Genomic DNA, 72,089 nt, shown 5'->3' on the forward strand with positions numbered 1-72,089 from the left:
TAAGCTGAAGGATTCATAGTAACGTGGAGGGGCATAATCGAACGGGGACGACCATCTCTAAGGGCGTCCATCTCTAAGGACGTTCCGGTGAAGGGGCGTGGAAACCTGTATTATCAAAACTAGATGGACGTCCATCTTTCATTTCGATAATACGGTCAGGGACGCCCAAATCTCAACATCTAGGTGGACCTTAGAGATGGTCGACCTAAATGTTGAGATGGTCGACCTTAGACATGGTCGTCCCCGGTTTTCGGCCATAATGGAAACCAAGGACACCCATCTCAAAAACAACCAAATCCAAGCCCTTTGGTCATGGGAGGAGCCAGCATTCGTAGTGCACTGGTCCTCCTCACATGCCAGGACACCAACCAGGCACCCTAGGGGGCACTGCAATGGACTTCACAAATTGCTCCCAGGTGCATAGCTCCCTTACCTTGGGTGCTGAGCCCCCCAAACCCCCCATAAAACCCACTCCCCACATCTGTTCACCACTACCAAAGCCCTTAGGGATGAAGGGGGGCACCTACATGTGGGTACAGTGGGTTTCGGGTGGGTTTTGAAGGGCTCACATTTACCACCACAAGTGTAACAGGTGGGGGGATGGGCCTGGGTCCACCTGCCTGAAGTGCACTGCACCCACTAAAAACTGCTCCAGGGACCTGCATACTGCAGTGATGGAGCTGGGTATGACATTTGAGGCTGGCATAGAGGCTGGAAAAATGTTTTAAAAATTTTTTTAGGGTGGGAGGGGGTTGCTGACCACTGGGGAAATAAGGGGAAATCATCCCCGATTCCCTCTGGTGGTCATCTGGTAACATAGTAGATGACGGCAGAAAAAGACCTGCACGGTCCATCCAGTCTGCCCAAGAAGATACATTCATATGTGCTACTTTTTTATTTGTACTGTCCTCTTCAGGGCACAGACCGTATAAGGCTGTCCAGCCCTATCCCCGCCTCCCAACTAAAATGTCCACCCATGGCCCCAGGAGAAAAGCTAGAACCTTCTGTGTATCGAGCAGGGCTTCAGTGAATTCCAATTGCTGGACAGGGTGGAGATGGGCCTTGGGGTAGTTTAACACGAACCCCAGTAGCTTGAGCACCCGAATAATCCGCCGCATGGACTCCCAAGAACCGTCCTCTGACATGCTCTTCACCAGCCAATTGTCGAGATAAGGGAACACTTGGACTCCCAGACTGCGTAGCAATGCTGAGACTACCACTAGACATTTGGTAAAAATCCTGGAAGCTGACATGATGCCAGCCCTATCCCCGCAATAAACTTGAAAGTAAAAGGTACAAAAAAAAGCCAAAATATGTATGCATATATAAAAATAAGCAATAAAAAAATCATATAAATATATGATTCCTAGCAGCAACTCTCATGAAGCCACAAATATAAATCATGGTAAAAAGAGGACTATTCTGTCATTTAGAGCACTTTAGCATATTTTTGAAGCCCAATATTCAAATCATCTGAACAGCTCTACAGATATACTTCCCCAATCCTTTAATTATACACTTTGGGGAGGCTATTACAGCACTGAATCATAAACTACTTCCCCAAACTCCCAACTTTCTCGCTCTTATCTCCAAGCCTCCTCCTCACTTGCAACATCTTCTCCCAACTTTTTTTACATTTCCTCCCTGGGACATACTTGCTCTACAACCCACCCCTCCCCCCTCTCATGGCTCAGCTTTTCTCTAGCAAATTTATTTCCCCAGGATTTCCCCCTCTCTCTCTCCACCAGAAAGCATTTCTCATGTTCGCTCCTCACCAGCTCGTCTCCCGCTGACACTCACAGACTCTCCTCACTGGCCAAGGAAGCTCCGGAACTAACAGAGCCCCGACTCGGCCTATCGAGGGGAACAGTTCCGAAAGTCCAGGTGGGAGATGAGAAACACTGGCAGGAGGTGCTAAGCACTCACCCACAATGAGTAACCGGCAAAGATGAGAACAGGAGGAGGCGGCACTGCTCGCTAACTGCATGTACCTACCTGCATTGCAGCCCCTCATGCATACATGCTAGAGGTCTATAAAATAATGAGTGGAGTTGAACGGGTAGATGTGAAGTGTCTGTTCACGCTTTCCAAAAATACTAGGACTAGGGGGCATGCGATGAAGCTACAATGTAGTAAATTTAAAATGAATCGGAGAAACTTTTTCTTCACTCAACGTGTAATTAAACTCTGGAATTCATTGTCAGAGAATGTGGTAAAGGCGGTTAGCTTAGCGGAGTTTTAAAAAAGTTTGGACGGCTTCCTAAAGAAAAAGTCCATAGACCATTATTAAATGGACTTGAGGAAAATCCACTATTTCTGGGATAAGCAGTATAAAATGTTTTGTACATTTTTGGGATCTTGCCGGGTATTTGTGACCTGGATTGGCCACTGTTGGAAACAGGATGCTGAGCTCGATGGACCTTTGGTCTTTCCCAGTATGGCAATACTTATGTACTTATGTACATCCCTGTGAAAAATAAGGAAATGCAGCGGAAAGGAGAAATTAACAATGGGTATGTGGGCCATTTTGTCGGAAGCTAGTATGGCGGGGCCATTATGTGGGTGGGCAGTTTTGTCAGACGCTATTATGTCGGGAGCTGGGGTTTTTTGTTGTTGTTGGGGCTATTTTGTCTCGGGGCTTTATTGATGGCACTTTTTTGATGGGGCTATTTTGACTAGGTACCGTATTCAAACATCTCAATCATATCTTCCTTCTCCTGCCTTTCTTCCAAAGTGTAAACATTAAGATCTTTAAATCTGTCCCTATGTATATTACCAGGACTATATGCTTTGAGGGTTAAACCATGTTGCTACTTATGCTGGGGTCACACACTTTACCTCCACCCCCAAATATTTAAGCATTAAAACACAATAGCAGAAACCCTTCCTCCCTGTCCATGAGCAATGAGTATCAGAAAGAGAGCTATCGCCTTGAACACTAAAATCAGCTATGAGGGGCACTCTTTACCAAATTAAAACAATGTGTCTCCAAGAAGAGACAAGTCTGGAGGATAGTATCTCCCAATGCACAAGCAATTAGTCAGGAGAACAAAAGCAAAATGCCTAAAAATGCATACAGCAGAGGTCAGAGGGGAAATGTATGGTGTGGAGATGCAAAAGACTGCTTCAGATGTCACATCACCTAAAAGCCAGACCTCTCCGCAAACAGGCAGGTCAACTTCACTTCCATTCTCTGCTCTTTATTTGGAAATCTGAAATCCCACTGACATATGAACCCTCTTCTCTCTACACACTCTCACCAGCAAAGAAAGAAAAAAAAAAAAAGAAATCTCCAGACCACTGGCTTCTATTAAACATGACAGGCTGCTACTATTTCAGGAAGTTTCCTCATTTTGCGAACATGTTTTCATCCCACGGACCTCTTGGGGTTTTTTCCCTTTTATGGATAAACAGAAAGCGAGTGAGTGAAATGGAGAAGGAGTGTCTGTAGCCTGGATGCTGGGATGTAGCCAGGAAAAGTGGGCTCGCTTTTGGTGTCAGCAGCTGTAGCAGTCAGCATGGCTTGCTCTAGTAAATCACTGCATCTGGAAGTCAGGCACAGATCTCTACAGCATCCAGCAGCTTTTACATGCCTGAATCTTCCTATTTTATTGCCCACCCTTGGTGTCTCAGCTCCCATCACTTATAACCAAAAGAAACTTTTTCAAGTAAAGAGCAGAGACTTGATTATGAAAGGCATCAAATATACTAGAGAGAAGCCTTACCAGAAAGAGAGAGAGGGAGAGATTGCAGCAAGGACCTTATTCAAAAAAGGTTTTTCCTCATTCCCCCCCAGATTCTATGTATTCTATATTGTGCCTAGAGTTCTGCACTGAAATCCAAGCATATTCTATAATAATGTGCATAACTTAATTGGCTTAACAAGCTAATCAGCTTTGATAACAGCACTTAATAAACAATAATGAGCACTAATTGGCAATAATTTGAATTTACACACATAACTCACTAAGTGTATTCTGCGCCTAAATTCTAATACACGCAGTCAATAGGGGGCGTGGTTATAGACAGGGAAATGGGCTGTTCATGGGCATTCCAAAAATTTTTAAGCACTGTTATAGAATATGGCCCTCTGTACCTAAATCTACCATGTAAAACGTGGCTGTGAAGAAACAGTGGAGTTCTTTTACAAAGGCACACTGAAAAATGGCTTGCGGTAATGTAGACACAGGTTTTGGGCAAGCACCGATCCATTTTTTAGCGCACCTGTAAAAAAGGCCTTTTTTTTCCAAAAATGGACGTGTGGCAAAATGAAAATTGCTGCATGTCCATTTTGGGTCTGAGACCTTACCGCCAGACTCACACGGTAACCAGGCAGTAATGACATAAGTAAGTAAGTAATGCCATACGGGGAAAAGACCAAAGGTCCATCGAGCCCAGCATCCTGTCCCCGACAGTGGCCAATCCAGGTCAAGGGCACCTGGCAAGCTACCCAAACGTACAAACATTTTATACAAGTTATTCCCAAAATTGTGGATTTTTCCCAAGTCCATTTAGTAGTGGTCTATGGATTTGTCCTTTAGGAAACCGTCCAACCCCTTTTTAAACTCTGCCAAGCTAACCACCTTCACTATGAATTCCAGAGTTTAATTACGCATTGGGTGAAGAAAAATTTTCTCCTATTTGTTTTAAATTTACTACTAGACCTATGTGCGCCAAATGCCACTTGGCGTGCATCCGTTACACGTGCCCGAAAATAAAAAATATTTTTCAGACGCACATATCGGATGCACGCCAAAAATGAAATTACCGAAAGAGCCATGTGGTAGTCTAGCAGTAACTCCATTTTGGCATGTGTTGGGCTCGCATAGACACTTACACAGCTTAGTAAAAGGGCCCCATTGTGTTTTAAGCCTGTAAAATGTATTGGATATTTTCCTGTCTTAAATATGTCTGAAGGGTATTTCTTCTGTTTGGCCAGCAGATGGTGCATGTTTATGCTTAAAGCTGTTACAGAGGACTGATAATAAGAAGTGCCTGTAGTAATGTAACCAGTTTTTATTTGAAACTTTGGGCTTTGATTGGCCGGGAGTTTGAAATTACCCAGCAGATGCTGGCTGTTGCTTCAATTTCAGCCTGAGAGAAGTGTAGTAGCCGTGTTAGTCCACTCTTAAAGGTTATCAGTGGCGTACCAAGGGGTCTTACGTGATGGGGAGAAATGAAAAAAAAATAGACTTTTACTTCAGCAGATTTAGCTCATATGCAGCAGAGCTTTAGAAGTGTTAACTCCCATTTTTTTGTTCTCTCTCTCTCTCTCTCTCTCTCTCTTTCACACAGACTCTTGAATAAAAGATTCAATTACTCTCTCTTCTTTAACTTCCAAACAAAAATGATGTTTACTTACAGTTTCTTCAGATAACTATTTACATCATACTTGCAGTAGACATGGTAAAACTACTGAATACAAAAATTCTGTCAGTTGGTTATCATACAGCTTGAAGAGAGATTGCTAACACCATCTTATGCTGACACAGACTGACTCACTCTCAGAGCAACTAGAGTGACTCGGACACACCCACAAGACATTACACTATATCCAATGACATCATAGCTCATAGAATTGTTGACAGTTAATGCATGCAGCACTTGTCTTTCACATATTCCTACATACCCCTTCACATGCATTATTGTCCAACAATTCAATTCTTATATATTTATTTATATACATACAGTCCTAGCTTTTCTCATAGATTTTCAAAATTTCTTACAGCTAGCGGTTTCGTCAAGATATCAGCAATCATTTGGTCAGTTTGTTTATATTGCAAACTTATTACTCCTTGCCTTGACAATTCTCTGACATTATGGAATTTTGTTGCAATATGTTTTGTTCTAGACTGTACCCGGTCATTTATTGACAACTTTATACAGCTTTGATTGTCTTCAAAAATCTGTATCGGTCTCTGCTGTTCTATACCAAAATCTGTACACAGTTTTTCTATCCACATTAGTTCACGACATGCTTCAGACACAGCAACATATTCTGCTTCTGTGGATGATAAACTTACAATGGTTTGTTTATGACTTGCCCATAAAATAGATGTTTTTCCATACATAAACACATACCCACTTGTGGATTTGTAATCTGAATGATCTCCAGCCCAATCAGAATCACAGTAACAAATCAATTTCTGATTACTATTTACCGGAATCACCAATTTACAGTCAATTGTACCTTTCAGATATCTTACCACTCTTTTTACAGCAGTCCAGTCAGTCTTAGTAGGCTTGTTTACTCTTCTACTTAAAATTCCTACAGCATTCGCTATATCAACTCTGTAAGTGGTAGTTAGATACAAAAGTTTTCCTATTGCAGATCTGTATAGAATGTTATCTGGTAATGGTTCCCTTTCAGTTTCATCCCTCTGAAAATCTGTGGTCATAGGTGAACCTACTGAGTGTGCTTCCTGCATACCCATACTTTCAATAAGATCATTAATCTTTTGTTTCTGACTTATTAAATAAGAACCATCTTTCTGTTTTTCAATACTCATACCTAAATAGTATGACACATTTCCAAGTTCAGTTATTTCAACATTCTGATTTAAACACTTTACAATGTCTTTATACTCTTTTTCACTTTCACTTGCTATAAGCAAATCATCTACAAAAATGTACACACAATGACCTTCCTTTTGTCTAGTATACAAGCATTTATCTGCTTCTCTTTGCTTAAAATCTAAATCAGTTAACATTTCATGCATTTTCTCATTCCAGCATTTTGCACTTTGCTTTAAACCATATAAACCTTTGTTCAGTTTACACACTAAATGACTGTTATTTGTATCTATGAAACCTTCTGGTTGTTTCATATACAAGTCTTCAGATATATCTCCATGAAGAAATGCTGTTTTAACATCTATGTGTTTCACTTGCATTTTCTTTGATGCAGCTATGCTTAGGAGAGTTCTGGTTGTTGTGTGTTTCACTACTGGTGCAAATACTTCATCATAATCTTCACGATATTTTTGAAGATAACCTTTTGCTACCAGTCTGGCTTTATATCTTTCTACTTGTCCTTGTGCATTTCTTTTCAACTTAAATACCCACTTGCATACTATGGCCTTTTTGCCATGGGGTAATTCAGTTAAGTTCCATGTTTTGTTTTTATGCAACGCATCGATTTCATCTTGTGCAGCTTTTTTCCATTCTTCTGCTTCTTTTTCAGACATTTGATCAATTTCATCCCAAGTTAAAGGTTCTTGTGCATCATCAGAAGTTGTTAAATAAGATAGTCTTTGGGGTGGATTACCTCGATTTTCTCTGGATGAGCGTCTGACATTTTGTTGGTCTGACCTCTCCGTGTCATCTGAGATCGAGATTCTATCTCCAATCATTTCCCCTTCATCAGTGGTACTGTCTTCAGTATAAACACTTTCTGTATCTATTTCATTTTCCTGTTCCTCATTAGAATCAGAAAAATTATTATCAGACAATTCTGGTATGTTAGTGTTTATAATCACCGGGATATTGATTATTGGTTTCTTTTCATATTCTGGATGATAAGGTTCATTTGGAATTTTCCAGTCTTTATCAATTTTTTTATTTTCATCAAAATATGTGATGTGTTTTACACCAACAAATCCAGTGTTTAGATTCAGAATTCTATAACCTTTGTGACCTGAATCATAGCCCACTAGAATTCCTTTTTCTGTTGTGGAATCCAGTTTATGTCTCTTCTGTTTCAGCACATGAGCATATGCTGTACTTCCAAATATTCTTATATGTGACAGATTTGGCTTTTTACTATGCCACATTTCATGTGGGGTGCGATCAGTCCCTTTTGTAGGTAGTCTGTTCTGTAGGTATACTGCTGTGAGAATTGCTTCTCCCCATAATCTCTTTGGAAGATTACTATCAGATAGCATACATCTTGTCATTTCTACAAGCAATCTGAACCTTCTTTCAGCTACAGAATTTTGTTCTGGTGTATATGCAACTGTCTTTATGTGCTGAATACCTTCTTGTTCTAGAAATGTTTGTATGGTATGTGAAGTAAACTCACCACCATTGTCAGTCTGTAGAATCTTTGGGTTTTTTTATCAAATTTATTGCTTACCAAGGCTACAAACTTCTTTAACATATCAGCAACTTGATTCTTTTCTTTTAATAGATAGGCCATACAGTATCTAGAGAAATCATCCACAAATATTAATGCATATTTGTTATTCCCTAATGATGGAATATTAAATGTTCCACATAAGTCACTATGTATCAAGTCCAGTATTTTACTACTTCTTTTTCCTTTATATGATGGAAATGAGGGTCTTACCCCCTTTTGAGTAATACAATCTATGCATTTTTCCATCTTACCATTACTGGCACTTATTTTTATGCCTGTTGCAAGTTGCTTACTTTGCAGCTCCAAGATCACCTTTGGATCTCTGTGTCTCATTCGACGATGCCAGGTCTCAAGATTACATTCTGTATTCTTCTTTGTTTTTATAAGATGTGATGATTCACCTGTAATGTTTAACTTATAGACATTGTTATTCATATAACCTTCAGCATAAATTTCAGTACCATCAGAAATTGTACATTTACTATTTTCAAAATGAATTGAAAAACCTTTCTTGTCTAATGCTGATACACTGAGCATATTACAAACTGCTTGTGGAACATATAAGACATCTTTTACAAGAGTTTTTTTGACTCCATCTGATACTATGCATTATAAATGTCCATTTCCATTTCCTTTGATCATTGTTGAGCCAGCATTTGCTGTGTGAAGACTATCATCTTCTGGTCTCATATCTGTGAAAAATTCTTTATTATTGGTTATATGTTTTGTGCTGCTAGAATCTAATATCCAACTATTTTTATCTGAAGTGTTCTTCATTATATTAAAAGATTTTTCTGTCATTATACAGCTCTTATTCTTACTGTTGTCATGGTCATAACTTTTTCTTTGACCATGCTTATTCTCCATTGGCTTAAATGAGCTAGAAGGGGTGTGGTTTTTCTTGTTACAGTATTTTGATACATGTCCCTCTTTACCACATGAATAGCAAATCAGCTTGTTTCTGGGCAGGCTTTTTTCATTATAGCTCCGCCTCCTACTATGCATTGCTGAGAAAAATGTTTCATTCTGGTTAATCTCTCTTGGTGAACAGATCTCCTCTGTTATAATACATTCTTGTCTAAGCTTAGAGACAGCCTGTTCAAAAGATTGTCCTTCAATTGCTTCATTCACTGTCCTGAATACTTCAAAACTTTTAGACAGAGATGTAAACATAAAAGCTCTCTTTAAAGCATCGCAGATAGGTATACCCGATAATTCTAGCTTCTTAAATAATGACATTAAATGTGTTATATGATCATTACATTTTTTCTTGTCATTCAACTTCAATTGAATTATTTCTGATAACCATATAGGCCGTTGTTTTGTATATGAAGTACCATACATGGTTTTCAATTTTTGCAATATTTCTTTTGAGGTGTCTGTTCCATCAATCAATATTGCCTGTTTCTCTGTCAGAGCTTCATATAGCATACTTCTGACATAACAGTCTGCAGTATTCCATTCTTCAAAATTGTCAGCATTTCTTACTTGATCCAAACATATATTTAGCTTCTTTGCTTCAATAATACATTTAAATCTCATCTCCCACTGAATATAGTTATATTCATTCAGTTGGGGCACTTTGAGAGAACATAGTAATGGTGCAGCTGCCATCTTGTCTTTTGTGTGGAGAGATAAAAAAAATTTTCTTAATGTTTTCTTTTTTTTTATTTTAGTGGTCTGGGCCCATAACCCAATATGATGGGGAGAAATGAAAAAAAATAGACTTTTACTTCAGCAGATTTAGCTCATACGCAGCAGAGCTTTAGAAGTGTTAACTCCCATTTTTTTATTTATTTATTCTCTCTCTCTCTCTCTCTCTCTCTCTCTCTTTCACACAGACTCTTGAATAAAAGATTCAATTACTCTCTCTTCTTTAACTTCCAAACAAAAATGATGTTTACTTACAGTTTCTTCAGATAACTATTTACATCATACTTGCAGTAGACATGGTAAAACTACTGAATACAAAAATTCTGTCAGTTGGTTATCATACAGCTTGAAGAGAGATTGCTAACACCATCTTATGCTGACACAGACTGACTCACTCTCAGAGCAACTAGAGCAGGGTTGCCAGGTGGAAAATTTTTTTCTCGCCCAATCCAGCCCAAAAAACAGCCCAAAACCCGCCCAAACACAAACCCCGCCCCTGACACCCCCACCCCCGCGTCATCACCCCCGCCCCCGCCATCATCAACCCCGCCCCCGCCGTCACCGGCCCCGCCTCCCCCGTCACCGGTCCTGCCTCCCCGTCATCGGCCCCGCCTCCCACGTCATCGGCCCCGCCTCCCCGTCATCGGCCCCGCCTCCAACGTCATCGGCCCGCCCAAAAACGTCACTAACCCCGCCCCCGCGGCCGAAAAAAAGGCAAAAAGCTGCCCAAAAAACCGCCCAAACGACCCAAAAGCAGCCCAAAAAACCGCAACCCGCCGCGGGCAAAAATTTCCCGCGGCGGGTCGCGGAAAACCGCCCAATTGGGCGGTAAAACCGCCCACCTGGCAACACTGAACTAGAGTGACTCGGACACACCCACAAGACATTACACTATATCCAATGACATCATAGCTCATAGAATTGTTGACAGTTAATGCATGCAGCACTTGTCTTTCACATATTCCTACATTACGTTCTTGTATGGTTTTAAAGTTACCTTTCAGGATTCTCACTGTGAAATCACTTGTACAATGTGGTATATATCATTCAGGGTACATCTTCCAATGTGGTATATATCATTCAGTGTAAAAAATGTAACGAAGGATGTTATATTGGAGAAACAGGCCAGATGCTTAAGACAAGATTCAATTTACATAGACATCACATGAACAATACTGGTGCCAGTATGGCTCCCACCTCTGTTGGTCAACATTTTACAGGACCAGGACACTGTACCAGTGATTTCACAGTGAGACTCCTGAAAGGTAACTTTAAAACCATACAAGAACGTAAGACCTTTGAAGTCAGAATGATTGAATATTTTAACACCCAACAGAAAGGACTTAACAAGGATCTGGGTTTCCTAGCCCATTATAAACCATAAAGCTGTAATTCTCTGTTGATCACCCCTCCCCTCACCTATCCACACCCATCCTGTTAGAATATCAATGATATGCTTTGATGTCCCCATGCATACCTCCTACCCACCCCCACCCTCCCACCCTGTCAGACTGTCATAGTAATGCTTGAATGTTTTCACTTATATACACTGTCAGCTAGCACATTTGCTTATTTCCGATCTGATGAAGAAGGGCAACCTTCGAAAGCTAATCAAGAAATGTATTAAGTTATGTCCAATAAAAAAGGTATCATCTTATTTTCTTTTCCATGTTTTATTTTGTTTGATTTCTATTGATAACCTTAAGAGTGGACTAATATGGCTACCACACTCCTCTACTTAAGATGGAAGATACCGCATACAGCCGCATGAAAAAGCAAATGAACAAACTTTTGGAAAAAGAAACAAAAGTGAACAGTCATCTTTACTTTCTGACAATCTGCAAGAAGAATGACATCATTCCCAAAGGACTGAGGATCAAAAATCCTTTGGCTACTACTTACAATTCTGACTATGCAGAGAAACTCTGCAAACGCACTAGTCAGAAACTAAGAAATGAACTTATACATCAACTCTACAAGAAAAAAAGAATAATACAAACCCAAAGGGATGTAATCATGAGGAACATGGTGGAACTACATCCACACCTTGTGAACCAACTTAAAGAGGACCTGCATAACATCCAAGGAGAAAAACAATACATTGCTTTCCACAAAAAAGAAATAAAGCTGTATTCTCTCCTGCAAAATCACAGAGATAGAAACTGCTTATCCTTGAATAGCTACAGCTCTGCAGAACCAACATCCCCAGATACCTTGGAGCAGTGCTTTTTTTGTGCCGGTACGCAACGGTACGGCGTACCGGCACCTTTTTTTGCCCGCCCCGCCCCGCCCCCGCGACACTCCGGGCGACTCCAGGCCTGCACTTTTTAGTTTTTTTTTTTAAGACTCAGAACGCGCGAACGATGCAGCCGGCAGCGATTGAAAGAGACTGTCTGGGCTGGCGTCTGCGTCGGAGCTTCCCTCACCCTCTGCGAGTCCCGCCTTCGTTGTTACTATTTCCTGTTTCGCGGGACTCGCAGAGGGTGAGGGAAGCTCTGACGCAGACGCCAGCCCAGACAGCCTCTTTCATTCGCTGCCGGCTGCATCATTCGCACATTCTGAGTCTTTAAAAAAAATAACTAAGTGCAGCACTCGCCCGGAGTGTCGCGGGGGGGGGGGAAGGATTGGGGAGAGAAAGAGGGAAACCAACAGAGGAAAGGATTGGGGAGAGAGAGAAAGAGGGAAACCAACAGAGGGAAGGATTGGGGAGAGAGGGAAAGAGGGAAACCAACAGAGGGAAGGATTGGGGAGAGAGGGAAAGAGGGAAACCAACAAAGGGAAGGATTGGGGAGAGAGGGAAAGAGGGAAACCAACAGAGGGAAGGATTGGGGAGAGAGGGAAAGAGGGAAACCAACAAAGGGAAGGATTGGGGAGAGAGGGAAAGAGGGAAACCAACAGAGGGAAGAATTGGGGAAAGAGGGAAACCAACAGAGGGAAGGATTGGGGAGAGAGAGAAAGAGGGAAACCAACAGAGGGAAGGATTGGGGAGAGAGGGAAAGAGGGAAACCAACAGAGGGAAGGATTGGGGAGAGAGGGAAAGAGGGAAACTAACAAAGGGAAGGATTGGGGAGAGAGGGAAAGAGGGAAACCAACAGAGGGAAGGATTGGGGAGAGAGGGAAAGAGGGAAACCAACAGAGGGAAGGATTGGGGAGAGAGAGAAAGAGGGAAACCAACAGAGGGAAGGATTGGGGAGAGAGGGAAACCAACAGAGGGAAGGATTGGGGAGAGAGAGGGAAACCAACAGAGGGAAGGATGGGGAGAGAGAGGGAAAAACAGATGGAAGGATTGGGGAGAGAGGGGAAAAACAGATGGAAGGATTGGGGAGAGGGGAAAACAGATGGAAGGATGGGGAGAGAGGGGAAAAACAGATGGAAGGATGGGGAGAGAGAGGGAAAACACAGATGGAAGGATTGGGGAGAGGGAAAACAGATGGAAGGATGGGGAGAGAGAGAGAGGGAAAACGGAAGGATGGGGAGAGAAAGAGGGAAGACGCTGGATGGAAGAATGCAGAAAGAAATAGGGGAGACACTGGAAGGATGGGGAGAGAAAGCAGAGCTGCTGGATGGAAAAGGGGAATAGAGAAAGACTGGAGAATAAGAGGAAGGGGCATGGGGAGAACAAGGGTGAGGAAAAGATGAAAAGCCACAGGTAGATGAAGGACATTAAAGAATGGATAGTAAGAATGAATTAAATCTGGACAGAGAGAGAGCCTGAAAAATATTGAAGAAAGCAAAGAAAAGGAGACAAAAATGACAAATGGCACAGAAGAGTTAAGCGAAAACAAAGGAAAGCAGAATCACAGACTGGGACCAATATGGAAAGAAAAACAGTCACCAGACAACCAAGGTAGAAAAAAATCATTTTATTTTCATTTTAGTGTTTGTAATATGTCCAATTTGAGAATTTACATTGGCTGTCTTATTTTGCACTGGGTATACTGGAGCTGTAAGAGCTTACAGAGATTATTTATCATGAAAAAAAGTCACGTTATTTTTTTCTCCTATAGTACTATAATATTTTCAATGATGTCTGTTTATATGCGCCATGGCTGGTATAGGGGGTGTGGTTAATGTGGGTGTGGCTATCATAGGGGTGGAGCCATATGTGGTGACCCCGCCCATAATGAGTACCGGCACCTTTTTTTCTACAAAGGTATCATCTTATTTTCTTTTCCATGTTTTATTTTGTTTGATTTCTATTGATAACCTTAAGAGTGGACTAACATGGCTACCACACTCCTCTACTGTGGGGAAAAAAAACTGTAAGAATTAACTGAATTCACAAACTTAGAAAATTTCATGCTAGTCAACAATTGTCATATTTTTCTTAGAAAATTAAGAAAAGTTTTAGTTGTTTGTTCCCAAGTACGTCCAAATTTTAACAAAATAAATTTTTGTGAACCACAAATTAGTTTTTGCTTCCATCTTCTGGAAAATCCTGAACTTTAGAAATATTTTCCTTCACCTAACTTTGATTCAAGTGAATGAGGTTAGTTTAATTGTGTAATCCTGACTAGGTCAGAGCTCAGCTCTAAGTACTTACTGCAACTACTAATAGCTGGTACAGTGAAGCTGAATCTCTTCTGGAACAGGGTAACAACAATTTTTTTTGAAGAGTCAGCACGATATTTCCTGTTTGGACCCCTAAATTTGGCTTGAAATTTGGATGTAGATGGTGTAATCAGAACTCTGAGCTTGATTTCAGTAACTGGAGTTTTTGGAGCCTGCTGACAGCTGGCAAAGGTGCCAAAAGTGCAACTGGGTTTGGGGATAATAAAGCAAACCTTTGTAGTGTCACTGTGCCTTATTTGGGAGGGGAAGTTTTGGAGAACTCTGTTGGTGGCCCTGCACCCATTCCTGGAAAGAAGGGAGTGAAGCCTGAAAAAGAAAAATGGATGGAAAAGCTGCTGAAATTAGAATGCCACCTCAGATTCTGACTAACACTGTGATAATACCGCAGGACCAAACAATCTCACATTTTCAAGGTTTTCCCAGAGGTCCTGAAGATCTGCCGGTGCAGGAGTGGATCGAGAAAATAAGATCTCAATCGTAGATTTTAAGGGTACCTCTGGAATATCAAGTGGAAATGGTTTGAGATCACTTGAAGGGTCTGGTGGCGGACACAGTTAAATATTCTTTATCCAGAGACTGCCCTGTGGAGGCTATATATGATCTTCTTTGTCAGATGTATGGGGACAAGGTGGTGTTGGGATTGTGAATACAAGAATTTTATAATTGCAAGTGTACCCCTCTGAAGGGACACCACCTTGTAGTGGTGGAGGGGCTTCTGTGTTTCAATGACTCAGAGGGCTATGCTGAAGGGTTACCCATATCAGACAGGCCTCTGAGGAGAATCCAGACAAAGAGTGTCCCAAACTGGGAGAGTGGTAAGATGGCGACCTGAAGTTCATATGCCCAACGGCCCAGCTGCCCTCTGAAGTTTCGTCTTCTTTACGTAAATTTCCTCTCTGCAATTGCAGTTACCTTAACTGAGAAGAAGGGGACAACTGGCGGTCAGCCGCCGATGGCCAGCGTTTTGTCCCCTGAGCAAGTGCGGGACCACTGCGCGACGAACTGCCCACAGATGAAAGGGTTGGCGAGTCCTTTGATTAGCACCGGCGAAGGAGCGTCGACGCTCTTGGACCTGGAAAAAACAACTCCATCACTCCTGAATTATTCGACCACCATGCAAAGGAGTGGAGGAGTGAGTTAGAGGCATATGCTGAAACGGAGGACGTTTACAGCAGAACCCGAATCGGCGGAACCACTCCTAAACACCTAAGAGAAATCAACTCGGAGTTTTTGGCTCCTGTGGAGGTTACATTGAATACCATCTGGAAGGCGCTTTGGGACCTAATGGTGGCAGTAAATAATTTTGTTTCAGATATAATTTTATTAGAGAGTCACATGGACAATTTAACTGAACCCTTTGAGAGTGAAAAATTGATATAACAAATGATTCTACACCAGCAAGAAGTGGTTATGATCTTGAAAATGATAATAGACCAGAAACTTTGAATAATAAAATGAACATTATTATAGATGATTAATATCGAGATTATTGTTTTTCCCAGAGTTCAGGGTAGGACTCCTAAAGTTTTCCTCAGAAATATTTCCTCAATTATTACTTTAAAAGGAGTGAAGCCTGTGAAAACTGGGATTACTTTAATCAGTGGGATTTGAATTAGAGACTTAAGTATATGTATTGTTAAATAACTTCTGGTTTTTAAAAGAGAAAGAATGTAATCAGATCTATTATTTCTAACTAATATTGGACAATAAGTATGTTTTCAATGAAATGATTTGACTACACACCGTATTGGCCTTGAAGAAGCCAACCAGATGATCAATGTGGAATAACGAATTAGACGAGTAATATCTGGGGATAATCAGGTTAATACCACATTTTTTTCTGTTTACTGTTTAATTGATCTCCTTGTCTTGTTTCACTCTCCCTATTTAGTGGTCTAAGGAAGAGAATAGAATTACCTGACTGAAATGCCGGTGAAGGGAGGCACTCCGGGCTTGCGGGACCCAGACTCCATCAGAGAGGGGCTGAATCTTGGTGCCCAGAGGCAGGGGAAGCCCGAGGAAGCTGCCGTTCCGGTGCCAAGGTGGTCCTGGGCTGCAGGAGGCATGTTTTCAATGCATGCGCAATCAGCGCACATGCGCAGAGAGAGAGGAGTGAGGTCCCCTTAAGGGGAGGGGCTGAAGAGCAGCAGAATTAGGCACAAATGCCCGGATGTTTGTGGCGCGAAAGCGCTAGGTTAAAGAGTGCTCTGATTGGCTCACACTGCCCCAGCAATAGAGTCAGGGAAAGAGAAAGTCCCCGGATGTTAAGGGTGCAAAAAACACCTGGAGGAATGGTCCTGATTGGTGCAGAGGCACCAAGCAACAAGGGGGGGGGGGGGGCTGGAGAGAGTGTCAGGAAATCACATGAATGGAGCCAGAGCTCAGTAGCAGGGGAAAGGTTGTTAAACACAGTCACATTAGGTGTGGCTGAATTTTTAAAGTCTTCTGAGGCTTTTTCAGGCTCAGGGGTAGTCAGGAGCAGTCTGTAGCTGTTTGAGATGCTGCAAGGCAGAGTGGCTGCTGTAATGAGAGGTGAGATATAGCAGTGTTAATGTTAAGGACTGTCAGAAGATTTATCCAGCAGTGATCTGTGTGCTGAGAACTGGTGTGCTGGATGGCTGAATGTGCTGGTGTGGCTGAACTGGAGAACTATACAGGTTTAGCTGCAGGAAAGGTATTGTGTGCAAGTATGGATTGTATGCATGGATCTGAGGAATGGTTGTGGAGTGAGAGATTGATGATTATTATTATTTTCTTGGTGTAAAACCTGAAGAGAGAGAGAGACAAGTGTGGCTGCAGTCTGCGTTTTAGGCAGACTTTAGAGATAAAAAAAGGTTTCAGGATTTTTAGTAGTTTGGGAGATTAAAGATAGGGGAAAGAAAACTTCTGTTTACAGGGGATGAGAAAAACATTGGAAACTAGAATTTATTTCAGTTCATGTCAGAGCTCTGAAAAGAGTTTCAAGAGCTTGGGATTTCAGAGAAACGACATTCTCCTGAAGGATATGACAGGGGATTATTAAAGAAAGTCATTATTTTCATGATTTTATTTTTAAAAGAAGCTGGTGTTTTGAGAGGCTGGTTTAAAGAAAAGAGAGCCTTTTAAAGACCTGATTCAGTGAAGAGTAACTTTAGGGAAAACTGTTTTTTTTTAAGTGATAACTTTCCTGAGTTTCTTGGGAGAAAGGGAAAATCAAAGCTGAAAATAGTTTAGAATGCCCAGTGCTACAGAGAAGCTGAAGTGACCTTAAGCTTGAGGCAGCTTTAGAATGTTGGGGTCTGTATAGGGAGCAGTGCTGGAAGCAGCATAGAATATTCAGTGCTGCATTGGAACTAAAGAGGCAGCTTGGAATCTGAGTATTGCTGGAAGCTGCTTAGAGACTGACAAAATCTGAGACTTTGCCATGTTAATCTATGGTTTCTTAAGTGGAAAAGGTTGTGTGCTGCACCATTGTGTTGAGTATTGCTGAGAGTGAACTATTCAGGGTGCATTAAAAGACTTTATGGGATTTGGGGACATTAGCACAGGGACAAATTATATTTTGTTTTTCTGATCAGATCTTCTTCTTGCCCATGCAGCGCCTTCACACAGAGGTGAGAGGCGCCCGGTAAGGCGGAGGGGGGCCGCGGCGGAAATGACCTCAGGGGGGGCAGAGGGGGCGGGGCACGGGGGCAGAGGATGGCGGGAGGCAGAGCTGGGGAGAAATAGAGAAAGGAAGAGAGGAAGGGAGGGGGGGCTGGGCTGCTAAAATTTTGATTTTTCATGCAGGGGGAAGCGGGAAGTAGCGGGGACCTCGGGCGGGGGTGGGGCAAGGCCATCCATACAGGACGCTCCTGACGAGTGCCTTTGCCCCCTCCCGATCCAACGTGTTTGTGTTAGTTCTTATTTTGTTGTTGTTTTGACATTTGTGGCATGCGCAGAGCAACCAGCATAACGCTCGGCTGCTCTGCGCATGCTTTAGGGGCTGATTACCGATGTGGATTACACCAGTTTAATGATTCTTTAATGCATTCTACTTTACAATACCGCACTGAACATGTGCAACTTGTTTTTTTAGTGCATTCTTCGTTTTTTCAAATTCGTTAAGGACTTTTACGTTTTAGATTCTTTTACGTTTGGTTGATGCATCTGGCCCTGAATTAGCTAGTATTCATGGCTTTTCTGCCAAACAAGATACTGATTCAGCTGCACACACAGGGAGTCAGGGTCTTCCTTCTTTGATTTCTTTGAGAAGGTTCGTAGGTCCTGAGGACACCCTAAAGAAGAAATTCCAATGAAGGGATCTGGAGACAGGTCCTGCTGTTTAGAACCTAAGGTACTCAACACAGGAAAGAGCCAGAGCCAGTGAAGTTGTTTTATATATATATATATTTTTTTTTTATGTGCACACTCAGTTTTCGTTTTAAATGCAAATGTCAGTTTTGGTGGCATTTTAAATGGACATTGGGCCAGGGCAGAGCAATACTCATCTGAAAAGCTGTAGTAGCACATTCCTGCCAGAAACACGGCTGTTTAAGATAAGTTAATTTTGAAGACTTGTTGAAGTAAAGCTGTAAAGAAAAAGAAGAGTTTTAGTAATACATACATACAAACCTAGAAAAAGATGAAAAGAATAATTTAAAAAGTACTTACCTGATGTTTTGATCAAATGATCTGCAAGAAAAAGAACAATTGTTGACTAGAATAAACACTGCACTTTAGAAAACTCAGTTGAGGTTTTAAATGTCTTTGAGTTTTAGGAATTTTTTAATGACCTTTAAAATGTAAAAAATGCACTTTAGCTAATGGTGTTAGTTCACTATTTTAAAGCTGTTTAGGATATTTATTTTTTTAAATGTGTATTGCAATAAAAACTTGAAATACCTGTAAAGCCTGTAGAAGCCTTTTATTGCATGTTGCTTGTGGGAAGGTCTCACTAACTCTGCTATATCAACACTGGTTGATATTTTTAGCTGCAGTAGTGGCAAGGGTGGAAGTGTGCTTCGTTTCAGGGGAACCATCTTACCCCCGGTGCTGTGACCAATAGCAAGTTTTGTTATTGTTATGAAACAAAGCAGCGCTGAAACCTAGGGGGTGCTACACAAGCAGGAAGAAAATAGACAATCCAGGTATTCGCCTACAAATTGCAGGAGAATCTGGAAGCAATTATGAAGAGAAATAGAAGAAGAATTGGAAATCCAAAGGAGACACTCAGGGAACAATTTGTCCAGGATGAAGTATTAAAAAGAGAGATTGCCAAGCAAAATGAAGAAAATCTTGGTATGCCTTTCTCCAAGCTCATGCAAATTGCCATTCACTGGGCTGTAGAAGAGCATGTACCAGCTCCTTGGGAGAAAATTGTTCTGAAACAGATCCTGCAGACGTCCAGGGATGAGGCAAGAGATTATGTACAAGCTAGGGAGTCTGCTACAGTGGTCAAGAGATCTTTATCTGCCGTCATTTACTATGTTACTATAAGCTGATTGCCTAAATGAGTGAGAGGAAGGAAGAAGAATGGGAGTGGCAACAGAGAGAATGGAATGGAAGAGAGTATTCGAGTTTCTGTGGTGGTTATGGTGCTTCCAGGGAAACAATGATCCTGCATATTGGGAGCGAAGAATGCCTCAGAGATTAGCTAACAGTGAACCAATCTGTTTATGGTGTCAGGAGCTGGGGCATATTACCCGAAACTGCCAGAGTGAGCAATTAAATAGAGCGTACACGGACAGTGGCAGAGGCAGCCAACCCACTCCAAGTACTAGCATGGAAAGCTTATCCAAATACAGTCAGCTGAGCCAAACTGGCCCTCTAAGAGAAAGTGACTTGAAGATGACTGTGCAAATGCAGAAACCAGTCAGCAATGTTGAAACTGATGAGAGAAAATTATTTAGAGAGAGAGCCATAGGATCTAGTCCATTATTAAGCTCAACGATGTTGAAGCCTTGTGTACAGTGGATACTGGATCCAGTGTCTCCACTATATTAGCCAGTTTTTCTATAAAAATGTTGAGACTACAGAGAGGGGCATTTTTGATATGACGTCTAAGTCCGACTTTGGACGTTTTTCAAAAAAAGTCATTGGGATGTAGGAGGAGCCAGCATTTTTAGTAGACTGGGCCCCTGACATCCCAGGACAGCAATAGGGCACCCTAGGGGGCACTGCAGTGGACTTCATAAAATGCTCCGGGGTACACATCTGACCATTGCTCCCTTACCTTGTGTGCTGAGTCCCCCAAAATCCACACCAAACCCACTACCCCTAACTGTACATCACTACCATAGCCCTTACAGGTGAAGGGGGCACCTATATGTGGTTACAGTGGGTTTCTGGTGAGTTTTGGAGGGCTCACAGTTTTCTCCACAAGTGTAACAGGTAGGAGGAGGTAGGAGCCTAGGTCCACCTGTCTGCAGTGCACTGCACCCAACACTAGACTACTCCAGTGACCTGCATGCTGTTCTAATGGACCTGAGTATAACATCTGAGGCTGACATAGAAGTTGGTAAGTAATGTTTTTCATCACATTTTGTGGGTGGGGGTGGGAGGAGGTTAGTGACCACTGGGGGGAATAAGGGGAGGTCATCCCTGATTCCCTCCAGTGGTCATCTGGTTACTTAGGGCACCTTTTTGTGCCTTGTTATAAAAACAGGTCTAGTTCATAGTTTTAGGCCTGGACATTTTTGTTTTCTTCCATTATGGCTGAAAAACGTCTAAATCTCAGGAACTCCCAATTCCTGCCCTGAACACGTCCCTGATACACCCCCTTGAGTTTTGGACGCACTGTCTGACGGACTTCAAAGAAAAACATCTAAAAATAGGTTTCGAAAATACTGATTTGGACGTTTTTGTGAGAAAAACATCCAAATGCTGCTTTATGCCACTTTTTAGATGTTTTTCTGTTTTAAAAATGAGCCCAAGATGGCAAGATGTAAATGGAACTGACCTGCTGGTGCTGGGATACATTGATACAGAAGTACAGTGTCTTGGACAGCTGTTACCAGAGAGATGCATTTTCATAATAACCGAAAATTTCTGGGAGGGAAGACTTGAAAGTGGCATGGTCAAAGGACTAGTCAACATGAAGGTACTCCAGCATCTTTTAAGGATCTCTCCTGCCTCACTTTGGAACCAGCTAAAGCTTCAGAGATATTGTCTAAGATTGCTAAGAAGACGTCAGAGACTGACAAGTGTTTGAGATTCTTCAAAGTGCTGGGAAATGTGGGTCAGATAATTCCAGCAATGTCTGAAAGGTTAGTCATAAGAAAATGCCAGTGTGTTTGGGATGTTCCTGAAGCACTGGTAGAATAAATCTGCCTGATTTAAAAAAAAAAAAAAAGATAAAGCAGAGTTGTAGAAATATTCTTATCAGAGTAATAAATGCGGGAGAGTGAGACATCACCATTCTGGGAAGGACCCGTAAAGCCAAGGTACACAGACCTGCCAGAATCATCACTCCTGAAATTGAGGGAGTTCATCATAGAAGCTCTACCACTTCTCTGGAATTAGTAGAAGACTGCGAGTCCCAAATACCCAACGTGAAGGTCGAATGGGATATCTTACAATGCATGTGAGTCCCACCCATACTCTGCCTATATGTATGCCCTCCTGTAAATTACGCACTATGTAAGACATGAACATATTTATAGAATAGTGCTTGCACAGAATTTTGGCATATATGCAAGGATTCTAAACATCTACCTGCACAATCATTGCATACATATTAGTCCTATGTGCTGTTTAGCTATTATCTCCTTATGCATTAAACTGAAGTACATGGCATGATATTTCCCCAAATTGCACGGTACCAGGAGAAAGGAGGTATTACGACTTCTAAGCATCTGCACAGATTTTCATTTTTTTAAAGGCTGGTTTTGTATTCCAATAGTAAAAATACAGAAAGCAAAAGGGAGAAAACTTTGATTTATTTTTTTAATATTCCCCTTGTGTTTCAGCGAGATCATGAACCAGCTAGTGCAGGAAAATCACTGTGTCTGTAATTTGGATCTGTCAGGGTTACCGCATTTCATGCTAAATAAGCTCTTTGAGCAGGGACTGTCTTTTTTGTGTATGGTGTACAGCACTGCGTATGCCTTGTAGCGCTATAGAAATGATAACATAGTAGATGATGGCAGAAAAAGACCTGCACAGTCCATCCAGTCTGCCCAACAAGACAACTCATATATGCTACTTTTTGTGTATACCCTACTTTGATTTGTACCTGTGCTGTTCAGGGCACAGACCGTATAAGTCTGCCCAGCACTATCCCCGCCTCCCAACCACCAGCCCCGCCTCCCACCACCGGCTCTAAAATGTCTGATTTTTCTAATTCCAGCATTAATAGCCACGCACTAATTTTCCCATTAGCGTGTAGCCATTAGCGCATGAGCACTTACCTACACCTATTTTGTAGGTGGTAAGGGTTCACACGCTAATCGGTTAGCGTGCGGCAATGTAGCATAGAACATGCCTCCTCTCCACCTCCAACCCATCTTCAGTGCTATAAAATAACATTTATTTTTTTAGTGGATGGGAACCATGTGCATATGCAAAAGTTATTGCGGGACGCCTGAACGCACCCATGGTAAGCATTTTTTTTTTTTTTTGCTGCAGTAAGCACACATTAGTGCTTATCGCAGCTTAGTAAAAGGGCCCCTAAATGAATAAGTAAAGTTATTCATTCATCTGAGAAAACTGCAAACTCAACAGGGATCAACTTGAATCCAAACTACTTTAAGTAATTGCCCACATTTTCTCTGGATGATAAGTAGTAGTAGTAGTAGTAAATACAAGTTAAGCACAGGCAGTACATGTGTAAGTTGACCTACAAAAAAACCTAGATTTTTCACAGCATTTTATATTGTCTTTTACATGGGCAGGAAGCCGCTGAGAGATCACCAGCCTCAGAAGTAGCTGCTGTTCTGTTCTTCAGCCAGCAGGGATAGCTGCAGAAGAGATCTTGAGAGGTTTCCATACACCAAGGGCCTCTCCTTCCTCTCCTCCAGGGTTGCCAGATGGGCGGTTTTCCCGCCCAATTGGGCGGTTTTCCGCAACCCGCCGCGGGAAATTTTTGCCCGCGGCGGGTTGCGGTTTTTTGGGCTGCTTTTTGGGCTTCGGGGCGGTTTTTTGGGCGGCTTTTTCGGCCGCGGGGGGCGGGGTTAGTGACGTGTTTGGGCGGGGTTAGTGACGGTTTGGGCGGGGTTAGTGACGTGGGAGGCGTGGCCGATGACGGGGGAGGCGGGGCCGGTGACGGCGGGGGCGGGGTTGATGACGGCGGGGGCGGGGGTGATGACGCGGGGGTGGGGGTGTCAGGGGCGGGGTTTGAGTTTGGGCGGGTTTTGGGCGGGTTTTATGCCGGATTGGGTGGGAAAAAAATTTTCCACCTGGCAACACTGCTCTCCTCCTTCGTTTCACAGAGCAATCCAAAGCAAGGGGAAAGCATGGGTAACAGGAAGAGCTTGTTTAAAATGTAAGCTGTTTATCTGAGGCAAGGAGAAGCAGATCTCTGTTAAGTATCATAAACCTTCCTGCTGCTGAAGACACTGTCAGAAGAAACAATGACCTCAGGCAGAATCAGATGGCTCCAGCTGGTGTATGGGAAGCCCTCACAATGAAATCTAACAGCATGTCTTTCTCCTAAAAAGTAAAAAAGTGGTTCTTCCCAGGACTCTTTAGCAACCCATGTTTTGTTCTTGGGTCATCTGATTTAAAGGTTAACCTGACAAAACCTAATAGTTCCCCAAAAGAAAGGACAATTGAGAGATCAAACTTATGTAATACCCAACTTATTCAAAATGTAGTGGCAAGTGTCTCTTTTTTTGCTAAAAGCTGTGATAGGGCCTTCCCCATATTATGGAAACTGGTTGCTTTTTAGTTTCCAAATTAGACTTTGGGGCCCTTTTCCCAAGCTGCGATAAAAAGGGCCCTGCGGTAGCGGCAGTGTCCGTTTATGCTGCGCGCTGCGGCCCCTTTTTACTGCAAAAAAGGCTGAAAATAGCCATGGCCATGCAGTAACATTGCTCTTACCGTGTGGCTATGCGAGGGCGAGCACTTACCGCCACCTCTTAAACTAACCCTGCAGTAACTGGGTAGCATTCGGTGCTGCCGGATTACTGCCAGGTTACCGCCAAGCTAGAAAATCATGGCAATTTTCTGTAGCACAGGAAATGGCGCACGCTAGGGCTGGAAGTACCACCGGTGCCCATGTTGGTCCAGCAGAAGTTCCAAAGTGACGTGCGGGCGGTAAGGCCGCATTGCTCTTCCCACCGTTTACTAAGAGAGCCCCTTAGTTATTAACCATAACTTAGAAGATCATTTGGGGACAAGGCCTGAGATATCATAGTAAGTAGGTACAGGTTTATTACCTCTTAAGAGTCCTGCAGCCAAAAATTCTGTGTTATTAAACATTTCCCGTTATATTTGGTAGGTTGGAAAATAACAACAGTCCAAATAATAGAGGGCTTGGCACCATTAATATGACGTATGCTTTCAAGTCAGTTAAGACCAGAAAGAAATCATTCAGAAAAAAACTAAAGATCTGGCTATTTTTTATGAGATGAATAAGTAGAGATAGTATTTAATATGATGCTCGGGAAAAGATTAGATGTGTCAGTTTCAGTTTGCTATTAGTAAGATTAGTGGTTTTTATGTAATATTAGATTTTGTTATATTTTGTACATTTTTATTTTGACCCACTTAGAAGTTTAAAGATCAGCAAGTAGGCTCTTATCTGTGCTTCTAAACCCACCTCTCCTCTTCCCCCATTCTCTATCTCTGTGGATAACACTTTCATCCTCCCAGTCTCATCAGCTTGAAACTTTGGGATCATCTTTGACTCCTGTCTCTTTTACTCTGCACATATCCAACAGACTGCTAAAACCTATCATTTCTTTCTTTATATAATTCCCCACTATATTGGGGATTACTAAACTGATGTGAGACCCCTGTTTCAGAGTTACTGGGGGGGAGGGAACTGGTTGGAAAGGGAGAGTGAAAATTCCAGCCCCAAGAGAGAATGTTTATGGGAATGTGCTGAGAGAAATGTTTCTGGTTATTGAATGACAGGGAGCGGTGTTTGAGGTTAATAAAAACTGTAAAGAGCACAAGGTCTTTGGTTGCCTTCATCCCCGCCAGGACCTGTGTGGAGAGGGAGTGGTCCTGGATCGGCCCAATAATCTAAGGCTGAACTAAGTCAGTGCCGTAGCGAGGGCGGCTGACACCTGGGGCGGTTCGCCGCTGCACCCCCCCCCCCCCCCCCGGGTGCAGCACGGCGCACCCCCCCCCTCGGCGCGCGCACGCCCCCCCCCGGAGCGCATTCTTACCACTAGAGTAGGAAAGGGGGCAGGCGGGAGGGCCGGTCCGACCCGAGTGCACGTCGCTGGGAGCTGCGTCGGCTCCGCTGGTTCCCTGCTCTCTCTGCCCCGAAACAGGAAGTAACCTGTTCCGGGGCAGAGAGAGCAGGGAACCAGCGGAGCCGACACCCCCCCCCCCCCCCCAGCGGTGTGCACCCGGGGCGGACCGCCCCACTGCCCCCCCTTTCCTACGCCACTGAACTAAGTGGAGGTTTCTGCCACTAAAAGCATTAACCATGGGACTGTGGGGAGAGCTCCAGGTGGAAGAAGAGTTAATCCAGCCCAGGAGCAGGGAAGAGCCTGTTCAGTACCAAAGGCAGCAGCTCTGAGAAGTGTACCTTTGAGAGAGAGAAAAAGAGAGAGGACAGAAGTGTACCTTTGAGAGAGAGAAAAAGAGAGAGGACAGACAGGGAGGTCTGGTCCTAAGTGGAGTCAGCTTGTTGCAAAAGTGCTACAAGCACAGCCTTGGATTATTCTGCCCCAAACGATGGGTATTGGACTGAAGGAGCTGTAAATATGCAAATACCTTAGGATTTACAAATGGACTATTAAATTACACCAAGAGTCTTGGACTGGCACTTAACCCTTTCTTTTAGTTATAAACCGTTTGGATATAATTTGAACTGTTTGTTAGTGGAAGAACTACTATAACCTCAAACTTCACTTACATTGGCACTCAACTGTGGAACGCCTTACCTAAATTAACAAAAACTACCCAAAACTACCTAAACTTTAGGAAAACAGTATTGTTCACGAAGGCTTACTCCCCAGTTCAACATAATCAGAATTATCCCTTACTATTATAAGATCAGTGGGAAAAGGTGGGATACAAATGTGATAGATAGATAAATAAATAAATAACCAGAGATATGAAGTTTGGATAAACTACCTATTGCAGAGTTCAAATAAAAGTTCGTGTTTAGTTTATAAAATCTGGACAGGAGTATATTTTGGAGTGAAGTTTTCTTACTCCCAGACTAACAAAGAAAAGTAAAGGTTAAAAGTGTGGCTTAAAACCCTATGGCCTACTGGAGTAAATCTGGCCCTGGCCTGCGTCCAGCTCAGTAATAAACTAAGGGGCCCTTTTACAGAGCAGCGGTAAGCCCAAAGCAGGCTTACCACTTGCTCTTCTGGGACTACCACCGGCCCAATGCGGCCACAGGTGGTAGTCCCGGCCCAAGCACACCATTTCCGGGGGGAAAAGAAAACCTCCAGAAATTGCTTGAGTAGCAATAACCCGTTAGCACGGGAGCCCTTATCACCACCTCAGTGAGTGGTAGTATGGGCTCCCTGCCGTATGACCATGTGGTAAGAGTTCTCTCACTGCGTGGCTATCAGGCTTATTTTCGAAAGAAAAGGGCGCCCATCTTTCGACACAAATCGGGAGATGGGCGTCCTTCTCCCAGGGTCGCCCAAATCGGCATAATCGAAAGCCAATTTTGGGCGTCCTCAACTGCTTTCTGTCACAGGGTCGGCCAGAGTTCAAGGGGGCGTGTTGGAAGCGTAGCGAAGGCGGGACGGCGTGCCTAACACATGGGCATCCTCGACCGATAATGGAAAAAAGAAGGGTGTCCCTGACGAACATTTGTCCGACTTTACTTGGTCCTTTTCTTTTTACGACCAAGCCTCAAAAAGGTGCCCGAACTGACCAGATGACCACCGGAGGGAATTGGGGATGACCTCCCCTTACTCCCCCAGTGGTCACCAACCCCCTCCCACCCTAAAAAAAAAACTTTTTATATATTTTTTGCTAGCCTCTATGCAGCCTCAAATGTCATACCCAGCTCCATGACAGCAGTATGCAGGTCCCTGGAACAGTTTTAGTGGGTGCAGTGCACTTCAGGCAGGCGGACCAAGGCCCATCCCCCCTTACCTGTTACACTTGTGGTGGTAAATGTGAGCCCTTCAAAACCCACCAGAAACCCACTGAACCCACATGTAGGTGCCTCCCTTCACCCCTTAGGGCTATGGTAGTGTTATGTAGTTGTGGGGAGTGGGTTTGGGGGAGGTTTGGGTGGCTCAGCACACAAGGTAAGGGAGCTATGCACCTGGGAGCAATTTGTGGAGTCCACTGTAGTGCCCCCTAAGTTGCCCGGTTGGTGTTCTGGCATGTTAGGGGGACCAGTGCACTACGAATGCTGGCAACTCCCACGACCAAAGTGCTTGGATTTGGTCGTTTCTGAGATGGGCGTCCTTGGTTTCCATTATCAGCGAAAATCGGGGACAACCATCTCTAAGGATGACCATCTCTAAGGTCCACCTAAATTTCGTGATTTGGGCATCCCCAACCGTGTTATTGAAATGAAAGATTGATGCCCATCTTGTTTCGATAATAGGGGTTTCTCCGCCCTTTTGCCGGGACATCCTGCGAGAACGTCCTCAGGAAAACTTGGGCGCCCCTTTTGATTATGCCCCTCTACGTGTGCTGGGGGCTTTTTTACCTGTTGGGGTAAAAAGGGCCCTGGCACTTGGGAAAAATGGCTCCTGCCCCTAGCGCAGGGCCCTTTTTCCTGCAGCTTGGTAACAGGACCCCCAAAACATTTGCTGTGACCCTGGTTTTGGGTGCTGACCTGAGGAATTAGCTAATGCCCGGAACTTTATGGTGAGACCAGGGTTACATTTATAACATCACCAAAATTTGTCCCTTCTTTTTCTGAGCATACTACCAAACGCCTTCTCCACATTCTTATCACCGCACGCTTAGATTACTGCAACTTGCTTCTTACATCTTTCTCCCCTTCAACCTGTTTAAAATTCTGCTACACAACTTATCTTCCACCAATGTCAATACGTTCACATAACCCCTCTCCTCAAGTCACTTCATTGGCTCTCTATCCATTTTGGGAGGAACCCCTGAGGGTCAGGGAAGAAGGGATCCGGGAGAGGAGCAAGATGGGTAGGTTTCATACCCGGGATTCCAACTACAAGTCTCAGGATCCTAGGGGCTGGGAAGCCACACCCCATGAAGGCATAAGTTTCCCAAGAGCCAGAGAAGGGAGAAGGACTACAGTTCCCAAAAAACCCTGCAAAGCCCTGGGGGCAAGCAAAGGGAGCAGTAAGGGAACTACAAGTCCCAGGATCCTGAGGGAGAGGAGGGGGATTGGCTGAGGAGGAATAATCAGGAGGGAGAGGACCAGCTGAGGACCATAAAGGGAGAGGAGCCCATGGAATGGGAGGTGGAGAAAGAGGTTGGAGATGAGATCCAAGCCCAAGATGACTGGGGAAGTGAGCCCATGGAGATTGCTGCTCTAGCTCGGGTACAAGGGAAGAAGTTGAAAGGCTTCATAACAAACCTTCTTCAAGGCTGTGAAAAGCTTGGAGGAAAAGTTAAGCAGCTGTTCCACTCAAGGGAGAGAGAGGTGCCATGCTGTAAAGCAGTGAATGATTTCAGCTGTGGCCAGAAGTCAGACCCTGCTGGAGAAACAGGTAGTGACTTGAACTGCGTCCAGGAACCTGGCCATGCTGGGGAAGCAGTGAGTGATTTGAACTGTGTCCAGAAGTCATGCCATGCTGGGGAAGCAGTGAGTGATTTGAACTGTGTCCAGAAGTCATGCCATGCTGGGGAAGCAGTGAGTGATTTAAACTGTGTCCAGAAGTCATGCCATGCTAGGAAGCAGTGAGTAATTTAAACTGTGTCCAGAAGTGGTGCCATGCTGGGGAAACAGTGAGTGATTTAAAACTGGGTCCAGGAATCAGGCCATGCTGAGGAAGCAGTGAATGATTTAAACTGTATCCAGAAACTGTGGCCTGCGGGGGAGGAAGGAACAAGGGGTGATATGTGCTGTAACCAAGGACTGTGTCTGGAAGAGGAAATGTCTTGGCCTTGCTGATGGAATAAAGTGGTTTTAAGCATATTTTTGAAGTCTGCTTCTGGGAGTGCTGTGTCCAGGGAAGGGCCCTTCCAGGGTCAGCCGAGTTCATACCTGCAGGAAGGCCTGAAGGTGGTGACCTGCTGACATGCGTGGGATAAACATAAAGGAATCCTGCTCAGAAGGAAGAGATTCCCAGAAGCTGAGCCGGTGGTGGGAGGCAGGGCTGGTGGTTAGGAGGTGGGGATAGTGCTGGGCAGACTTATACGGTCTGTGCCAGAGCCAGTGGTAGGAGGTGGGGCTGGTGGTTGGGAGGCGGGGATAGTGCTGGGCAGACTTATACGGTCTGTGCCCTGAAAAAAACAGGTACAAATCAAGGTAAGGTATACACAAAAAAATGGCACATGTGAGTTTATCTTGTTGGGCAGACTGGATGGACTGTGCAGGTCTTTTTCTTCCGTCATCTACTATGTTACTGTCCAGCTTATATTCGAAAGAGAAAAACGCCTATATTGCGACCCAAATCAGGAGATGGGCGTCTTTCTCCCGTGGGCGCCCAAATCGGTATAATCGAAAGCCGATTTTGGGCGTTTCCAACTGCAATCCGTCGCGGAAACGGGTAAAGTTGACGGGGGCGTGTTGGAGGCGTGGTGAAGGCAGAACTGGGGCGTGGTTATCGGCCGAGGAGAGATGGGCGTCTTTAGCTGATTATTTTTTTAAAAAAGCGTTTTTATCGCGAATTTGGGTCACTTTTCTTGGACCCTTTTTTTTTCACGAACAGGTCCCAAAAAAGTGCCCCAACTGACCAGATGACCACTGGAGGGAATCGGGGATGACCTCCCCGGACTCCCCCAGTGGTCACTAACCTCCTCCCACCAAAAAAACCCCACTTTACAAACTTTTTTTCCAGCCTCTATGCCAGCCTCAAATGCCGTACCCACCTCCATGACAGCAGAATGTGTTTTATCCTGTGACAGCTTTTCCCTGGTTCTGATGTGGCTCTCGGGTGAGTGTGACACCTTTTCTATTAAGGGCACTGCAGAGTCACATCAGCAGTGCATTGTGGTGAGTGTAGGGTATTGGGCTCCGTGATTCCACTAGCTTGTGGCAAATGCTCACGAAGTTGGTAGTTGGTAGGCTCTACTCCCATGGTGCTTTTCCCTCTGCTTACTGGGTCAGAGTGTGCCCTGTTTTGTTTCCGGTAGTCCATGAGGTAGTGGCCATTTTTGTAAGCCAGTTTTAGATCCCTTTCATATGTTAGCCATGCTACAGAACTTAGTTCTTACCTTGAATGTGGCTGAAAGAGGGCTTTGTACAGCATTCTGCCAGCTCTGACCTACTGCTCATCTCAGTACCAGGGAGACTCATTGCCAGTGGGGCACAACCTCTGATCTGCAGTTAACTGTGAGTAAGCGTGCTTATTCCAATAAAGGACGTTTTCGGAGAGATTAGTCTTTAGGTGTCAACTGGTATGCCAATGTTATATAGCAGTAACAAGTCCTAGAGGCCTGCGTGTATGCAGGTCCCTGGAGCACTTTTAGTGGGTACCGCAGTGCACTTCAGCCAGGTGGACCCAGGCCCATCCCCCCCTACCTGTAACACTTGTGCTGGTAAATGGGAGGTCTGCAAAACCCACTGTACCCACATGTAGGTGCCCCCTTCACCCCTAAGAGCTATGGTAGTGTTGTACATTTGTGGGTAGTGGGTTTTGGGGGAGGGGGGTTGGGTGCTCAGCACCCGTGGTAAGGGAGCTATGCATGTGGGAGCTTTGTCTGAAGTCCACCGCACTGACCTCTAGGGTGCCCAGTTGGTGTCCTGGCATGTCAGGGGGGCGAGTGTACTACGGATCGTGGCCCCTCCCATGACCAAATGGCTCGGATTAGGACATTTTTGAGCTGGGCGTTTTTAGTTTCCATTATCGCTAAAAAAAACAAACGCCCAGCTGAAAAACGTCCATTTTTTCGAAAATACGGTCTGTCCCGCCTCTTCACGTACCCGTTTTCGGACATAGACGCCCATGGAGATAGGCGTTTGCGTTCGATTATGCCCCTCCACATAACCCTGCATTGCCCTAGGTGCAAAAACGCAGGGGTCCTTTTACTAAGCTGCGCTAAAAAGTGACCGGTGCTACTGTCAGCACATGGGTTTCCCGCATGTTGTGGCCACTTTTAGTACTGCAGTAAAATGGCCATGCTTGGTTTTTTTTTTTAATGCACTCAATCAATGGTTTATTTAATTCAAATTTATATAAGGTACCATAAATATGTGCAGGATATAGTTCTTCGGTACCCAGCTAGACTCCAATAGAACAATTCTATAATCAATTTCACATATATATTCTTCAAATCGACAACCTTCACTTTCACATTCACTTTTTTGTAAATTTTTATGTAGTGACCTCAGCGGTGCTCATCGCCCACATAAAGTTTTTTTTGGCGATGTAAACAGCAACCACCCTCTTTATCAGTTCACTTAATTATACCATTTTTCTAAATATATATTAATTGACTCATCTTTTTAGATCTTTTTCGATCGGACCCAGGGGTTCTACTGTCCGACATGAATGTTTCGCTTAGAAGCGAGCTGTCTCAAGGACATTCCCCCCTGACTCTTTTAGCGCCAGCTCTGCTTTACTTCTTTGGGACCAACCCCCCGCAAAGATCCCATGGAAGCGTCCTTTTATCACATAGTACGCCTGTGGTAGGCCTACTGTGCCTTAGTAAAAGGGCCCCTTAGATTATGAGCCCACTAGAGTCAGAGAAATTACCTGCATATAATGTGTACAGCACTGCGAACGTCTAGTAGTGCTATAGAAATGATTAGTAGTAGCTCTTAGGTGCAACAAAAAGCAGATGTAGCTTCAGCCAAAGCAAAACAATAGGCCCTGACAGACCCATCAGCACATGTTTTAACCTACATTTAATACAGGATATTTGTGTAAGGAACATTTATTTATTTATATTTTATTTAAAACTTTTATTCCGCTTGATCCATAGTTCTCAGCGGATTACAAAATTACATACACAGTGTATAAAAAAACAAAATTTGACATTATCAATAAAGACAAAACAGAATAACTTAAAAATCAAAGTCCCAGAGCAGATACCAATCATCATTCATTGCCCCAACTGTAGGCCTGCATAAACAGCAAAGCCTTGAGCTCTCTTTTAAACTCTTTAAAGTCAGTAATATTTCAAATTCAAAGAAGCAACTAGTCAATAAATTGGACCAGCAATATAAAAAAAATCTTATTTCTATACTCATCAGAATGTATTACACGATGAGATGGAATATCAAGTAACTTCTGAGATATCTCAATGAGCGATTTGGCTGGTATACATAAGTCTTGTTGCCAGTGTCTCTGAAACGTGTTGCGTAAAAATCTTAAAAATCAAGCAAGTAATTTTGAATTCTATCCTGTACTCAATAGGCAACCAGTGCAAATATTTTAATACTTGTGTAATATGCTCAAATCTACTGGTTCCAGTTAGAACACTGGCAACTGAGTTGTGTGCAGATTGTTTTATATCAAAGTCTTGGGGGAGGGGGCCTGCAGGTTAGGGGCCTGAAAGTTAATTGAAGGGGGTCGTAAGTCTGAAGTTTCACCTAGTGTGCACAGCACCCTTGCATTAGCTAGGCAGAGCGGTATTTTGCTGTTACCAGGATACCAATAGATTAAGAAGCTCTCATTGGGGGAAAAAAAGTGGAATGTAAATATTTGGATATTCTTTGCAGTCCAGTGATGTCTGGACTCTGCACTCCAAATGAAAATGAAGTGACCTAAAGTAAACCTTCAAAGTTCTTCCTCTGCTTCATCTCCAAAAAGGACATTGATAAAGACCCTGGATGGCTTCCAACAAACTAGCAGATAACCTTGGGTCCAGAAACATACAAATATTTAGAAAGTTTGCATAAGGAACCTGTATCTCTATTAATTAATATTAGCTCTCATAGCACTTCATTTACAACTCAGTGATGACCGCAGCAAATACTCTGCTACAATAAAACATTGAAGTAAAACTAGGATGACTCTAGCATAGTAACATAGTAAGTAACGGCAGATAAAGACCTGTATGGTCCAACCAGTCTGCCCAACATGATAAAGTCATTTTACTTCATATTGATATATATACCCGAGTTTGATTTGTCCTTGCCATTCTCAGGGCACAGACCGTATAAGTCTGCCCAGCACTCTTCTTGTACTAAAAGTTCTGAAGCTAACATTGAAGCCCCTTAAAATTTACACTCAAGCCCATCCCTTTCCAGTCATGATCAGGGCGTAGACCGTAGAAGTCTACCCAGCACAGCAGGGCCGTGCCTAGGGTCTCCGGCGCCCCCCTGCAGTTGGCCCCGCCGGCGCCCCCCCCCCCCCCCCCGGAAAACGATTGCTACACTACCCGCCCTCTTCTCCCCAGATCCTTTTCCTTTTTGTTTAAATTTACCTCTCCGGCGCGTGGCAGCGTAGCGTTAGTGAGAAGGAGGCGGCGCTCCCCCGCCCCGATGTATCTTCTTCCCTTCGCTCAGTGTCCCGCCTTCTTCTGACGTCATTTCTGACGTCAGAAGAAGGCGGAACCGAGCGAAGGGAAGAGACTGACACGTCGGGGCGAGGGAGCGCTGCCTTTTCACTAACGCTACGCTGCCACGCGCCGGAGAGGTAAATTTAAACAAACAAAAAAAAGGACAAGGATCTGGGGAGAAGAGGGCGAGGTAAGCATGGTGCGGCGGGGCGCCCCCCAGAGGATGGTGCCCTCCTGCCATGCTTACCTCGCTTACCGTGTCGGCACGGCCCTGCAGCACACGTTTCACTTCCCAACTATCAGCGTCGCCACCCAGTCTCTGCTAAGATTTCGTGGATCCATTCCTTCTAAACAGGATTCCTTTGTGTTTATCCCACGCATGTTTGAATTCAATTACCATTTTCATCTCCACCACCTCCCGCAGGAGGGCATTCCACATATCCATGACCCTCTCTGTGAAAAAATATTTCCTGACATTACTCCTGAGTCTGTTCCCCTTCAACCTCAATTCATGTCCTCTAGTTCTACCACCTTCCCGTCTCCAGAAAAGGTTTGTTTGCGGATTAATACCTTTCAAATATTTGAACGTCTGTATCATGTCACCCCTGTTTCTCCTTTCCTCCAAAGTGTGCATGTTCAGGTCAGCAAGTCTAGAACAGGGGGATTCTCCTTACCCTTCAGTTCATCAGTATATACAGAAAGATAATTGCTAACTGATTGTTATATTTGTACCCCAAGCTTTCCCACTCATGGCAGGCTCAATGCGGCTTACATGGGGCAATGGAGGGTTAAGTGACTTGCCCAGAGTCACAAGGAGCTGCCTGTGCCAGGAATTGAACTCAGTTCCTCAGAACCAAAGTCCACCACCCTAACCACTAGGCCACTCCTCCACTAACTGGAACACAAGTGGAAATATAAAGTTTAAGTTGTCACTGGGAGTTTCAAGAAGTGGAGAAGAGAAATAGAGACAAGCTCCCTGCTCATAGGAATGGCAGTGACAAGAGAATAAAACTTTTTAGGAGGGAGTATGACTCCTGAAGAAATTGCAGAGTCATGGAATCGGAGGTAGGGTATTATTATGGATTAAGAACTGGTTGAAAGATAGAAAGCAGAGAGTAGGATTGCGTGGCCAGTATTCTCAGTGGAGGAGGGTAGTTAGTGGGGTCCCGCAGGGGTCTGTGCTGGGTCCGTTGCTTTTTAATGTATTTATAAATGACCTAGAGATGGGAATAACTAGTGAGGTAATTAAATTCGCCAATGACACAAAATTATTCAGGGTCGTCAAGTCGCAGGAGGAATGTGAACGATTACAGGAGGACCTTGCGAGACTGGGAGAATGGGCGTGCAAGTGGCAGATGAAGTTCAATGTTGACAAGTGCAAAGTGATGCATGTGGGTAAGAGGAACCCGAATTATAGCTACGTCTTGCAAGGTTCCGCGTTAGGAGTTACGGATCAAGAAAGGGATCTGGGTGTCGTCGTCGATGATACGCTGAAACCTTCTGCTCAGTGTGCTGCTGCGGCTAGGAAAGCGAATAGAATGTTGGGTGTTATTAGGAAGGGTATGGAGTCCAGGTGTGCGGATGTTATAATGCCGTTGTATCGCTCCATGGTGCGACCGCACCTGGAGTATTGTGTTCAGTACTGGTCTCCGTATCTCAAAAAAGATATAGTAGAATTGGAAAAGGTACAGCGAAGGGCGACGAAAATGATAGTGGGGATGGGACGACTTTCCTATGAAGAGAGGCTGAGAAGGCTAGGGCTTTTCAGCTTGGAGAAGAGACGGCTGAGGGGAGATATGATAGAAGTGTATAAAATAATGAGTGGAATGGATCGGGTGGATGTGAAGCGACTGTTCACGCTATCCAAAAATACTAGGACTAGAGGGCATGAGTTGAAGCTACAGTGTGGTAAATTTAAAACGAATCGGAGAAAATTTTTCTTCACCCAACGTGTAATTAGACTCTGGAATTCGTTGCCGGAGAACGTGGTACAGGCGGTTAGCTTGACGGAGTTTAAAAAGGGGTTAGATAGATTCCTAAAGGACAAGTCCATAGACCGCTATTAAATGCACTTGGAAAAATTCCGCATTTTTAGGTATAACTTGTCTGGAATGTTTTTACGTTTGGGGAGCATGCCAGGTGCCCTTGACCTGGATTGGCCACTGTCGGTGACAGGATGCTGGGCTAGATGGACCTTTGGTCTTTCCCAGTATGGCACTACTTATGTACTTATGTACTTATGTACTTATGTACCATGACAGATGTTGGAACTGTGGAATCACACGGTGGCTTGAGTCTATCTTATTTATTTTATTTTATTTATTTATGACATTTATATCCCACAATATTCCCACCCATGGGCAGGCTCAATGTGGCGTACAATAATTAATAGGAAAACAATAGTACAAAGTACAGTGGACAAGGCCACAGGAGCGAGAGAGAAATAACAAAGGAGGGAGAGGAAGAGAGGGGAGGTGACAAATTATCACGGAGGGAGCCACAGGCTAAAAGGGTATGGCACCTGTTGGGTTCTTAGTGTATGCACTGCCAAAAAGGAAGGTCTTGAGCCGCTTCTTGAAGGTCGGGTGATCTGAAGTGAATTTGACCTCTCGAGGCAACCTGTTCCACAATTGAGTGCTGAGATAAGGAAAAGAGGAACCATAGATGGTCTTATAGTCCCTGTCTCATTTGGAAGTGGCTGTGAAAATATTTGGACTTGTCTTCGTCTTCCGGCACCCCGAATTACACAAATCCTGTTGGCTGCCTGTACCCAGGGGTTCAACAGCTGGGGAATGGCGGTTACCACAGGTGAAGCTTTGGGGTTCCCTGACTGCTGCTCCTGGAACAGTGCCCGTTCTCCTATCCTGGGCATCCCAGCTCTGGGAACAGCACAGGAACTCACCCAAACCTAACAGGCATCAACGAACATGTTAAAGCTAAATACACAGAAAACAAAGATCCTATGATTTAGGAACCAAGGATTAGACATTCCATCTACTCTACCTGATAACAAAATATTTACAATTGAATCTGAATCCAAAGTACTGGGTGTCACCATTGATTCATTGCAAACTTTCGAAATCCACATCAACCAGATATGGAAAAATTCCTCTTCAAAATGAGACAGCTACGGTTGGTGAGATCATACTTTGACATAAACACTTTTGCATTATTAGTCCAAACACTAATCATGCAACACTTAGATTATTGCAACGCTCTATTTCTAGGCGCACTGAAAAAACAGCTAAATAAACTGCAACTCATTCAGAACACAGCTGCCAGACTGATTTTCAGACTAAACAAATACAACAGCGTATCCAGATACCTTGCAAAGTTGCATTGGCTCCCAATATCCGAGAGAATCAAATACAAAACTGCTTGCCTATTCTTCCAAATCCTCCATGGGACCACGTCTGAACTACTGATCAATATGATCTCACCCAGACTCGTCCAATCAGACCAACTTTGACAACACCTCACCTTATCCACACCCTCTTTCAAAGAATTTCGGTTCCAGAAAATGTTTAACTCACTAGTCTCAGTGCTAGGAACCTCCCTATGGAACTCTCTACCAACAGTCCTAAGATCGGAACACAGCTACCAACACTTCAGGAAAGGGTTGAAAACTTTCTTCCCAAAACCCTGACATACGACACCAGCTGTACTCATTCTAATGAACACTCCCATAACATCCAGGGTAACACCCAATCCCCATTGTTAATGTCTACTTTAAGAATATCTACTGTAAAAATATCTACTGTAAAAATACCCATTGTAAAACACTGCTCTCTGTTTACTGCCAACTTCAAACCAGCAAGTCTGATAACTTACCAGAAACCGCTTCTCAAAGTAAAATACTCTACTGTAAACATGCTCTCTAAATATTGTAAACTAAACTGAACCTGCTATGGGGATATTAGTGGTATACAAGAATAAACTTGACTTGACTCTTGATTGTAAAAATATCTACTATAATAAAACGCTCCCTCATCGTTCTGAAGACACTGACGTCACTGCAGCCACTCAGACACCGGTTCGTAAGTTCATGGTGGTGAAGCCACAACACTCACCATGACTCCATGCCCCGCCCTCGCGTCACACGTGATGATGTCGAAGGCGGAACAAATACAGAACAACGCAAATGAACGAACGGGGAGGAGTAGGGAAACACGCTCCGTGTGTTTCCCTACTCCTCCCCTTCCAACGAATCGCTGCAGACAGCCTCATAAAACGAGGACACTTGCCCTGGCCCATTTCACGGCCTCACCCCGCCCCTTTCGCGCCATCGCCTCGCCCCTTTCACGCTATCGCCCCACCCCCAGATGCCCCCTCTTCCCCCATCACCTTCCCTCCTCCCTGTCACATCCCCTCCCCTTACGCGACTATCCCTGGTGGTCTAGAGGTACCTCTTCACTCGGGCCAGGAAAGAAAGAGCCCCCGCTTTCCTGGCCGGAGCGCTGCTGCTTGCTGCCCTGCTGCATCCTGTGTGAGTCGGGCTCTTGGCGTTTCAAAATGGCCACCGAGAGTTGAAGCAGCCTCACTAGACTTCAACTCTCGGCTGCCATTTTGAAACGCCGAGAGCCAGGATGCAGCAGGGCAGCTAGCAGCAGCGCTCCGGCCAGGAAACAGGGGGCTCTTTCTTTCCTGACCCAACCGAAGAGGTACCTCTAGACCACCAGGGATAGTCGCGTAAGGGGAGGGGAAGGCAGTCCCGTGCCCGCCTCCGACGACAGGAGGGTGTGGGACTCGGAGGACAGAGAGGGAGACAGCAACGGAAGGTGTGGGGAACCCTTGCTAGCGCCCGTTTCATTTCAGGCAGAAACAGACCTTTTTTACTAGTGGTACATAATGAATCCCACGTTACTCCAATGATATTGGAATTCTAAATAACTGAAAATGTCCAATCCTTTCTGTATTAAAGAGAGAAAACATGCAGACAGCAGGCAAGCACCAGGGTGGTAGCTAAGCAGCCATTTGCACTGAGTGCCACATGTATGACTGTTTTCCTGCGGGAGGGAGATACACATGTGTGTATCTGCTGCAAAAATCTCCTGGAATTCAGAGAACGAGTACAGTTTTTGGAAGTTTGGGTGGTTGATCTGGAAGAGTTGAAACAGAGAATGAGGTATACAGAGGAGACCTTCAATGGTATAGTAAAGCATTTCCACCACCACCACTCTAGCAGCCCAAGTGCTGCTTTGGAGGAGCAAGGCCACCAGGAACTGAGGCTGACAAAGAAATATATAGAGAAGACCTTCAGGGATATAGTACAGTTGTTCCACCTCCCATCTAGAAGCTCCTAAACTGCCTAGGAAGAGCAAGTACATAAGTATTGCCACGCAGGGACAGACCAAAGGTCCATCAAGCCCAGCATCCTGTTTCCAAAGTGGCCAATCCAGGTCACATATACCTGGCAAGATCCCCAAAAAAGTTCAATACATTTTATGCTGCTTATCCCAGTGGATTTTCCCCAAGTCCAATTTAATAATGGTCTATGGACTTTTCCTTTAGGACGCCATCCAAACCTTTTTTTAAAACTGCTAAGCTAACCGCCTTTACCACATTTTCTGGCAACGAATTCCAGAGTTGAATTACACGTTGAGTAAAGAAAACTTTTCTCCAATTTGTTTTAAATGTACTTCTTTGTAGCTTCATCGCATGTCCCCTAGTCCTAGTATTTTTGGAAAGCGTAAACAGATGCTTCATGTCTACCCGTTCCACTCCACTCATTATTTTATAGACCTCTATCATATCTCCCCTCAGCTGTCTTTTCTCCAAGCTGAAGAGCCCCAGCCGCTTTAGCCTTTCCTCAAAGGGAAGTCGTCCCATCACCTTTATCATTCGTGAAAAACTGCATTGGCTTCCCACCAAGGAACATGTTGCCTTCAAGGTTTATACTCTTATCCACAGGATTATGTATGGTGATGTTCCTGGATACATGCTGGAGCTTATAAAACTACCACCCAGAAACAGTACCAACCTATCCCGTACTTATTTAAATCTGCATTATCCAGACTGTAATGGACTTAGATACAAATCTACTTATGCATTTGGCTTTTCTTACGTAAGTACACAACTGGGGAATGCTTTGCCCAAAGCTGTAAGATCTATCCATAACCACCTTAACTTCAGGAAAATACTGAAAACCATCCTGTTTAAGAAGGCCTATCCCCCTGATCCAGATTAACTTTTACTTCCTACGACACAGCTAAATATGGACAAAACTAGACTTTTATTATCACCCCCTCTTCATTCCTTGAAGCTTATACGTATGTTTCTTATCATGCTTTCTACTTTATTATGTATCTGTAATATTGAACCGGAGCTTTACGGTATTGTGTAAGCCACATTGAGCCTGCAACTAAGTGGGAAAATGTGGGATATAAATGTGTTAAATAAAATGATTTTAGTCGCCCTTCTCTGCACCTTTTCTAATTCCACTATATCCTTTTTGAGATGCGGCGACCAGAATTGAACACAATATTCGAGGTTCGGTTGCACCATGGAGCGATACAAAGGCATTATAACGTCCTCATTTTTGTTTTCCATTTCTTTCCTAATAATACCTAACATTCTATATGCTTTCTTAGCCACCACAGCACACTGAGCAATGTATCATCAACAAAGACACCTAGATCCCTTTCTTGGTCGGTGACTCCTAACTTAGCTATAATTCGGGTTCCTCTTTCCCACATGCATCACTTTGCACTTGCTCACATTAAATGTCATCTGCCATTTAGACGCCCAGTCTCCCAGTCTTATAAGGTCCTCTTGTAATTTTTCATAATCCTCTTGTGATTTAACAACTTTGAATAACTTTGTGTCATCAGCAAATTTAATTACCTCACTAGTTATTCCCATCTCTAGGTCAATTATTAATATGTTAAAAAGCAGCAGTCCCAGAACAGACCCCTGGGAAACCCCACTAACTACCCTTCTCCATTGAGAATACTGACCATTTAACCCTACACTCTGTTTTCTATCTTTTTTTAACTTTATTTATTGATTTTAAAGCAACATAATATTTATAAAAACATAACAGCATATAATATGGAACAATGAAGAAAAACAAACAAAAAAAACCATACAGGTCAGTGAGCTGATAAAAATAAAACAGGACAGTATGCGCCACATACTTTAGAGAGCTAATTCCCTTCGCAAGTAGCATAGTTGTTTAACAGCGACCATGCTCTATGGAAAGAGGAGATGCAACCAAATCTTATGGCAGCCAGTTCCTCATATCGCCTATAAGAACACAGCAGATTCCACCATTCATGATATGAAACAAGCTGATTATTCTTCCAATGCATTGCAATCGGATGAAGAGCAAGAGAAATCATTAAGTTAAACAGTTTGGCATATTTAGGAGGAAGTGACAAGTCAGGAGTCGAAGCCTTGAGGATTAGTATTTTAAAAGATAGAGCATCTTGGATTGTAAATATTTTCTGGGTGGTGCCCTAAACCGACCTCCAGTACGACTGAAGATTACAACAAGAGTGTTGGTGGCTGGGGTGGTGCATAGGGCCTGTTCAGTCCACCCTAGGGCCTGTTCAGTCCACCCTAGGCCTTAGCCTAAATACTATACTAGGCCTCGGCCTGGGCTCAAGGGCTCACGTCTGGAATAACACTTTGTATTTTTGTAACGAGTAAAAAATCGATTTACTGCTACTTATTCTACACCACTCATGATTTTGTAGACCTCAATCATATCTCCCCTCATCCGTCTCTTTTCCTAGCTGAAGAGCCTTAACCTCTTTAGCCTTTCCTCATATGAGAGGAGTTCCATCCCCTTTATTATTTTGGTCACTCTTCTTTGAACCTTTTCTAATTCCGCTAAATCTTTTTTGAGATATGGCAACCAGAACTGAATGCAATACTGTAACCTGAGGGGTTAATAAAATAAATAAAATTGCCCAAGTTGTCCCAGAGTTCCGTTGTGGCCAGCAGCGCAGGTCCTTAGAATTTGCAGAGAGCTGAGCTTCTGTTGGCTTAGCAACAGCTCTCTGGCTGGCAGTTGCAAGAGGAAGCTGGAGCACTGGAAGAGAGAGGTTGTGTGTCTGAGAGCTCTGTGAATGAGAGATTGGAAATAGGATTAAAGTCTTTTAGAAAGGGTTTGGGGTGAAAGGGAATAACTGGGCTTAAATTTAGAATGGCTTGGGAGAGCGAGTGCTGGCTGACTGTGAAAGAGAGAAGAGGTGAAACTGTGTGGCAGAGACAGGGAAGTGACTGGGAAGTGGATCTAATAATGTACTAGGGAGTGATTGAAAGAGCTGAAAGGGATGTGCAGTGCTGGGAAAGTGTGACAGGATTGGAGGAAAGTGTTGGTTGGGAATATGTTAGTGTGAGGTATGAGAACACTTAGAGACCATTGGTGTAATGCATGAGACCAAAAACAATATTTGAAAGGTAGAAGTCAATGGATTGTTATGAAGCAGTCTTTGGGAACAGAAAGATTTTTAGCCTCTTCCTGAAGCTAAGATAGCTCTTTTCTGTTCTGATGGCAATAGGTAGAGAGTTCCATATTTTAATTCCAAGTATAGGGAATAGAGAGTATACTGTTTTTGGAGGTATTGTTCCAGCTGAGAATTGACACGCGTCCGATAGAGATGCCAGCACTGCTGAAAATAGCTCTTGCTGAGAGGAATGCTGGGAAGGTTTGTTTGTCTTGGATGACAGGATGAACTATGGAAATCTGAGGTTTACTTTTCACATTGTAGTATACTACATGGAAAGATAACCAGATGACTTCATGAACACCAGTACATTTTAATCTAGTCCTTTTTTGTTTTGTTAACTGACTCACACCCTAATGCATGCTGTTATTCAAAACTTTATTGGGCTCTGTTTTCTAAGAGACTTGGCCATACATATCATGGGAGAAATTCTTTTAAAAATATAGTTCTGTCAACAGGAATTTCAGGACTGAAGCTGTGGGTATTATACATCCTGAAAAAAAAACAAAAAAACAAACAAACACTGGGACTGGAGTAGAGGAATAGCCTAGTGGTTAGTGCAGTGGACTTCAATCCTGGGGAACTGGGTTTGATTCCCACTGCAGCTCCTTGTGACTCTGGGCAAGTCACTTATCCCTCCATTGCCCCAGGAACAAAATAAGTACTTGCATTTAATATGTAAACTGTTTTGAATGTAGTTGCTAAAAACCACAGAAAGGAAGTATATCAGGTCCCTTTCCCTTCCCTTCTCAAAGGTGAATGAGTGAGTATAACAATGACATACAACAGTATTTCTCAAACTTGTTCCTTGAGCCAGCCTACCTGACTTGCCCCTCCTCTCCCTCTCCCCAAGCCTTTACTATAGGTAGCTGCAGCTTATATGATTCAATCACATGAATATGCATGACACAGACTTGCATAATATTTCAATGCTTTTTTAAACTGATCCATATTTTGTATTGAACGAAGTTCAATGGGAAAAGCATTCCATAATTTCGGACCTTTGATGTAGAAAATAGATGAGCTGCATTCTTCTAAATACACCTGATGAAATGAAGGCACATCAAGTAGTTGTTGCTGAGATGATCTCAGAGTGAGTAGGTTGATAACATCTTAGAGTGGCACTAAGAGTTGGTGAAATATTGCCATTCAATATTTGGAAAACTAGCAATAAAATATTAAATTCAATGTGAAATTTTCCAGGGAGCCAATGTAAGTGATTCAAATTCTGCTTCTTTCACTGACCCTGAGCAAGTCAAGTCCAAACTTAAAAGGTAATTCAGTAAGCTGATGCCTAAATGTATACACAAATAACATGCCTAGTTTATAAAATAGTAGCATTTAAGTGCGTGATTGACGCCAATAATTGGCAGTTACATGCATATACTGTACTGCTCCTTAATCACTTAGCATGCAACTGCCTCTTCAACCAGGCCTTTAATAGAAGAAGTAACTAACTTGTTAGTCTCACTCACACACACAAGGAGTGGCATGGGCTGCACATACTGCAACAGGACATGTTTTCCACTCCTACCCTAGCTGAAATAATATTTAACCATCTCTCTGACCTCATGTGCACCTTTCTTTAAATTAGTCACCTTATTTTCTAACTCCTCTTACTCTTTGCTTATACCTTACACTGTCAATTAAAATGTTCTATTACCAGTGGCGTAGCCAGACAACCAATTTTGGGTGGGCCTGAGCACAAAGTGGGTGGGCACAAAATTTTCTCTCTCCCCCCTCTCTCCCAGCACTTCCCCAACTCAAAATATAAATACTTTAGCTGATGAGGATCCCCAAACTCTGTCAGCTGGGGACCTCCACCAGAGATGGCCAGAACTCCTCCCCGACAAGCCCAGCAGGCAGTAGCAACTCTTCGAGCCACTGATGCCAGCACCCCATACATGCTTAGTTGTCAGTGGCTCCAGGATGCTGCCCCCATCTGCCAAGCTCGGCGGAAGGCAGCTCCGGCCAGCCCCGGAAGAGATCCCCAGCTGGCAGGGCTTGGGGATCCCCACTAGCCACAGCAAGGGTCAGGGCTGCTGTTAACCATGCTGGTGACCAGGGCAGAAAATAAAGAAGCCCCTCCCCCAATTCCCTCTCCTCTCCAATCTCTTCATCTGCCGTTACAGTCACACTGACAGACCCCCACAAATTACAGAACAAAGGATCACAAATTAGAAATAAAAATATATAGACAAATTTGAACTGGGAACCTCAGCATTCACTGCAACACTGGAGAAAAACAACAAAAAAAAGTGCATTTCCTTTTCTACTTAATACAATAAAAAGACATCCACTATGCACATTTCCCAAAGCTAACATATTCCATTTAAAACATTCAAAATAAAATGATTTTTCTACCTTTGGACATTTTATTTTTCCATCGTGTTGGTTCCAATTTCTCTTTCCCGCTTTCCTGTCTGTCTTCTGCTAATTCTATTCAACGGATTTGTGAGTGGCATTGCCAAAGTGTTAGAAGGGAAAGTTTGCCTGTTTGCAGATGACAGGGATATTTGCAACAGAGTGGACATCCCAGAGACAGTGAACAACATGAGAACTGATCTAAAAAAAGATTAGAAGAATGGTCTAATGTTTGGCAGTTAAAATTTAATGCTAAGAAGTGTACAGTGATGCATATGGGGTGTCGAAACCCAAAAGTTGTATTTGCTAGGGAGTGAGAGGCTGATAAGACCGGGAGAGACCTTGGGGTGATAGTGTCAGAGGATCTTAAGGAATCAAAACAATGTGACAAGGCGGTTGTTGTAGGCAGAAGGATGCTAAGCTGCATAGGGAGAGGCATATCCAGTAGAAGAATGGAGGTGTTAATGCCTTTGAACAGTCATTGGTGAAGCTACATTTTGAAGTATTGCGTTCAAATCTGGAGGCCATATTTCACTAAGGACATCAAGACTTGAGGAGATTCAGAGGAGGGAGACAAAAATGATATAGGGCGTGTGTTAAAAAACATATGAGAAGAATGAAGACCTCAATATGTATACCCTAGAAGAAAGGAGGGATAGTGGGGATATGATACAAACATTTAAATACTTAAAAGATATTAATATGCAACCTAATCTTTTTCAGAGACGGGGAAGTGGTAGAACTAGAGATTATGAGTTAAGGTTACAGGATGGAAGACTTAGGAGTAATGTCAGGAAATACTTTTCCAGAGAAAGATTTGTAGATGCCTGGAATGCCTTCCTGCATAAGGTTGTGAAGACAGAAATGGTGATGAAATTCAAGAATGCGTGGAATAAACACAGAGGAACACTATATAGAAAAATGATAGCATCCAATTAAAGCAAAACATAAATGACCACATAACTGGAGTGAGCTTTGATGGCAGCTTTGGAAGTTGGGAAGTAAGACCAATGCTAGGCAGATTTCTATGGCCTGAGTCATGTAAATGGCAAACAGATCAGAATCAAGGCTGGAGTGGGCTTTAACAACTCCAGTAGTTGGAAAGTAGGCCCAGTACCTGACATACATCTACAGTCTGTGCCCCAAAATTGGCAAGGGAAGAAGAAGATAAAATATACCAATATTTAATCAAGAAGTGGAACCTGTGCAGTGTGCCATGTTCAATTCTGGCCACCTTGATGGGCAGAATAGATGGACCATTCAGGTCTTTATTTGCCAACATGTACTAGGTGTCAGGTTCTCAGGTTCAGAGCCCGCGGGGCTGGGCTCTGGAGCACACGTGAGCCCTTGGGCTGCTGACGAGGAGCAACAGCAGCAGGCAAAACCCACCAACCAATGCTGGGCAAGCACACCGACACCGGCAGGGACTGCAGGCACCGCCCAGCGAGCCGGAACACATGGACTGGAACACTGGACTGGAATTCCCCGGACTGGATGACACAGGACTGGAACCCCCCCCCCCCCCCCCCCCCCCCGGACTAGAACACTGGACTGTAATCCCCCGGACTGGAGGACACAGGACTGGAACACCGGACTGGAGCACACCGGACTGCTCCACACAGCTTCATCTGCACTTAGCTACTAAGCCCCCCAGGAGTTGAGCTCCTGGGTTCGAGTAGCCGGCAGGACTTACTGGATACCAGATGACACAGGGACCAGGACTGGAAACAGAAGTGCTCCTAAACCTAAACTGATCTACGTGCTCCCAAGCCCTAAACCAGCAGGAGTGTTCCTAACAGTAAACTGACAAAAGGACTTCCTAAGCCCTATACTAAACAGGAGCTCCTAAGCCCTGCTCAAGAAAGGGACTTCCTAAGCCCTAAACTAACAGAGCAGGGAACTAAACACAAAGCTAACACAGGTGCTACTAAGCACCAAGCTACAAGCAGAGCTCTACAATAACAAGCTAAACACAAAATTAACAAGGAGCTTCCTAAGCACTGCTCTAGCAAGCTAGATACAACTAACAAGGTGCTTCCTAAGCACTACTCTGGCAAGCAACCAGAAGAGCTCCTAGCACTAAAAGGGAAGACAGGGGAGCCACAAGGAAAAAGTAGGGAAGCTAACACATAAGCCAAAAGTGATTCTAAATCACCAAACACCAACAGCAAAGACTGCAATACTCCCAATAGCACAAACCCAGAAGTACTTCTAACAGCAAACTCTGCAGTGTTCCTAACAACACCAAACCCTAAAGTACTTCTATCAGCAACAGAGCTTCCAAAGCCCTACACATAGCAATGCTTCCAAAACCAAGAGGGAAAAGCAGGGGAACCATAAGGGAAAAGCAGGAAAGCTAAACACATAGTCACCAGTGCACACTGCACTAACACTAACCTGGCCCTTAGCAAAAGCAAGCAGGGAAACTAGACACAAAGTCAGAAGTGCACACTGCACCACCCTACCTAAAGCAAACACCACCGTTGCAAAGGCCCTGAAGGAAACAACGCCACTTCCTTATCAAGGCCCTCCCTAATGATGTCACACTCCCTAGACCCAGGCAACAGCACACTGACCCAGAAAGCACACTGAAACCCATAGAGGCCCAACCCACACCAATGCAAAACTGTGAAGCACTTGAAGCCAGTACACCCAAAGAGAGGTAGAGCTAACTCAGTCCACCCACCCACACAGCTGTAGTAAAGTGAAACAATTAGCTCCATGCTGCTGGAAGCTGCCAGCACAAAGAGACAGAGCCAGCAGCTCAGAAAGGACAGACAAAAGAAACAGAAGCCAGCTAAGCTGACCACCAGGAAACAGGTAAGTTTGAGAGGGGTTCTGACCCCAATCATAACACTAGGTTACTAGTAACTGGGGTTAACAGTGAAATAACACATCTTAACAATAGTCCAGGTTGATCATTTCCCCCCTTAATCTCAAGATTTATAGCGTGTAACTCTTATTTTATGGTTTTTATTTATTGATTTTATTTCATTAATGATCGTTTTTTAGTTTTCATGCATCATTACTAACCCCTGAAGCAATCTACAGGCAAAACATGGCCATGTCAGGTCTTTAATGATGGATTTTTAATAAAAGTTCTTATTTTAAACAAAAAGAAAAAGTATATTATCAATAGTACACAAATCCTTCTTCAACAAAGAGTTACTATCTAGTAACACCTCTTCAAATCTTGAAATACTTGCTTTCAATGTTACTGACACTACTTTATCAAAACAACTTTGTATTTGCCTATTTTATTGTCCACCTGGAAATTGGCATCTAGCAGAGATGGCCTTTTTGTTTTTATTTCAAATATTTGTTTTATTTTATTTTTGTTACATTTGTACCCTGCACTTTCCCCACTCATGGCAGGCTCAATGCGGCTTACATGAAACAATGGAGGGTTAAGTGACTTGCCCAGAGTCACAAGGAGCTGCCTGTGCTGGGAATTGAACTCACTTCCTCAGGACCAAATTCCACCACCCTAACCACTAGGCCACTCCTCCACTCTGTGTCAACCACCCTAATATCCTTCTATTAGGAGATATTAACCTGCATTTAGATAACCTAGCAAACCCCAACACAAAGAACTTCTTGAACTTCTTATCCTCCTGGAATTTCTTACATACCCACACCACTGTCTCTCATTGAAAAGGTCACCTTTTTGATCTTTTTGCTTAGAGATTTATCAACTCATTAGCCTTATCCATATCCGATACTTCATGGGAACCAACCCTATGGTCTGATCATTACAAATTAGTATTCACCTTAAATTGACTAGAATCATTGAAAGACACTCACGCCCAAGTCCACCCTCCCTCTCTTAAGTCTAGAGGAAGGATTGAAATTGATGACTTCTGGTCGAACATACAATATACTGAACTTATGTCCATGTCTAATGCATTAACATTCATAAAAGATTGGGATATATTAAATAAATCTATACTAGACTCCATGGCACCGGTAAAAATTAAATGTAAATGTTTAAAAAAGCCAATCTATCTGGTCCAATAAAGACATCCTATGCATCAAATGAAAATGTAGGCAGCGTGAAAGAAAATAGCAAAAATCCAAAAGTGAAAAAAATAAATTACAATGGAAATCAGACTAAAATAAACTACTATGAAAATCTAATATCAACTGATCATTACCAAACATATTTTCAAAAGAGTCAACACCCGCTTAGATACCCGGACTATCACTACCTCCAACGAATCTGCTCCATCTTCTATCCAATTAGCTACGTATTTTGAGCAGAAAATCATAAAAATGATAGATAACTTTATAATGTTTAAATGAGACTCTAATATTCATGACCAAACTGACACATAACCTCACTGGTATCAAAACTGATAGATATTGTTCATCATTCTCTCCCCCTTCATTCTCCGTGGTGAAATCTTTTCTATTGAAATATTCATCTTCTAACTATGTACTGGATTCCTGCCCAAGTTTTCTGTTTAAATTGCACCTGACCTGTTCATAGAATCCCTAAAATCACATATCTCTCTTTTGCTATCCTTAGGTCATTTCCCTGCAGAAAGAGAGTCCATAATATTAACCCCATCCCTAAAACTCCCCTGGCAAAATAAATGATGTAACAAATTTCAGGCCAGTGGCCTCTATCCCATTACTAGTAAAGGTGATTGAGGGCATAGTCGCTCACCAACGTATGGATTATCTGTCCTCCTTTTCCCTTCTTCACCATAAACAATCTAGCTTCAGACCCAATTTCAGCATGGAAACAGTCCTAATCACATTAATTGTTAACGTCAGGAAAGAAATTAGCCCAGGCAGGAAAACCATCCTTTTGCAATTTGATATGTCAAGTGCATTCGATATGGCAGACCATAATTTCCTACTTTCACTAATGGACAACTTAGGTATAGGGGACTCTGTCCTAAATTGGTTCAGAGGATATTTAAATTTTGATCCTATCAAATCAAATCTCCTAATTCCATCTCCCTCCCCCCCCCCCCCCCATGGGCTCCAGACTGCAGAGTCCCACAGGGATCCCCCCTTTCATCCATCTTATTCAATATTATGGTGTCCTTCTGAGGAAAGGTGCTGGATGCCCATGGTTATAATAATTTTATTTATGGAGATGATGTAACCTTCTACATCCCTTAAAAAAATTATATTGAAGAAGTGCTATCTATCATCAAATGTGGTCTAGACCTGATGGAGAATTGGGCCTCCACCTTTAAACTAAAACTGAAGAGAGAAACCAAATTTCTGTTATTATCTAACCCTCACTGTGCCATAAACTGTCAAAACTTTACAACTGATAATGTAACTTATCCATTGGAGTCCCAACTAAAGATACTTGGTATAATAATTGATTCCTTTAAAGCAATGTGGAAACTAAAAAGAATCAGGCCTCTCTTCCCTAATGATATGTTTAGAAATGTAATACAAACATTAGTATTATTTATGTTGGCTGTAAGGAATCTTCCTTGAACCAACTGCAGACAGCTCAAAAAACAGCAGCCAGACTAGTCTACAAGGCTACAGGATTCGAAAGTGCAGCTCCTTTGCTTATAGAGGGGCCATTTTACAAAGGCATGATAGGCTCTACGTGCGTACAGCGCATGCCAAAATGAGACTACCACCAAGCTAGTGCTCCCCCCCTGGCAGTAATTTTGAATTTGGGGCATGCCCATACCGCCGTGACAAATTATTATTTTATTTCCTACTGCACACGTCATTTCCAGTGTTAATTGGCAGTTGGTGCGCCCGTGAGCCCTTACCGCTAGATCAATGGGTGGCATTAAGGGCTCAGGCCATAAATAGGCACGCGCTGGTTTCAATTTTACCATAGGCCGTTTTCCCAGCCCATTGAAAAAAAGCCATTTTTCCCAGATGTGGTAAAAACTGGCCTCACGCATACCAAAACCATGCGCCCACACTACCGCAGGCCACAGTTGCACTGGCTCCCAAACAAAGCCAGAATAAGATTCAAACTATGTACATTTGTTTTCAAAACTCTGTATGGCTTTACCACTGATTATACACAACCTTTTATTGATCTCTCCCTTCAAACACTCTCCCTGGTTCAAGAGATTATCTAACCCTCCACTGTCCCAGTTGCAAAAATGTGATCTACGAGTAAATCTACATGTCAGGATTCCCTTACCTGTGTACCAAGTGGTGGAATTTCCTCCTGAAATTCATCAGATGGGGAACCTAATTATTTGATGTTCTGGAAATACCTTAAAGCCTTTCTGTTTAAGCAATCTCTCATGGATGATCATAATTAATTTAAACCCGTAATTATACAATTATTCAATTTTTCAGCTCCATTTTAATTGTTATTATAAATGGATGACTATAAATTGTTACCTTTTTGCGTTTAGCATTCGTTTCAATACTCAATCCTCATTTACTTTGTTATTACTACTACTTAATGTTGGATTATTTGTAGTAAATAATTAGCAGATTTTAGTACACACAGCTTCAGCTTTAGAAATGTTAATTTCTTTCTTCATCTCTCTCTCATTCACCTCAGAATAATTCACTGCTGAGTCACTTTAAAGTTGAAGTAACAAAACATCTGTTTACTCACAGTTTGTAGTTAGATTATAATCAGACAGGCTTATATATACATATTACTATACATTTGTATTATCAGCTCCTTCCATGTGCTTAGATGGTAATGGATGCTCACACCACCATAGATCCTCTCAGGTTAGGAGAGATCATGAGCTCCATGTGCTCCATGTGCTGTGTCTGCTGCATCTGCCCCCACAGGAAGTTGCATAGCAGTGTGACCTCTCTAAGTAATTCACATCAGAGGTCACAGAGTAATCACAGAGAAATAATAGGTGACAGGCAATGCATGTAAAATACAATAAATTCCAACAAACCCCTTCTCATGCATAACTGTCATGCAATTATTTATTCATACAAAGTCCAAGCTTTATACGCAGATTCACAAAATGTTCTCTGGGTAACGGTTTGGTCATGATGTCAGCTGTCATCTCACTGGTGTGACAATAGTGTAGACTGATGACCCCTTCTTTCGCCAACTCTCGCACGTTGTGGTATTTCATTGCGATGTGCTTGGTGCGTGACTGAACCTTGTCATTCTGTGACAGTCTGATGCAGCTCTGATTATCTTCCATTATCTGGATTGGTCTCTTTTCAGCTATTCCAAAATCCAGCAAAAGTTTTTCAATCCACATCAGTTCTCTGCACGCTTCCGATACAGCCACATATTCAGCTTCTGTAGAAGACAGACTCACAATACTTTGTTTATAACTGGCCCATGAAATTTGTACATTTCCATACATAAACACATATCCACTTGTGGATTTATAATCAGAATGATCCCCTGCCCAATCTGAATCACAGTAACATATTAGTTTTGGATTACTATTGGCTGAAATCTTTAATTTACAATCAATGGTACCCTTTAAATACCTTACCATCCTTTTAACTGCAGTCCAATCTGATTTGGTAGGTGAGCTGACCCTTCTGCTCAAAATTCCTACTGCATTTGCTATATCAGCCCTGTATGTGGTAGCTAGATATAAAAGCTTACCTATGGCTGATCTATATTGGATGTTATCTGGTAAAGGTTCTCTTACTGTTTCATCCTTCAGAAAATCAGTGATCATGGGAGTGCTTACAACTTGGGCATCTTGCATACCTAAACTTTCAATAAGCTCATTTATTTTCTGCTTCTGGCTTAGAAGATAAGAACCATCATTTTGTTTCTCAATTTCTATACCAAGATAGTATGACACATTACCAAGTTCTTTTATCTCAACATTGAGATTTAAACACTTTACAATGTCCTTGTACTCTTGCTCACTTTTGCTTGCAATGAGCAGATCATCAACAAAAGCTAAAATGTATGCATATTGTCCATTTGTGCACCTAGTGTACAAGCATTTATCTGCTTCACCTTGCTTAAATTCTAAATTTGTCAATATTTCATGCAATTTTTCATTCCAACATTTTGCACTTTGCTTTAATCCATAAAGACCTTTGTTTAATTTACACACTAGCTGTCTTTGTTTTGTATTTATGAAACCTGTTGGCTGTTCCATGTACAAGTCTTCAGTTATATCTCCGTGAAGAAACGCTGTTTTCACATCAATGTGGTTGACTTGCATGCCTTTTGAGACTGCAATGCTCAGAAGTGTTCTGATTGTCGTGTGTTTCACTACAGGTGCAAACACTTCATCAAAATCTTCTCCATATTTTTGAAGATATCCCTTTGCCACTAATCTGGCTTTATACCTTTCCACTTTTCCTTGTGCATTCCTTTTTAACTTGAATACCCATTTGCATCCTATAGCTTTCTTGCCAGGAGGTAATTTTGTAAGAATCCAAGTATTATTTTTATCCAATGCATCAATTTCTTCTTGTGCAGCTTTATGCCATTCAGCAGCTTCTTCTGCTGGCATTTTCTCAATCTCATCCCATGTTAAGGGCTCTTGAGCTTCTGCTGACTTTGTTAGGTAAGACAGTCTTGGGGGTGGAACACCTTTGTTTTCCCTGGATGAGCGTCTGACAACAGGTTGGTCTGACCTTTCCGCATCCTCTAAATCTGAGAGTCCTTCTCCAATTGATTCCCCTTCTCCAACTGTACTGTCTTCTTCAATGATCCTTTCTGTGTCTGCTTCCTCTGCCTGTTCCTCGTTAGATACAGATGAGTTGCTTTCAGACATCTGCCTTGGTATGGCATTTATATACACTGGCATGTCTATTATGGTTCTAGTTTCATATTCTGGATGATAAGGCTCATCTGGGATAATCCAGCCTTTATCAACCCTTTTGTTTTCATCAAAATATGTAACATGTCTTATGCCAACAATGCCAGTTTTCAGATTCAAAATTCTATATCCTTTGTGTCCTGGAGTATAGCCAACTAAAATGCCCTTTTCTGTTGTGGAATCCAGCTTATGCCTTCTTTGCTTTGGTACATGAGCATATGCTGTACTTCCAAATGTTCTTATGTGTGACAGGTTTGGCTTCCTACCATGCCATGTCTCATGTGGTGTGCGCTCAGCGCCTTTAGTTGGCATTCTGTTTTGTAGGTACACTGCTGTGAGAATGGCTTCCCCCCATAGTCTTTTAGGGAGATTGCTATCTGACAGCATACATCTGGTCATTTCCACAATTGACCTAAATTTTCTCTCTGCAACAGAATTTTGCTCTGGTGTATAAGCTACTGTTGTGATATGTTGAATGCCTTCTTGTTCTAGAAATGTGCGCATGCTTTGTGAAGTGAACTCACCACCATTGTCGGTCTGAAGAACCTTTGGTTTTCTTTCAAATTTATTGCTCACCATGGCTACGTATTTCTTCAGCATGTCTGTGACTTGACTTTTTTCTTTCAGCAAATAGGCCACACAATATCTAGAGAAATCATCCAAGAATATTAGCACAAATCTGTTATTTCCCAATGATGGGATATTAAACGGTCCACATAAGTCACTGTGTATTAAGTCCAGCACTTTATTACTCCTATTTCCTGTGTATGCAGGAAATGAGGGTCTCACACCTTTTTGAGTAACACAGTCTATGCATTTCTCCATTTTACCAGCATCTGCACTTATCTGAATGCCGGTGGCCAGTTGCTTACTGTAAAGATCCTGGATCACCTTAGAATCACGATGTCCCAGGCGGCGGTGCCAGATTTCCAGACTACATTTACCATCATTCTTCCTTACTTGCGCCATATGTGAGGCTTCACCTGAAATGCTCAGTTTATAAACATCATTATGCATAAAAGCTTCAGCATACACTTCATCATTTTTAGAGATTGTGCACTTACTGTTTTCAAAATGAATCACAAATCCCTTCTTATCTAATGTAGATACACTAAGCATATTACAAACTGCTTGGGGAATATACAAGACATCACTTACAGGAATTTCTGTAACTTCATTAGACACTTTGCATTTTAAGAATCCAATACCTTTTGCTTGGATCTTAGCAGTCCCTGCGTTTGCAGTTTTAAGAATACCTTCCTCTGGACACATTTCCTGAAAGAAATCCTTACAATTGGTTAAATGGCATGTGCTCCCCGAATCCAAAATCCAAGTACTTTCATTTGAATTATTATTTACCATAGTCAAAGATTTTTCTGCCATTAGAAAGCCCTTGTGTTTATCTTTGTCCTTCATACATTTCCTGGTTTGAAAAATCTTTAGTTCCATTGGCTTAGGTGAGCTAGAGGGAGTGTTTTGTGTTTCCTTACACCATTTAGATACATGTCCCTCCTTTCCACATGAGTAGCAAATCAGCTTGCCCTTGGGTGGAGTTTTCCCATAGCTCCGCCTTCCTCTGTTCTTTGCCAAGAAATTTGTTTCATTTCTCTCTGACTGACTTTGAGAACACATCTCCTCAGAATCATTTATTATGCATTCCTGCCTTAGTTTTGATGTTGTCTGTTCAAAAGATTGCCCTTCAATGGCCTCATTTACAGACCTAAAAACATCAAACTTCTTTGATAGTGAGGTAAAAAGAAATGCTCTTTTCAATGCATCACACATGGGAATTCCAGAAAGTTCTAGCTTTTGAAATGAAGACATAAGATGCATAATGTGATCATTACATTTACTTTTATCCCTTAATTTGGTTTCATTCAACTCTGCCAGCCAAATTGGTTGCTGCTTTGCATATGTAGTTGCATACATAGTTCTCAGTTTATATAAAATGTCCTTTGGTGTATCTTTTCCCTCCACTAATATGGCTTGTTTCTCTGAGAGAGCTTCCAAAAGCATGCACTTCACATAATAGTTTGCATTGTCCCATTCAGCCATATTTTCAGCTGTTCTGTCTTGATCTAAGCATATATTTAATCTTTTTGCTCGAAGGAGACATATGAATCTTAGTTCCCACTGCCGATAATTAAACTCAGTTAATTTAGGCACCTTGAGAGAATAGAACAATGGTGAATTTCTTCCCTCAGCCATTTTCTTAGCCTTCTGTCTGCTGTGTGGGGGGAGAGAGAGACAGACTGAATCTTTCCTTTAAAACTTAAGAGAAAAAATGTGGCCTTTTTTTCTGCCTGGTAATATTTCTCTTCTTTTTCAATTCCTGGCCCTGGGCCCATAACCCTTTTGTTGGATTATTTGTAGTAAATAATTAGCAGATTTTAGTACACACAGCTTCAGCTTTAGAAATGTTAATTTCTTTCTTCATCTCTCTCTCATTCACCTCAGAATAATTCACTGCTGAGTCACTTTAAAGTTGAAGTAACAAAACATCTGTTTACTCACAGTTTGTAGTTAGATTATAATCAGACAGGCTTATATATACATATTACTATACATTTGTATTATCAGCTCCTTCCATGTGCTTAGATGGTAATGGATGCTCACACCACCATAGATCCTCTCAGGTTAGGAGAGATCATGAGCTCCATGTGCTCCATGTGCTGTGTCTGCTGCATCTGCCCCCACAGGTAGGGTTACCATTTGTCCGGATTTCCCCGGACATGTCCTCTTTTTGAGGGCATGTCCGGGGCGTCCGGCGGGTTTTGCCTGCATGCACGTTTGTCCGGATTTCTGGACAAACGTGCGTGCGGGAGGGCGTGCGTGCAGTTGCGCGATCCATCGGCGCCGTGGGTCTCCCCTCACCTTCCTTACCATCTTCCCTGGTGGTCTAGTGACGTCTTTCGGGGCAGGAAAGAGTCCCCTCTTTCCTGCCCGGAGCTCTGCCTTGCCCATCCTCCTTCTCGGTCTCTGCTGGTGATTCAAAATGGCCACCGAGAGTTGAAGTCTCGCGAGGCCGCTTCAACTCTCGGCGGCCATTTTGAATCCTCAGCCGAGACCGAGAAGGATCTAGGCAAGGGCAGGCAGCGCTCCGGGCAGGAAAGAGGGGACTCTTTCCTGCCCCGAAGACGTCACTAGACCACCAGGGAAGATGGTAAGGAAGGGGAGGGGAGCATGTGACAGGGGGAGGGGAGTATGTGATGGGGGGGTGCGGGGGAGGGGACTATGTGAAGAGGGGAGGGGAAAGGGGGCGGAATTACGATCCAAAAGGGGCGTGGCAGTGGGCGTGGCGGGTGCAGGCGGGGGCGTGGCATGTGTCCTCTTTTTCAGAGGACACAAAATGGTAACCCTACCCACAGGAAGTTGCATAGCAGTGTGACCTCTCTAAGTAATTCACATCAGAGGTCACAGAGTAATCACAGAGAAATAATAGGTGACAGGCAATGCATGTAAAATACAATAAATTCCAACACTTAATGTATACGGTCCCGCATCACCTTTTGTACTGTTAATTACAATAAGTTGTTAGCTACATTGAACCTGATCTATGGGGATAATGTGGGATATAAATGAAATAAATAAATATTTAAAATTTTAAATAAAAGGGTCTTTAATGGTCTTTTAATAAAAGATTTTATTTTTTTTTATATTTCTCGCTTCCTTTGTTTATGGAAGTCATAAAATACTGTCTGTTCACAATATTGTTTTCTCCTCAAAATTATTTCTTTTCATTAAACTTGCGGAGATGGCAGCTCACCTTGAAAGCCCTTCCATCCTCCTTCCTCCTTTTCTGCTGTAGAATTTCAGGATATAATGAAGGCCAGGGATCTCTGTGGTATGACTCTCAAAACTCGGGGAAATGGCCAGTCTCTGCCACTCATTCTTCATTCTTCATGTGGAAGACAGTGACGCCAGCAAGATACCCTCTCAGGGATCGAAGCCTGGCTTCTGAAACCTAAACTCTCCCACTTGGCTGTTAAATGCAACTAAGAGCTGAACCAGATGTTTTTCAGCATCTACTGAAGAATATGTTTAAAGTTTAAAGGCTAGAAATTGGCATTTTATTACACTCTGCGGGCTACAGGCCATGTCAGGTTACTGATCCCTGATACATCATTCTTCTAATTAATAATAACCTGGGTATTATTTCCTCAACACAAGGTCTAGAATCTGTGCCAGAGCTATAATGAAATGCATCTGCCTTTATACTGGAGGGGGCCTCATTTTTCATCTTGAGAGACAGGACAATACAACATACAGTATATATGAAAAATAATGAAGGTAGTAGATAACTGCAACCAATCATACCACTATTGGAGGAACATTTTTGATATGACATCTAAATCTGATTTGGGACATTTTATGGAAAACATCTAAAAATCAAGTAGTGAACATGGCCATTTTGAACCAGAAAAATTACTATCTTTTTGTTTACAAAATGTCCATTTCCTAGATGTTTTCTGCTCAGTGCACTTTTCTTTTTTGACCATTTTCGAGAAAAAAAAAAGTCCAAGGGAAAAATGCAGAAAAATAAGCCATTGAGATGTATGGGGGGCAGCATTCTTAGTAGACACACCACACAGACATCCCAGCAGAGCAGTGGGGTACCCTAGGGGACACTGCAGTGCACTTCACATAAAAGGTCACTTATCTTCACTTCCCCAACTGCAAAGGTCTAAAGTACAAACAAATGCATGCATCAACCTTCTCCTACATGAGCACACAATTCTGGAACGCACTACCGCGCAACTTAAAAACAATCTTTGACCTAACTAACTTCCGCAAACTACTGAAGACCCATCTCTTCAACAAGGCATACCACAAAGATAAACAAATGTGACCTCCTCCATATACATCCAGAATTGTCCTATAATATTTGCTTGTAATACTACTATCATGCTTTATCATTATCATGTTACTCAAGATTCTTCTGTAATACTAAATGTCTGTTTTTTTTATATATTTCCACTATCCATGATGTATTGTAAGCCACATTGAGCCTGCAAAGAGGTGGGAAAATGTGGGATACAAATGCAATAAATAAATAAAATAAATAAAAACTACTCCCTTATATTGTATGGTGAGCCCTCCAAAACCCATCAAAAACCTACTGTACGCAACTGTGCACCACTACAATAGCCCTTATGTCTGCAGGTGGCACCTATATGGGGTTTTTGGTGAATTTTGGAAGACTCGCACATTCCACCACAAGTGTACCAGTTAAAGTGAAATATGAGCCTGGGTCTCCTCTACAGTGCATTGCACTGACCATTAGGCTACTCCAGGGACCTGCTTGCTGCTCTAATAGGACTGGCCACAACATCTGAGGCTGTCATAGAGGCTGGTATGTGCTGTTACATTTACATCTTTACAGGGTGGGAGGGGGTCAGTGACCACTGAAGGAGTAAGATGTTGTCATTTCTTTATTCCTGCAGTGGTCATCTGGTCATTTAGGGCACTTTTCTTTTGGCTTATTCGTTAATAAAGCAGGTCTAGACCAAAACGTCCTACTTATAGCCCTGGATGTACCAGTTAAAGTGAAATATGAGCCTGGGTCTCCTTCTGTACAGTGCATTGCACTGACCATTAGGCTACTCCAGGGACCTGCTTGCTGCTCTAATAGGACTGGCCACAACATCTGAGGCTGTCATAGAGGCAGGTATGTACTATTTCTTTCACATCTGTGGGGGATGGGAGGGGGTAAGTGACCACTGGGGGAGTAAGGGGGGGGGTCATTCATGCCTTAATTCCTCCAGTGGTCATCTGGTCATTTACGGCACTTTTTTGTGATTTAGTCATGATTGAAACAGGTGTAGACCAAAAGGTCTTTTAGCCCTGGACGTTTTTGCTTTTTTCCATTATGGCAGAAAAATGACCAAGTTTTGGGAAAACCCAAATCCTACCCCCCCCCCCCCCCCCAACACATCCAAATGCCACTTTATGCCATTTTTGAGACATTTTTCTCTTTCGAAAATGAGCCCCAAAGTGTAATAATGTTGGTACTGTGGATGATCTGCTAACTCTATCACATAAAGAAAGCCTATGATGTAATAGTGTGCTATATAAAATGTTTTGCTTTAATGTTTTCATTTTATATGCCACATCGCTTTCTCAAGCATCAAAAATATTGCATAATACTGTTACTGGATGATAACTATTTACCTGCAGTGAAAAGATAGAAAAAAAGAGAGAGTATATTACATTTTGACCAACAATAACACAAAAAAATTTTAGGGAAATCCTATGCTGATGTAATCATGTTTTTATTGATTTTACGATCTGTAAAATGCCATGAATGGTATTTTTACCATGGGGGTAGTATATACAATTTTTAAATTAAATTACCTATGTAGAAAAGCATATCAAGTCACATCCTTCCAACCCATGGATAAAATGCCCCATTAGCTGATGTTTCTCTGTATGGTCCATCAGAAAGGCTAAGCACCTTGTTTTTCTAACTTGCTGTGCACTAGGTAATTATTGAAATAACTTTCAGCTGTTCTACTTCATGTGTGTGTGTGTGTGTGTGTGTGTATGTGTGTGTGTCATATTGTCTTTATTGAAACTTGCAACAAGACAAACCAAGCATACAAACAAGCAATAAAACAAGCAATAAAACCCGCTAACTAATACATAAATAAAACCTTACTGGCCAAAACCCATCGCCCCTCAACAAACCCTCCCACTCATGGAGGCTGAAACGAAAAACCCCTCCAATGCCTTGCCCACTGTAGTCCAGAACAATGCTCCTTCTCCCTCACTGCCAGCTGCTGGACAAAATGTACCACATCCCCTGCCACCTCCTGTACAGACAGCCACTTCCGATATAATGAAGCTTGGCAGCGTGCCTGCCACAGGAAGTAACAAAGGGCTGCAGCGATGATATACTGTGTCTCCCTACACCACCCCTTTCCTTTTGGAAACCCTCCATAGGCCCATTCTGCATAAGATAGCTGGTGGAAGAAAGGAATCCCTAATTGGCGGGCTACTGCCTGACAGACTTGTTGATTGAACGGGCACTTGAGGAGGAAGTGGTCCATTGTTTCATCCTCCGTCACGCACTCCCCCCTCGGGCACTTACGATCATTGCTGTTTCTATTTTTCATGTTAGCTCGAACATAAAGCCGGCTGTGGAAAGTCAGCCATGCCATGTCCACGATCTTCCGGGGGAGGCGTGATGAATTGAGGAAAGCCAGACCTTCCTCCTGTATTGGACCTGGGCAGTCCCTCAAGGCTAGACGTGTTGAAAAGTGTGTCTGAATAATGCGGTGTTGTAGCTGCCTCCTGTCCTCCTTCTGGATTTCCTGTACTGTGATACCCCATCTGTTCACCAATCTCAACAGAGGTGAGATGTACTGTGGCAAGTATCCCGCCTTCCCTCGCAGGGGCATTGCCTGACCTCCCCTCACCCAATCTCTCAAGTACCGCTGAAGCCAGGAGGCCATGCTGTCTGCCCAAGCCGGCCTCCCTTCCCGCAAGACCCCTCCCAGATTTTGTTGGAAAAAGAAACAACTAAAATGTACCACAGGGTTGACCATTCCCAACCTCCCCTCCCTTTTGGGCAAATAGGTCACCTCCCTCCGGATAATATTCATCCTGTTCCCCCATAGCTGTTGGAAAAACAAGCTGTATACTCTGGCATGTAACGAAATAGGCAGTAAACAGACCTTGGATATGAACAGGAGAAGGGGTATCAGATAGGTCTTAATGACATGCAGTTTTTCCACAAACCGCAACTTATATGATTTCCACTGGGCCACCCTTTCCTCGACTCTCCCCAGCCTCTTCTCCCAGTTGATCGTATCATAGTCCTGTCTGCCTACCCAGAGACCCAGGATCCGTACTTCATCCCTTGCTACTGGGTACTGACTGGGAAGTTTGAAAGCTGGTCTGCCCTGTCCTACCCAAATTGCGGAGCTCTTATCCTGGTTTATCTGGGCCCCCGCAGCCTGTGTGTATTCTGCCATCCAGGTCTGAACTCGCTCGGCTTCCTCCTTGCTACTGATTACTACTGTGACATCATCTGCGTAGGCGACACATCGCCATGTGTGTGAACCCAAAGAGATGCCCTCTAGTTGACCGCTAAACCCTCCACTCAACCTTCTGAGGAAAGGATCTAAGGAAAGGACGTACAGCAAGGGGCTGAGGGGACACCCCTGCCGTACCCCTGACCTCACTGCAAAGCTCTTGCCCACCCAACCATTTATCAGAGTGCTACTCCTTGCATTGTGATACAAAGTCTGGATCCACCCTATAAACTGGTCAGGTATCCCATAGCACCGAAGCACTAGCCATAGGTACTCCTGGGACACCCTGTCAAAAGCCTTAGACTGATCAAGGGTCAGCAAATACTTTCCCTTTGTCCCACCTTGACTCCTTTCCACTATTTCACGGATGGTACAAACTGCTTCCACTGCCCCTTTCCCCTTCACCGAGCAAAACTGTGCTGAGGCCAAGAGACCACCCACTGCCCCAGCCAGGCATTTGTAAATAATCCTGGCCATTATTTTCCTATCTACATTCAGAAGACTTATGGGTCTCCAGTTCTCGATAAGTTCCAGATTTCCCTTCTTTGCGAGGAGAACCAAAATAGAACACTGCTGTGAAGGGGCCAAACGCCCGTTCTGCAAACAATTATTAAAAATTGCAGCTAACACTGGAATCAGGACCACACAGAATTTTTTGTAGAACTCTGGGGTCAGCCCATCGGGACCCGGAGTTGTACGTGCTGATAGCGTATCAATAGCATCATCTACCTCTCCTGTGGTAATGGGCCTAAGCAGTTGTTCCATCTCCCCCTCCGAAACCTTTTCCAAGCCTGGGGCACTCTGCACGTATGATAGCATGAAGTTAGAAACCAAGCTCTCTTTCCTCCACAATTGGGTGTAAAACCGAATGACCCTGGCCTCGATTGAACGTTGGTTCGTCAATCTCTGCCCTGCTTCATCTCTCATAGCATAAATGACCTTGTGTCCTACTGCTACCTTGCAATTCTGGAAAGGATCCGGGGAATACCGATGCCCATATTCCCTTTCCAGAAGCAAAGCAGCGTATCGATCATATTGCAACATCATCAACTGGGCCTGCAAAGCTTCTATCTCTCCCTTCTCCAGATGGTTGGAGACCGCGTGGTCCAATTGCTTACGAAGACGACAGCACTGTGCCTGTAACCCCTGACTCTGCTTCCTGGCTAGGGACCGGAAAAGGGCCTTGACTCGCCCCTTTACCATGTCCCACCAGGCTCCCTTATCATCCATCACCTCCCATAGTGTTTCTTGGTCTGCTAAAAAACCCTCAAATATTTGTCTGTTTTCCTCTACTTCTAATAACTTTGCACTCAGTTTCCAAAATCCTGGGCCTTTCTGCGCCCCTTCGCATATTGTTAAGACTGTGGAAACTAAGGCATGATCTGAATATTCCGTCCATCTATTCGGCTGCCCCTGAAACCTAGCCAACCCGCCTACAAAGAGCCAGTCAATACGGCTCTCCGTGTCTCCCCTTCTAAAAGTGAACCCCTTCCCTCCCGCCACCTCCAGTCTTGCCTGTTTTACAATTGCTGCCAGCTGGAGGCTGTCATAACCCACCTGACGCCTGGACCCCTTTCTATCTGCTTGCTGTAAGACCATATTAAAGTCTCCTCCAAATACTACCAATTTGCTTGTATATAAATACGGTTTCACCCGGAGCAACAGCTGCTTGCGTTCCCAACTAATCTGGGGCCCATAAAAGTTAATGATTCGCACTGCTACCCTTCTAATGAAAACGTCTAATACGACACACCTCCCTATCTCCACCTCTATTTCCCTCGTAATCTCCACTTCTCGGGTGGCAAAAAGAATAGCCACCCCTGCGCATCTCTCTTTGGCCAGAGACCAGAATGAGGGCCCCCCTTTCCAATCTCTCTTGGCCCGGTGCAGGAGCTGCAAAGAATCCAAATGAGTCTCCTGCAACAGGATGCAGTCTACCTTGCACTGGGTCAAATCGCTAAAGGCGACAAATCTAGTTCTCTCTGCCTTTATGCTGGCTACATTCAGAGTAGCAAAGATTAAGGACAAGGCAGCCATGGTTTATTTCTTAAATTTCTAACTCCTCCTCATCTCTTCACCACAATCCCTCTTCACAGATATTCCTGCCCCCATCATTTCTTCAGGATCCTCTATAATTTCTTCTAATTCCAAATCCTCCCACTCTGAGTCATCTTCCCCGGCTTTCTTTCTACCCTTTTTTTTCTTGGTTTCCTCTGGACCAGCCCTTTCCCCTTTCACCCCTTCCTTACCCTCCTCTATTTCCTGCATGAGGCCCTTCGTTAAACTAGTAGGATGTGATGGTAGGCTTGGGGGTAACACTGCTGGCTCCTCTCTGTTAAGTCTTTCAGATGATTCATTCCTCGCTCCCCTCCCCTCCCTCCTCTTCTCCTCCAAAACCTCCCTTTGGGGTGGATTCACCTCAAGATCACCCTCTCCTTCGCCTGAAACCTGAAACACTGCATATCAATTACTCTGGCTCTTCTCCAGAATATCTGTTCTCCCCGCTCGGGCTAGCCCCCTCCCCTCCTTCCTCCGACCCCCCTTCCCTCCATGTTTCCCTACCAGGGTCCATGCTTCCCCTTCTTCTCCCCCCTTCTCCCCACCTCCTTCTTCCATCCTTTCACAAATACCCCTTCTTTGAATATGATCCAAACCTGATGCCCTTTTCTCCCCCTTTCCCTTTCCCTTAGTGCCTGCCTCTGTGTGAATAGCGGTATTTGATTTCTCCATTAGTCCCTTTAATGCTTCCCGCTTCTGTCCTTGTATCCTTGTAGTTTCTGCTTGTGCCCCTTCCTCCCCCCTCCTCTCTCCCTCTACCTGATTGTGCGATGCTTGTGGGCACTTGCTGAAAGGGTGCCCCAAGCCCCCACACAGGTTACAGCGTATGGTAGTGCAGTCGCTGGTGTCATGATCTGTACTGCCACATCGAGAGCACTTTAACACTGTACACGACATGCTTAAGTGACGGAAAGATCCGCACCTGTAGCACTGTCTGGATTGTCCTGCATAAAAGCATTGAATTTGATCCCTTCCAATGTATGCGGCTGAAGGTATATGTTGGGTGACATAGCCTGCCTGTTTTAATTTTACAAGGGCACTCCACCCCCCCGCCCACACACGACTCTGGTCTGGTATTTTGCTTAATGGGGTCCTAATTTCGGCATACCGTCCCAACCAGTATGACAGGTCTGCAGCCGTAAGAGACTCATTACGTACCAAAATGGTAATCTGGACTGCGTCCTGTCTACTGATGGGGACAGCCTTAAAATCCACCCATCTACCCTGATGCTGCACCTCTGTGTACTTTTCCCAAAACAGGTCCAATCCTCGCCCTGTTAAGAAACTAATATCATATTCAGGGATTCCCACAGGGTGTATGCATGCATACAAATCTTCAGGGATAAAGCCAAGGGAGAATACCATTCTTAAAACAACCTCTCTAGGTGGTGCTACCCCTGTGCCCACCCAACGCAGCTGGACAACATTTCGATGTTTTGGGGTAACACCGCTCCCGGGACCCCGCAACGGACCAGAAAATGGATTTCCCCTTGTCCCCATGTCTGACTCCTGCCTCCCCTCCTCCTTCCCTGTCTCTGCCCCTCCTCCCCGTACTACTGCTGCAAAGGATAAAGGGGCTGATACCAGTATGCTCCCCCCTTCCCCACTCCCTTCCCCAACATCCTCTTCTTGCCTTCCTCCCCTCCCCCTCTTCCCCTCCCTCCTCTCCCATGTCCATTAACCCCACTATGTTCAGTTCACTTGTGCCGTTTCTGTCTCTTCCCCCTCTGCAATATTCTACTTCCAGTCCTTTGCCAATTGCTGCTGTTCCCAACCAGCACTCGTTCCCTTGCTCTGCAACTGTCCCACTCAGACCAGGTCTGGGATCTGTCTCCTCTTGTAGCTGACACTCTCCTCCATGCACTTTCTCTGTGTCTGACACTGTCATACTCAGTCTGGGTCTTGGCTCCGCCTCCTGGTGCAGCTGACACTCTCCTTCATGTACTCTCTCTGTATCTGGCACTGTCATACTCAGTCTGGGTCTTGGCTCCGCCTCCTGGTGCAGCTGACACTCTCCTTCATGTACTCTCTCTGTATCTGGCACTGTCTTACTCAGTCTGGGTCTTGGCTCTGCCTCCTGGTGCAGCTGACACTCTCCTCCATGCACTGTCTTACTGGGTCTGGGACTTGGCTCCGCCCCCTGGTGCAACTGACACTCTCCTTCATGTACTCTCTCTGTATCTGGCACTGTCTTACTCAATCTGGGTCTTGGCTCCACCTCCTGGTGCAGCTGACACTCTCCTCCATGCACTGTCTTACTCGATCTGGGTCTTGGCTCCGCCTCCTGGTGCAGCTGACACTCTCCACAATTCTCTCTCTCCTTTCTGGGACTCCTGCTTTGATGGGCATGAGTTTCTGAGAAGCTCCCTGCTGCTCTTTCTTCTTGTTTCTGAGTGGCAGAATCTATTGGGAGCCCCTGCCTGTCACTGAGCTTCCCCCATGATGTCATCAGCACTTCTGATTGAGATTGGATGGCAGCTCTTGGACAGCCCTGCTCAGAGGTCTGCCCTATCAATTCTGTCCATGAGTGACTGTGGTGTTCCCACGATGTTCCCGCCCTCTGTCCACCATATTTGCTCTCAGCTTCTTCCATCTCTTGTAGTACTCCACAACTCCATTCCTGTACTTTCCCATCCTCTTTAGTCTCTGTCTCCATCTGCAAAACCCCTTGTTTTTGCTCTACTTTCCCTCCCGTTGTTCCTGGTAACTTCTGTACTTGCTCAGTGTGTAGTGATTCTTCTCTAACCTCAGCATTCAAACTGTTCTGATTCTCCAGGCTGTCTTTCTTCTCTGTCTCTCCCAGCAAACCTGAGCTCTTCTCTGTGGGTTCGGCTATGCCCTGCCAGCTCTCTAAGTATAATGGACGTTTTTGAATTTTTTTCAGTTTCATAGCTCTTTTGTGTTCCAAACTTGCCAGGCTCTCTTGCTGCATGCAGTGCTGGAGCCCCTCCTTATCCACAGTACCTGCCACAACTGGACTAGGAGCCTCTGTTCTACAAGGCTGGTAAGTGGATGGAGCACCTAGCTCTTGGGAATCCTGTAGGAAATAAAATACTGGTGATAACTGGGAATTATTTGTGTCAGTCTTGTCTTTTCCTCCTTCTGGCTGCTGCTGTTTCTCTTCCCCTGCTGTCCCTTCCAGCATAGCCTCTGGGGTTTCTGGAACCACGGAGTCCTGTGTGTCTCTGGGTTCTGCTTCCTGCTGGATCTGGGACTGCGTCTGGGTCTGCTGCATGCATTCCCTGTTCAGGAAAACCTCACGAAGGGGATTATCTCTGCAGTTCTTTAGTTTTTGCAGCTGCCTTTGTTTTGCTGTAAGCCGCTTCTGGAGTGCTTCAACTCCCTTAACATACTTGTCTCGTGATCCAGTGGAAGCCAGGTTACACATAGTTTTTGCTAGCTTCAGCCGCTTCCTCAGTACCTCTATTTCACCTTCTACTCGATTCATTTTCTTCACAGATCTAATTACCTCTTCAGGAGTCATATGCTGGGCCTCTTTCTTCTGCCAGGCCCTAGGCCTGGATTCCTCCTCCTTCTCTTCCTCACTAACATCCTCTTCAGACTCTCCGGTACTCTCTTCCTCCACCTCTCCTCTGATACTGGATGCAGAGAACCCTGCTCTGGAACCCGGGCCCTGCCTTCTTGCCCCCTGTTCTTCACCCAGCTTAGGAATGTTATGGCCAGGACTTACAGTCAGGGTGAGCTGGCTCCTCAGCAAGCGCTGCTGGGCTCTGGTCCTTCCTCCGTCCACAGGCCTGGGCTCTCCTGGTTCTCCTGGTTGCATGCTTGGGGCTCGGGTGGAGGAAGCCTCCCCTTCATAGTGTTTCTCAGCTCCAAGTGTGCTAGGCCTTTCAGCCTGGGGCCCTCCTGCAGGGGGGCCCCCTCCTCTCTGCATTGTTCAGCAGCCACAGGGTACAGCAGCTCTCCTTTCAGCACCTCTTCACCACAGGTCTGTACTCTACAAGTGTGTGTGTGTGTGTGTACTTGTGACCTGCATTAGCCACTGCTGGAAGCAAGATACTGGGCTAGACGGAACATTGGTCTACCCTAGTATGGCTTTTCTTTTGCTCTTTGAGGGTCTTTTACTAGCTCGAGTTATCTGCAGCAGGGCCCAGAGAAATAAAATGCGCCCTGCTGCAGATAACGAGCTAAGCTTTAGTAAAAGACCCCCCCCCCCCTAAGTTCTTATGGCCTACCCCAACTACCCCACATAACCCTCTTCACCTACCAACACAGCATGACTATGATCGAACAGAACATCACGCAATCTTCATCCATTCCAACCCTCCACTTATACCTCATATGATCACTATACAACTTTGTATTTGTTATCCACCGACTGGGCAAACGCCTTTGACGGTTCTATGTAAGCCACATTGAGCCTACAAATAGGTGGGAAAATGTGGGGTACAAATGCAACAAATAAAATAAATAAATATGCTGATGTTATCTGGATTGAAGTGATATTCTGTTATCCTAATTTATCCAGATAGCAAACTGAATATCACTGCTAGTCAGATAATATCCAGGACTGCCCATGCTCCATCCACACAACATCCTAGCATTATCTGAATATTGTCGGTGAAAATGGCTGGATAGACCTGGTCTGTAACAGTTATCCAGATAGTTGGTGCTGCTATCAGGATATGCTTCATTTAGGGAGGTGGTGATTATTCAGTTAGATCTTATAGCCATAAGAGCTGACTCTGTGAGTACTTGAGCACCCCAATAATGAGAAAATTCCATGTATGTGTCCTGGGAGGGGCTATTTCCATTGGGCTTAGCTCCCCCAATAATTTTGAAAAGTTGGCTCCTATGCTTACAGCTGCATTTTGATGTGATACACCATATGCTATTGCTGAATAGATTGGAGGAGACAGGGGCTTTCAGGGTAACTTTTAATTGGTTTAGGTCATATTTTTCAAATCAAGCCTGTAAGGTGATAATTAATGATCAGACCTCGAATGATTATCCTCTTGTTTATGGTGTTCCACAAGAGTCTGTATTGGCCCCTATTTTATTTTTTGGTTATCCCCTCTTGGCTCTTCCAGCAATGCAGCTTTTTAGTATAGTAGCACCTTCTCTCTGGAACTCTTTACCACTGGATTTGAGGCTGGAGAGATTTAAAAAATGGTGAAAGCATGTCTGTTTAGGCAATATTCTGACTGTTAATGGATTTTCTGGTCATTGGAGGGAATAGCACTCCTTGGAAGAGGGTGTGTGTTTTCTCCCTATTGTTTCTCTGTTTATTATTACTTGCATTGTTACCTGGATAAGATTGTTGTGCTATTTTACAGCCCTTTCATTTTGTGTCATGTGGGGTGTTTTATTTTTGTTGTTTGTGTTTTTTAGACCATTTTTACTTTTTATTGTAAATCACCTTGATGTATAATTTTTATGTGAAAGGTGGTGTCTCAAATTTTCTGAAATAAATAAATGTTTATGTACTAGAATATGCACATTTATGTCAACCATTTTAGAAACATAAATGTTTACTTTTCCTGAAGCTATCACAGAGCCCAGTATCCCTTGTCAGTTTTGCTTTCATGACAGACATAAACCATTGGAGGATTGAGGGGGCAACCTGAATATGAGCACCTTTCTGAAACCTAGATGTCTTGGGTAGCAGGTTGAAATCCTAATGTCAATTTTTTTTGTACATAGAGCTTAGGGCTCTATGTACAGCATTACCTCCAGCATTATCCCCAGTACAGTATTACCCCTTCTCTCTTCCCTCCCTGCAACCTATAAATTGGCACTCTCTTTCCTCTTTCTCTCTACTTTTACCCTCCCAATCCCCCTGTCCAGCATCTTCCTTTTCTCTTCTCTCTTCCATCCTCTGTCTACTATTGCTCTTTATCTCAACTCCTCTCTTTCCCCTTCCCGGTCCAAGTCCAGTATCGTTCTTTCTCCCCTTCCACCCCCTCCTGCCCCAGCTTGTCCTCCTCTCTTCCCTCCTTTCCCACCCACCCAACCAACCAACCAACCAACCAGTATCACTCCATCTCTCCCCTTCCACCCTCCTTTCCAGCATTGTCCCTCTCTCTCTTCCTTCCCTTCCTACTCACCATCCAGCATCACCCCCTCTCTTTCCCATCCCCTAATACAGCATTACCCCTTCTCTCTCCCTTCCCCCCCCACTTAAACCACTATAGCCCCCTCTTTTTCCCCTTCCCTATTACAGCATTACCCCTTCTCTCTCCCTTCCCCACCCACCCATATGTCAAGCATCACCCTTTTCTCTCCCCCCACCTACCCATCCAGCATCACCCTCTCTCTTTCCCTTCCTCTAGGCCAGCTTTTCCTCTTCTCTCTTCCTTCTCTTCTCAGCCACCCATCCTGAATCACGCCTCTCTCTCTCTCTCTCTCTCTCTCTCTCTCCTTTCTGCTGCCCACAGTAGCCAAGCACCAAGCAACCACAATAATCATTGAGGAGTCATTGCACCCATATGCTGGCAAAGACCCTGCTGGTCTAACCCCCTCTGAGACATACGGAAGATGTCAGTGGGGCGGGACCAGCAAGGCATTGTGAGCACATTGGCTTGAAGGCTTCCCAGTGTTTATTATGATTGCTTCATGCATTCCTGGCACAGGCCCAAAGACAGTAGCAGAAGGGAGGGAGGGAGGGCTCAGCCCAGGCCATGTAATCTGATGCTTTTCCAACTATTCATCAGGGCCAATGCAACATGTGATCATGGCAGGATTGGTGCCCCAAAATATTGGCACCCCTCCTGCCATAAATACTACACTTACGAGGTTGCACCAGTGATAGACATGCATTACCCTTCTAAAATGGGGAATAGATGTTTATTTTTCAGGCCCACCCTAGCCCTTCTCAAATGCACCCAATCCAAGACCCCTTGCCATATGCACATTATTGAGTTTTAGATGTATATATCCTGGCTTTGTAAAATCAGGATTTACACCTTTATGTGAGATGCATGTCTAAGGGAGGAAGTTATCAATATAGGCTACTATTATGATGTGTTATTTTACTGTTAACCCCAGTTATTACTAATTAGGTAACATTGCATAAAATGAGACCTGTGCTAAAATAGCATGAGTTAGTGGTAAAACAACACATCTTCACTGTAGCCCATACTGATAACTGCACCTCTAAATGCCAGTTTATACATATATAAAATGTGAATAAGGTTTATCAAATAAGCACCATACTGAACTGGAATAGATAGTAAACATTTGGGAAGTATGGGCATACCAGAGAGGAAGAGTGAGAGACACTGGAAGTAGTAAGTGAACTTCCATCAAACTGTAAGGGAAACTGTGTGGGTGCTGTCGCAGGTATTTGGGTACAATATAGGAAATATGGGAAGTAGAAAATGTCCAGTTGAGACGCACAAGAAGATAACAAGAAGCTGCTGTTCATTTAAAATCGCATTTCTTATGTCTGATATTGGGAATTGGTTACATCCTTCACTTATTAGCCACTGGATATGTAATGAGGCAGATGTCTAATGATGAGGAACAAACTAACGATGAGAACTTTCAGATAGCACCCATCTTGCCGTAATTCCATTGTCAGATAAACCATTGTGTTTGTGGCTGGGAGGAAATCTGGGGATGATTGATAAACTGCAGTTTCCTTCAGCACTGGGAGAGGAGGAAATTCTTGATATCTACGAAAATGTACTTTTAAGTCATCTGAAAGGACTCAATTTTGAGTTTAATTCAAGAGAAAATACCATTTCTTCATTTATTTCACCTGTGGTATTGGTTTCACATCTTCATATTACAGAATAAGGAGACTGGAATAGGGTACTTGTTTCAGAAAGATTCTCAGAAAGGAATTAACCTTTATATGAAGAATGAGGAAAGCATCACTACTTTTAAAGCATTAAGGGGGTCTTTTACAAAGGCACAGTAGCGTTTTTAGTGCACGCTAAACACTAGAGAAGCCCATAGGAATATACGGGCATCTCTAACATCTAGCGCGTGCTTATTTTTAGCACACCTTTGTAAAAGGCCCACTAAATACTCTGACAGCTGGATAGAAATACCTGCAATATTCAGAGGTGGATAGCGCACGCTTATTTTTAGTGCATGGGTGACAGGGTTTGCAGGGCACTGCCCCTCACCCTTAAGAAAGATCCCTCTAACCAGGGCCACCTTAAGAGCACAGGTCTCGCTACGGAAGGAAGTGAGCCGGGCAGGGCGGAGTTGAAACCAGGGAGTTTACAGGGGGGAAGGGCCAGGCAAAGGCAAGGGAAGTCCAGAGAGGAAAGACCTGAATCCCCACTGTGTGCTACTGAAATGCCCCTTCAACAATCGTTATCTGGATGATGTAAGCCATTTTTACTTTTGAAATTGACTTTGCAAGTCTGTTTTGCGGTCTGGCAGGAGGAACCTGAAACCTTGTAGGCTGTGTTTGGGGTGTGGCATCCCCCAATAGTCATGGACTGTGTTTGGCCTGCTGCCAGCGGCCTGCCTAAGACTCTGTTGCTGGACTGCAGAGGGTTTTCCACCATATATCTTGGGTCCT

This window comes from Microcaecilia unicolor, chromosome 3, assembly GCF_901765095.1.
Source record: "Microcaecilia unicolor chromosome 3, aMicUni1.1, whole genome shotgun sequence".
In the NCBI taxonomy this organism is placed as follows: domain Eukaryota; kingdom Metazoa; phylum Chordata; class Amphibia; order Gymnophiona; family Siphonopidae; genus Microcaecilia; species Microcaecilia unicolor.